The sequence below is a fragment of the Brachyhypopomus gauderio genome, chromosome 5 (genome assembly GCF_052324685.1).
Source record: "Brachyhypopomus gauderio isolate BG-103 chromosome 5, BGAUD_0.2, whole genome shotgun sequence".
Taxonomy (NCBI): Eukaryota; Metazoa; Chordata; class Actinopteri; order Gymnotiformes; family Hypopomidae; genus Brachyhypopomus; species Brachyhypopomus gauderio.
Window position 1 is genome coordinate 25,745,966 of NC_135215.1, and position 70,000 is coordinate 25,815,965.

The 70,000-nt window shown below is 42.8% G+C and overlaps 3 protein-coding genes across 8 annotated transcripts in view; all 3 read right to left on the bottom strand.

The window, feature by feature from the left end:
• Window positions 1–6,184: 6,184 nt before the first annotated feature.
• On the bottom strand, window positions 6,185–10,917 carry LOC143514936 (pseudouridylate synthase PUS7L-like). 3 transcript variants are annotated; one of them, XM_077006740.1, is made up of 9 exons: window positions 10,781–10,917; window positions 9,704–10,527; window positions 9,277–9,436; window positions 8,602–8,797; window positions 8,405–8,527; window positions 7,989–8,070; window positions 7,191–7,480; window positions 7,057–7,110; window positions 6,185–6,968 (listed from the first exon to the last, which is right to left on the bottom strand). In XM_077006740.1, the coding sequence occupies exons 2-9, from the start codon at window positions 10,518–10,520 to the stop codon at window positions 6,651–6,653; spliced, it is 2,040 nt and encodes a 679-aa protein (XP_076862855.1). In that variant the 5' UTR covers window positions 10,521–10,527; window positions 10,781–10,917; the 3' UTR covers window positions 6,185–6,650. The 3 variants fall into 3 exon arrangements, with proteins under 3 accessions (XP_076862855.1, XP_076862856.1, XP_076862854.1); XM_077006741.1 differs by having other exon boundaries at window positions 8,405–8,503; window positions 9,704–10,819; XM_077006739.1 differs by having other exon boundaries at window positions 9,704–10,819.
• Window positions 10,918–11,109: 192 nt separating this feature from the next.
• twf1b (twinfilin actin-binding protein 1b) lies at window positions 11,110–24,214 on the bottom strand. 2 transcript variants are annotated; one of them, XM_077006744.1, is made up of 9 exons: window positions 24,078–24,214; window positions 23,326–23,403; window positions 23,047–23,225; window positions 21,627–21,722; window positions 21,428–21,526; window positions 14,455–14,580; window positions 13,994–14,144; window positions 12,622–12,743; window positions 11,110–12,426 (listed from the first exon to the last, which is right to left on the bottom strand). In XM_077006744.1, the coding sequence occupies exons 1-9, from the start codon at window positions 24,100–24,102 to the stop codon at window positions 12,259–12,261; spliced, it is 1,044 nt and encodes a 347-aa protein (XP_076862859.1). In that variant the 5' UTR covers window positions 24,103–24,214; the 3' UTR covers window positions 11,110–12,258. The 2 variants fall into 2 exon arrangements, with proteins under 2 accessions (XP_076862859.1, XP_076862857.1); XM_077006742.1 differs by lacking the exon at window positions 24,078–24,214 and adding an exon at window positions 23,765–23,980.
• A 23,888-nt stretch (window positions 24,215–48,102) lies between these two features.
• Window positions 48,103–70,000, bottom strand: part of nell2b (neural EGFL like 2b) — a 51,505-nt gene continuing 29,607 nt past the window's right edge. For 2 of the 3 annotated variants that reach the window (XM_077006747.1, XM_077006746.1), the window contains 7 exons: window positions 64,750–64,872; window positions 64,506–64,601; window positions 55,986–56,126; window positions 55,472–55,665; window positions 55,213–55,389; window positions 50,479–50,709; window positions 48,103–48,739 (listed from right to left, as the gene is read on the bottom strand). In XM_077006747.1, the coding sequence (XP_076862862.1) occupies window positions 48,698–48,739; window positions 50,479–50,709; window positions 55,213–55,389; window positions 55,472–55,665; window positions 55,986–56,126; window positions 64,506–64,601; window positions 64,750–64,872 (1,004 nt within the window). In that variant the 3' untranslated portion in view covers window positions 48,103–48,697. The other variant, XM_077006748.1, reaches the window with a different exon arrangement.

Consider the following 70,000-nt stretch of genomic DNA (forward strand, 5'->3'; position numbering starts at 1 on the left):
TGTGTGTGTGTGTTTGCGTGTGCCTCACTCACAGTGTAGGATTGGTTGGGCTCACTGTTCCACAAACTGCTCTATGGGAAGTTTGAATTGCCCACATGTCTGTTGAACATAATATTCTTATAATGATGGACAGATTGATACATATATGTAATACTCTTAATAAAGTCTATTTAGTCAAGCCAATATATGTTTCTATTTGAATATGCATATATTTCTGTACTAGTAAAAATTCATTATAATGCATGCAGGGTTTATTAACTGGATGCTGTGGTCTATGATTTTGTACACAGTTTGAAGGTTGTAATCTACACTGCAATGGAAAATGGTTTGGAGTTAAAGTTAATTCTATCAGAGCTTTAAGGTCGGTTCAGAGGATCATATCACTGATATCCTTACCTGTCACAGGTGGACCTGTCAAACCAGATTTGGAATCCTACTCCTTTTAGCTGTGGGAGGTTGGAGAGGATACTATATCCATATCTGTCGTGAGCAGATCATGAAAGAGGAAGAGAACCGCTGGTCCCTCTGTGATTCTGGAGATTGTAATCTCCTCTAAAAGCTCCTTTGTTTGAGCCTATAGCTGAGCCACTGAATACTGTGGTAGTGTCTTTCCTGCTCAACTGGGTTAAAAGAGTGATGTCAATTTATGCCTCTTTTCTGGCAAGTTTGGCAATTAAGACAAGACTCATTCTTACGTTGTCATTGTGGATTACTCTCTCTCTCTCTCTCTCTCTCTCTCTCTCTATAGACATGACCATCTCACTCTTTCACACTCTCACTATGGAATTGACTAGCACGTTCTCTCACTATTGACAAGAGTCATGCTCTCTCGCACACACATAGACATTGTCTCTTTCCCTCTCTCTCTCTCCCTCTCTCTTTCCCTCACTCTCACTCCCTCGTTCTCTCCCTCACTCTCCCATGCATGGTGCCAGTGAACCAGGTCCTGGCATGTTCTCTGAGATGTTGTACACCTGAACAGGTGAAGTGGATCCTGAGTGATTTGTAACAGGTCCAGAGGAGATACAACGTCACCATGCCTCTCTGCAATGGTGTGAATACAGAATACTCCCAGAGGCAAAACAAAGCTTGGGGTCACACTCCTCGCAGGATCTGTTGCCAAAACATCCCCTGGCGACACTCGTCTCACAGTTCCTGGAGACAGTAAATAATGCCAAAAACAGCTTTTTCAAAAGACTGAGAAGTTGTCCTTGCATAAAACCAAAAACTGACTGTGTCAAGTGAAAATAATTGCAGTAGGTTTGTTTTCTCACATTGTCTTGCCATGCCCTCAGATAACCGACGTGACCTCGTCTTGTGCTTTCACATGAACACTTGGTGGTTCCCACCTCCGCTAAGAGCCATAAGCTCAGAAGATTCCATCTGTGAGGTCTGGACATAGGCATTCTCCTTCCTTACCTGACCTCAGAGCACCCTTATCACGCCCACCCAGCAGCGGCTCCTTAATCACAGAAAATGCAAGCACAGAGTGTTTCCAGCACCGTCGATAATGAATGGCTGATGCCTCTTTCAAGTCCCGAGCTGTTCACATCAAACACCCCGGTACTTGTGTTGGCAGACTGGGGCAGAGGGCCAGAGGGGGTGCCCTGCCCTGGCCCTTCTCTGACACTGAGCTGCACCGGAGGGACTTTATCATGGGGAGAGCGAGAAAGGTGTTTTAACCCAGATGGGTATCTCCACTTTTGTATCTCACTCCATCTCTCTCTCAGTCTCTCCCTTGCTCTTTCTCTCCTCTGTTTTTCTCTGGGGAATGCCTAAGGGGACTCGTTCGTGCAGTCTCACAGCGTGTTGACGTGTTAAAAAAAATGTTCGAACGAAAGGGCATCACAGTTCACAAGAAAGCGCGAAGCTTTGCATGATCACGGCATCAACGACAACATGCGAACAGGTTCCTCCACACACACGCCGCAGCGTGTGGCTGAGGCAGCAAACCGTATCAGTCGACGCATCTCCCGCTGCTTGTGTGGCCCGAAACTTCAACTCTCTCTCCTTTCATTCTCACCAAGTATCTTGAAGGTAAAGCTACGGTTAGCGCATTTGAGTAATGACTAATTAATTCAAAGTTTTTCCGGGCGAACCGTTCCTGACATGCCGCCTCATGGAGTCATTTCTTATCCTCTCTCTGTTGGCCGCCATGCGAGCGCATCGCGGGTCAGGCGACGTTTCGGGGCCTCCGCCCCTGCACTGCTGCCGAGACGCGTCCCGCTGACTCTGTGCTTATTTGGGTTTTGTTTGTTCCTCCAACCTCCTGCGGTTCCCCTCGTTTATGAGGCTGGACGACGTTTTAACACCACGCAGCTGGGATAATCATCCTGCTGCCCGGCATTAGGGATGGCCGATTCTTCCAGCTGCCTGACACCCATGGGGCCTGCGTAATGAACCACTTGACTGGAATGCAATCCAGTCAAGTTGCACAAGCAGCATGCTGGTGGCCTGTCTCCTATCAAGCCCTGTGAAAGCATGAAAGGTGTCAAATGAGTGATGAAGGGAGCAAACCCAGTCGCATATTAAAAAAATGACGTACACAGAATGATGCACGGTGACATGACTGGAGCCTGAAGCTAAACTTACATGCCTTTTTCCCATTATTAACCACAATATATCCTGTACCAACTCTTATTATGGCATTTACCCATTTTTTAAATAAGCATAACCTATTATTTATCAATAAAAAATTAATAACCCCTAACTCCTTGCAAATGTGTGAATGCAGTTGTGTACATTTAGATCATAAACTGAAATGTGTAGCATTAGTATGCTGCTTCTCCCCCGTCTGTTCTGCCTTCGTGACGTATATCAGAGATGAAAGTATAAAGCATTATGGCGTGTTAATGATTAATGTGACATTATGCAAATTTGTTAAAAGACAAACCAACAAATGAAACAAATCATGATTTGGTCAAGAAGACAAAAATACATCCTGATCGGTGTTAGAGAAACAGGATCAAAACAGGTGGATAGAGGAGGAGAGGAGTGGAGGAGAGCAGGGAGGAGGGAAGGGGAGGAGAGCAGGGAGGGGACAAGACAAGAAGAGGCACTGAAATTGGAGTCTGGCTTCTATTTGTCAGCTGAATGATGGATGAATTTGTCTTGTGTCTGCTTCAGTTTGGCGATTGGGGCTGAGGGGTGTGATTAGCTCCTGATTACATGGAGAAGCTCTCTCACAGGACACTCTCAGACGCAGATGGCATGCAATCACTCTGCTCTATATGCTCCAACACCTGATCTCAGGTCAGATTTAAGGCCAGACAACAGCAGCCAATTACAAAAATTACAGAAATCACTACCTTTCCAAGCTGCCCCTTCAAGCCTTAGGGCATCATTATGAAAATGCTCAACACGTGTAAACAGCTGACCACTAGAAGGTGGTCAGTCACTTCATGCCATAACTGTTGGTAATGTTTTTACTGTTTTGTGTTTAATTCTTAATGTATAGATTAGGAGGCAGCTTGTATGAGTGTGTGTGAGCACTGTACATGTAAATCAGTGTGTGCCACAGCAGAGCTGACAACAGTTGTTTGTTTAGGTTGTTTCCCCCTACGTGTCAAACACTGTCATGATAAAAACTTTAGTTTCTGACAGTTATTCTAAACCAATACCAGAGAAAGTGATTGTATCAGTTTTTTTTTACTCTGCAGATGTTTTTTCCACATCTGAACAGAAGATCTCTTTCAGCCCAAAACCTTAAACCTGTTCTACGTAAACCTTCTGTGCATCTCCACCAGTCCAACATATTAAAAAAATAAGACTGACACGTTCACGTTAAAACTAAATCTTCCTTACAGTAAAAAGTATCGCCTTCATGCATTTATATGCCTACATCTTAGTAAACTGTGTCGTGAAAGCTGTCCTTTGTCAGTACTCCGATGCACTCTCAAGAAACTTGCTGGCCTTGCAGTGACCATGTTAACCTCCAGTGTCTCCCAGACTCTGACCAGAACTCCACTACCAAGGGCATTTATCTGGATGTACCGAACATTACTCAGTGCAGTAATGCGCTTCAACAGCGACATCGGGAGAGGAGAGGACGGCGAGGAGTACTTGAATGTAGCTTCGGCTATCTTAAAAAAATCTGGCAAGTCGTGCGTTTACATTAGAGGCTACTGTAAGCCTATATAACATTATCGTGGTGATTTCTAGCAGACCTGCACTTTCTGGAACGTGTCCAAAGGGGACAGGAGATGAACGCAAAAGTGAGAGAGAAAAAGAGTAGGCTACGGCTTCGGCAGTGACATCTGAGAGGTGTTTATATCACCGACGAATGAGGGTTTGCACTTGTACGAACTTCCTCTGTCGCTCCCTGCAGACCATCAGCAAGTCCGAGCAAAGCATTTGCTGCTACAACGCTAAAATTCCTCAGTCATACATTACATAATGCATTATCAATGCATATATGTGTCGCAGAATGCATTCATATTTATTTTGATGCCTCGTTTGGCATGTCCTCTAGCACTTTATCGGTATTCTGGTAACAACATGACCAGGGGCTGGGTATTTTTGTTTGCGGGACCACTCTCAAAACCAGAGACGTTTAAGAACTTCAGCGACCGCTGTGCCTGATAAACTCCCATCGTGCTGGCGCTCATCACCATGTCAGCAGCATTAAGTGTTAACGTTGTGTTGAGACCGCAAAATTCTGAACAAACTCAGTTTAGTACGGGGAAAAAATGAGGGTGTTATTCTTGAGCAAAATATACACTAAGCTTTGTTTATATACTGCCCCATCGCGGTAAACCAGATGCATTACATTGCTGCCGTAAGGCTGTTATATTTTCACGTTTACGCAGATGGGAGCGCGTGTCCTGTGAGAGCGGCGAATGCGTTTATACTGGACGCGTCTCATTCTCTGCAGTGTTCTCCGTAACGATATGTGGTAGTATAAAGATATACCCCTCAAAAACAGGGGAAGGAATGTTTACCTGATGAATTTTAATGTTGCATAGTGTTCCAGGTTTGAAAAATGCTGGAATGTTGGCAAAAATAAAACGCTTGAAATTGTAACTGTATATGAACAGTTTTCTTGTATTACGTTAACAAATACAAGCCTCATGTAATTCTAGTGCGAAACATGAGAGAACGTGAAGACATTAAGATTGGGCGTTTTGAAAATAAACTACCATTAAATAAAATGTACGCCAGCTTGTAACTAAGCCACCTACCGGAACAAATCCTAACAAAATTGGCACATATTTTAAGTATATATTAATACACCAACAAGCTTACTTAATACACTTATTCTTCTGCTGTTACCAAACACAGTACCATTTATTTTAATGTGAAAAAGCAAATTAATGATTTTGAGTATGTGTATTTGTAAAAATATTTAACTTAATAAAGCGTAATGTGCTGGAAAATATTGAAAATGGACATTGAAAGTACCGTACAAGTGCTTCAAGTCCACCTTATGAAAGTGTAGGAACCCTGCAAACATAACTTCGTTTATTCAAGCTTTAAGCTAGGTTTACTTGACGCGTCGCAACTGGCGATTACGCTATCGCGGTGGCTCCGCCCATGCGCGTTGACCCCGTGCACTGTCGCGTCGCGAGGTCGTGCACCTCTATTTTTGTAACATTGCGCGCGCCGCGCTTCAGCGGAGTGAACAAAGTCATGTTTGCAGTGTTCATACACCGTTACAAGGTGGAATACAAGAACTTCTATGGCACTTTCCACGTCCATTTTCAATATTTTCCAGCACCGTCTGCTTAATTAGATAATCATTATCTAACATATGATAATCTATCATTATAATATCATTATTAACGTATCGTTTCGGAGAACGCTGCAGAGAAAAGGACGTTCAATGTGTCACGCGCAATGTGCGGAGTCGAGCGAAAGTATTAATCATTTAATCAAAGATTAACTAGATGGCGATGACACAGAACGTAGGATACATTGTAATTATCTGCGTTGAGGGATTCGTTTGGTTCATAGCATTGAATATAGGGTGCCATTTTAATAATCAGTTAATATAAACATTTTGTCCTTCAGTCCATTTTTCAGGGTTTCTTGACTTAACATTTACAGTATTGTAATAATTGTTACAGAATTTACAGCATTATAAGCAAGGACCAACTTTCAGAATGAACATTACAAAAAAAACATCTTCACACTGCAGCTTGTTATGTTTATAAAGTGTGAAGGCAATGATGTGCAAAAACGACTGTTCCCTTCAACTCTGTTTATTTGGTTTTGATAATAAAATATGATTGTTTATCTAAATCAAACAAAGGAAATTATCATAAAAATTGGATATTGCAGCCAATAATGAAAATCTCTTCACGCTCTGTAGATCTCTACTAATGAAACGCACACATGGGTTTTCTTCAAGCAAGTTGCAGAGCGTTCACCATCCGATCCTCTTATCTCCAACGCGGCGGCTGCGTGCAGAAACTCAAATCTGCCTTATTTGCCCTATTGCAGAGACATGTACCGAGGCGACAGACCTTTGGATTTGCGTAAAGTATGATGGTGACACAAAACAATGGTTACTTAAATAAGGGAATGGGTGAATGAAGAGGTTCCGGATTGCGTGTTATGCAATGCGAGTCAGAATAATAATACTTATCCTGCAGATCTGCACAATACCTGTAATACGGTCTTGAAATGTACAACACAGTGTATATACGCTCCTAGGGCTCACACTTCATAACTTCTCTGACAAACACTGTAGCGTAGCAGGATGCATCCAAGTCAAAAGACAGTTTCAGGCTGGAGGTATGTTTCGGGCTTGACTGCCCCGTGACCTGCGGTTCTTCTACTTGCAGCATGTAAGTAATATTATGAGGGAAAGCCAGTAGGGGGCGGTAGCACCCAGGGACATTGAGTTTGAGGGAGTTGATTCTGAAGCGGCTGGATCCCAGGTCGTCCTGTGCCAGTCTGTCCCGATACCACTCGCCAACTACGTTCTCTGGATACTTCACAGTGTTTCCTGGCATTGGGAGAACCACCTGCGAAACATACATTGAGGAAAGGAAAGAGTGACGGCAGACTCCCAACCTGCTTAACACTGAAGTCATATGATGGAGTAGCAGTCACCTGATCCAACGAGAACACATTGTCCCTCTCTTCTGCAGCCGTGACAACATGAACCTGGACAACACAAATATGACGGGTGTAAACGTGGTGGAGCACAGGTGGAGCACATGCCTAAACTACACATCCAGACTAACCAGTGGCGTGTGGGTCTCCCCTGCTGGCGGGGCTCGGAGCGGGGGCTCAACCCAGACCAGGTCCCCCTGGATGGGCCGGGGCCCGAGGGCACGCAGCCTGTGTCCAGCCGCCTCGTTCCACAGGCGGCTGCAATAGGCGTGCAGGTAGAAGAGCCTGGCGGTGTGGGGCAGGCCCAGCCAGGCACGCTCGCAGCCGTGGTGCCCGTCACCATAGCGGTGCAGTGCACGGAGCATGAGCCGTTCCCGTGGCCTGCATATGGGCATCAGTGCCAGGCTCTCCTTGGCACTCCCTGAGGAGAGGAAGGGGGAAAAAAATCAACACATTTCACTTTTCTCATTGGTTCTTAGTACATGCACTGAACAGGGTGTATAGAACTGATTTGACACCACAAAGATGGTGCATGGACAGTTTTATTAATGAATGTAATTAAATGTACGTATACTTTTGACTTTGCAGAAAGTTAAAAGTATGCCTTAAATTATCACTCATTATTCTAACATTTGGCAAACATAAATAATTTTGGTAATCCTAATTGACCTAAAAAAATCAGGTTTATTCTGATTTCATGTCACAGTGAGAAAGAAAATGTGTGTCTTTTTATATAGTGTATGTAAACTTCTGATTTCAACTGTACTCGCTCTAGTGATCTCCCTCCCAAGCAGTCTCATCTTGGATTTACATATTGCTCTGTAAGGCTGTTGTTTATTCTAATCAATAACGCAGCTTGCCGGCAATATGTAATGGCACTACAGATGATTAAGGCTCACACATTTGGTTTGGTGGAGAGCTAGGTATACCTGTGTGAAGAAAATGACGCTTGGCTTTATTTTGGAGGTCGTCACCTTCATCTGGACTCAGGAACAACCTGACAGCAGTGTTCTGATTAAAAAGCACACACACACACACACACACACACAAAATACAATAAACAAGGTTTAATTCAGATAGAGCAAGGTTATATTCTCAGCTGCAAGGTTATGTAACACTGCACTAACAGCAGTAACCTAACATCAATACGCAAGTCCTCAGAAACAGAGTTCTAAGTTCTGTCGGCCAGCCCTGGGGTAGGGTTCAGCCACCCCTACTCACTGAAACCAGTGATCAGTGGTGTACCCCCGCAGCTAAAATTAACAAACAAAGACAACCTGAAAGGCTGGTTTGGCTACAGTGCAAACAGCCATTTAACAGTCATTAGTGTTAACAGTACTCTTACCATGTCTTCTTTCAGAAGTGCAAGTCCCACTTGGTCAGCTTGAATGCTCTGGCTATTCCCAAACCTTTGAGGACCATAGTAATTCACAAAGCCTCGTGTCTGCAAGATGGTTACCACACCCCCCTAGGTCAATTATGCCAAGACAGACAATGAGTTTGAGGTCAAAATTAACTCCTCAATGAAGAATCAAGATTCACCTTCACATTTTCCACAGCCTCCTTCACAAGCTTTTCTAGGTCGGTGGAACTACACTTCCCATGAGGCCTGACATCCCGGATAACCAAGTCAAAATGGTTGCCTTGCAGACGACCAAGCCGAAGAGGCTCAGATGCTGAACGGATATGGGACAGCTGCATTCCTCTCCGTTCAAACTCATGGGCCACCTTCAACAGCCTAACAGCAGGTGTATACATTAGGGTTAAAAAGTAAAGCCACTGACATGATTCTCTATCACACTTTTTAAATTCCATCCACTTGCTTGAGGCACTGAGCATAGGTTAGAGCAAAAGTCTCGGAAGGTCCTCTGTTCTGAATATAAGCTCTCTAGCTCCACTAAACAGCAGAATCCAATATGGCACACAGCACAACCAACAAGGCACAAAATTATCATAGTAAATGATCATAGCACTTACCACAGATCAACTGTAAAACTTTCAAAACTGTTTCAACAACAGCAGGCAAAACAAATTAGATTTATCTGATGTACAGTCTGTTCATTGTACAGGGCAGGCTGTGGAAGAACCAGACTGGAGTGGTTTTATTAATGGCACGATGAGGTAAAAAATAAAATAAAAATACTGATTCATGCCAGAGAAACAATTACTAGAGAGCCAACATGAATTTTCATGATCAGAGTGGTTTGAGTCCATTACCGCTCTGGTGAGATCTTCTTCACAGTCATGGACTGGTAGGTGATGGCCCTTTTGTCTTTGATGCCAGCGTAGGAGAAATCAGAGGGAAGGACTCCGAGCGCTGCCGCCATGTAACTGATCGCCTCCAGAGTCTCAAGGTTTTCCTTCCTTAGCGTGAAAGCTTAGCAAGGAGGAAAAGACAATGCTAAGGATGCAGATGAAAGAAAATCGTGGCCTGGCAGAATGACCATGGAATGCTGACTAACTCGTTTACTACATTTGTTTATTTTACCATTAAAATACGTTTCACCATTACAAGTTCTTGTTTTAATAAAGTGTAATATATGTTTTCAAGTGTTAAATCTAGGTTCTCTGCTCCAGAACCTAGATTTAAGTCAGATTAAGATTATGGCAAACAACATGACAGGACTTCCTCGCATCCACCCACCTGTGTAGGTGTCCACTTGCTCTTCGGAATCTGCTGCCGTCCTTTTCTTGGGCCCTCTTCCTCTCTCCCTCAGCCTGACTGTAATGGCAGTACCTTTCTGGTCTGTGAAGCTCTTTGTCTCCACAAGCTTCCCGAACCTCCTGTTCATGAAATGATGGACGTGTGTGCGATGCTCCTTGCTGTCATCAGCCAGGAAGGTGAACACTGAACCCGGAGTCTTAACGTCAATAAATCTGAAGAAGTCCTCCGCTTCCTCCTCAGAGACAAGCTCAGAGAGCTCCCTGAAGGCCGGGTCTTCTCTGACCCGGATCTCTGCCTGCTCGGTGACCGTCATGAGGAACGGGAAGTTGTGCCTCACTGCCCTGTGCACATTGGCACGCTGGTGTTTGTCCGGGAAGGAGCCAAGGGACACTTCCGTGACCTTTTGCTCCCCAGTGCATTCAAGAATTCCGTTGGTAAACTGTTCTAATGCTTCGTTTGCAGACGAGCCAAGTAATACACTCAGGTCAAAACGATCATGGCTCAAAACATCATCGCCCTTCAAACTAGTCATTCCGACAGCGACTTCATCGGAGGCTGTACTTTCAGTCCGGAGGTTTGCATTTGTGCATTTTTTGAGCGAAGACCCTCTGACTTCGGCGTTTGTCCAAATTGCGGGGTCCTTCGGACTAACTGGGCCGTTCACAACACGACCACGGATGTCTATCTCAGTGACCACAAAGTCTTTGGTCGAGGTTTTGATGATGCCACGGAAACCTTCGTGGTCAGACATGAAGCAAGGAAGGGACGGAGTCTCGCGTTCCATTCCAGCTAGCATTTTGAATCTGACAACATGATATACAACTTTACCTGTTTTTCTAAACGGAGAAAATTAGATATTTTGACGGTAGCTAAAAAGGTTAGCTATCAAGTGGTGTACTGCTAAAGTAACAAGCAGTAAAGTGTACCAAGACATGTGATAAACATCGTTGTAAAATATCATCTGGCTGGAATGCACCAGATAATACACAATGCACAACACTTTACAGAAAAAACACAAAACAAATTCAATGTGCATGATCTATGTAGCTAACTTACGCAGGTTCGATGAAGTTCCGCCCCACGTGTGAAGACTCGCTTGGTCTGTCTTAAAGGTACAGTAATGTAAAAGCCTACATCACACCGACCAGGCGTTCTTCAAACATTTTACTGTTGACAACTGAGGTTGTCGATGTCTGCTGACGAACGCTTGGCTAATGTGCTCTGTAATTAAAGCCAAATATGCGTTTAAACACCCAAAATTGCAAAAATCATTTTTCATGTTCTGTTATAATCTATCCAAAGATTCAATGAAAACCAAAGTTTGATGTTACCAAATCATTTTTTGTCAACCTTCCTTTCACATACTCAGATGACAGAAGACAAACATGGTTCAAATATTTTTATTTCCCTTCATCATATATTTTGCTTTGTTAAAAACATTTAAGCCTTTACATTAAACTACAGTGATTTCATTTGAGACTTCATATCACTCTGGTACAGGAAAAAAAATGTAAATAGTGGTCTGCCCGTTCCTTAGATCTTTCCTCTGGAATTTATAGTAGTTTCCTTCTGAGAGTTTAATGGTCTCTACACAGAGACCCTATAGTGAGCTAGATGCATTGCATACAATATGTTGAAATGAATGTTGCGGATAAAAAGCCATCTATTGGTATTACATGTGAAATATTCTCTGAGAAAGGAGAGAATCTCGTGATTCAAGATTTTAGACAAAATGATCTAGACATACCAGCCTTAGAAAAATAGCATTTCTAACAGTTTAGTTTAGAATATAAAACATAATGTTGATGCATACAGCATCACATATTCAGGTTTCTTGTGAGAAAATGGTTCCTTTAGAAAATGTTATTATCTAACACTCTACATTACATATCACAAAGGAGATTTTAAGACCAGGAATCAGTCCACATAAAAAAAGTGAGGCTCTCTTCTTCATTCATTGCACTTGGCAACTCCTTCGACCTTTGACCTCACATCAAGAGAGCCCTGCTGAGTGGCGTCTTTAGCTGCCTAGCCTTTATTGATTAACTCACTGTAAGATTCATTTGGTCATCCGATTTCAACAGGAACAGCAAACATGCTGATCGGCGATGAGAGTTAATCAATAGACCCAGACAAGCAAGAGAAGAGAACTGACCTTTCAGGCTTATTCAGGATGGAATAATTGCTCTGAGTTGATGTCTTCAGACTCAGTGTCCATTCGGTCCTATACTTCATCCACTAAACCTGTTCTCCACTGGTGGGTTTTAGTATGAATGTGAGAAGCTAGTTCATTTGTCAAGTAAACAGCATTATAAAATAATCTCATCACATGCGTATTGTCATCACAAATGATGTCCTCGTATGCAACTGAATGTTCTACGGGCCTGTGTCCTACTTTAGCGTTTTCCTTCATGCATAGATAAGTCTATGGAGACTTGGGCTACAGGGTTTCAAGGGAGATCTTTACATCAAGGGCATGTCACACTAGGAAGATCGTACCATTGTTATACTGGAAGCAGGGGAGGCATGGGACACTAGTCGTCATATTCTGCATCTCCTGGTGCGCGTGTGATCCTGCGCCCCCCCCTTTTACCAGTTGGGCCCTTGGGTTTGGAGAAGATTTGTTTGTGTGCGTGCTGCTTAGGGTGCACCTCCTCGTACAGGTACTCACTGGTGAGTTCATCGCCATTCTCAATTTCCAGCTGTAGCAAAAGAATCAGACAACATGTCACGTTTCCTAACGAAACACACAACATCATTAATGAAGTGAAAGAAAACAAATTCACATTTTAAAAAGTGAATTATCATTATTATTAGTAGTAGTGTTATATTACTACTAATAAAAATAACAATCATAGTAACAAACTAGTAGGTTATTTTATTTGTAATGTCTTTACCTTCTTAGCAATTTCAATGTGCATGTTATTTTCCACTGTGTTTAGGAGGGGATTTTTACAGCTGGAGTACAACATTCTCTCCCGAATGCTGCATTTGTAACCAGGCATCGAGTAGAAAAACACTGCAAACATACGCAATACATGACCAGCCTGTTCACAATGACACCAGAAAAACTGTAAATAGAGAGGAAATCGTAAAAAGGCAGACAGATTTTCATATAAGAAAAACTTATATAACAGTGTTTGGTCACTCATAAAAGTCATCAACAAAATTCTGCGCGTGCAGCCATTCTGCAAACTGACCAGTTTCAGGTGTTTGGGAAGACACATTTCAGGTGAGTTTGGAGTGAGCATGATGACTTTGCAACTTTGCAGCTGCAATAGCAGGAATAAATGGAAAGGAGACTTGCTCATGCAGGATCTCACTCAACTTTACTGATACTAACAGCTAAGTCATGTGAACCTCTAACCTCTAAAAAATGCAATTCATAAGTAAAATGTTTGTCTTTGGACAACTGGGGGCCTCTGGGACTAGGCACATTTCAGTAATTTTGATTGTGTATCCAGTAGTCAAACCTGTTTGGCTGAGAAATATTTTTTTACCAACAGTGATTGGGTTGTTATCCTTATCTGTCCTTAAAAAATAAAAGATATAGCATTATGTTGTTTCCAGTTGGGCTGAAGTAAAGTTGTGAGCTAGAGAGGGGAGGAGAAAAGGGGAGAGGAGAGGAGAGGATAGAGAGGAGAAGAGAGGACAGGACAGAGAGGAGAGGGGAGGAAAGGACAGGACCGAGAGGAGAGGGGAGGAAAGGACAGGATGGAGAGGGGAGGAGAAGACAGGATGGAGAGGAGAAAAGTGGGGAGTAGAGGAGAAAGGAGAAGAGCAGACAGGACAGGGAGGAGAGGGGAGGAGAAGACAGGGAGGAGTGGACAAGGGAGGAGAGGAAGAAGAGAGTAGAGGGGAGGAGAGGAGGGGAGGGGAGAGGGGAGGAGAGAGAATAACCCAACAGGGAAAGCCTTCTTCTGTTCTACATTCATGAAGTCCTCTATGGCTTTAGAGTCAAACCTCATGAAAAAGGGGACGAGCTGCAGAGGTTGCTGTTCGCCTGCTGAGTTCTGATGACTGGAGAATCTGAAGCTGGAGAATAAGCAAACAGCTACCTGGCATGTTCATTGGATGTAAAAGCATGTGTGTGTGTGTGTGTGTGTGTGTGTGTGCATCCAAACAACTGAACCACAGTTCTTCAGTGTTTTTATTGAAACAATATCAGACCTGTATCTATATTCAAATGTAAAATATCAGAATTGAGGAATGAGTGAGTCAGGAAAGCTGGCGCCGTGCCATCTTAACAACAGTATGTGTATGCCTTACCTGTGGACTCCAGAAAGTCTCCCTCATGTGTGTGTTTATAGAGAAAGAAGTGATATCGAGCAGCATCTTTAGGGATCCTTTTGGGCAGATCCCTCACTTCTGTGGGGGCTGTGCTGGACAACTTGATGGATTCCTTGGGGAAATCTATTTCCTGTTGCACACACATTCAGCAGTTAACTAGCCAGTCCTGCCCATAATTAATCAGTACCACTGCTATTTCAGTCACAATTCTAGTTACCGTCATCTATTTCTGTCACAAACAGAGATAAATTCTGCCTAACGTTACCTGGGTGACAGAAACCACAACTAAAGGCAAGAAAACAAACATAGCATGTAGCTGAAATAACTCTCAGCCATGTGTTCAGGGGTCATTGTGAGAAAGCAATTACTGTCAAGGATAAGATCACACAAGCAGATATGCAATAAACAGGGCATTTGGCAGGAGAGTAGGCATTACATACAAGTTGAACATAATTGATCCTTTTGGCCCTGAAGAGTTCCAGGGCCTCAATGGCTTCTCTCTGCATGGGGAAAGCTACGCCTTGCAGACTCTGTTGCTTTGTGTCCACGTGGATATCTGTCTGCACCTGAAAAGGCAGCCAACCAGGAAGGCAGGTGAGGACACATGCTTACACACATGCACGCACGCGCACGCGCACACACACACACACACACACACACACACACACACACACACACACACACACACACACAGACACACACACACACACACACACATTTATTTCCATATCACATGGCTCAGCCCCAGCTGAAACTGATAGGGCTTAAAGAAAAATCCAGCAATCTAAGTTCTCAGATAAGAGCACTACAGGCTGGTAGAAGGCTTAGCCATGACACTGCATGTCTGCACCCTGCTTGGCTGGTGCCATGACCCAGATCAAAATTTCTCATCCATCTACATTCTTACTCATTGAGCTGGCTACACAAAAATTACATGTATTATTACATTTTAATATGAAATATCTAAATTAAATGAATTGTATAGTTTACATAAAAAACAATAGACACCTCAATTACTCTGCTTTGTGTCATTCTAAACATCTACATTATACAATGTAAACAAGTGTAATGTTTACATTGCAATCACCATGCCATTGTGTTTTCTAAAGCAGTAACCATAGAAACAGCTTAGAATCTGACTTTACGGCCACTCCAAACTAGATGTCAGTTTTACTCCCAGTCTTAGTGAGAATTCAGCTTTCACCTTAAAGTTACGCCCAGAATGTGACAAGCGAGAAGTGAACCCGATGGGCCCACTGAATGGGTTCAGTGGGTGTACATACCACAGTCCCCTTCCCCTTTCAGCTGCTTCTCTACTCCACTTTTCAACTTTTCTGTTTTTTCAATTTGGAAGCAAATTTTCCTAAAGTTCCATAAAGCAAACCATGAATTCGCTATGCATTGAGTACAATGCTGAATTCACACTATGGCAAACAGAGAGAGAGAGACAGTGATAGGAAGACAGAGACAGGGAGACAGAGATAGAGGGACAGAGAGAGTGAGACAGATTAGGGTGATAGAGATAGTGAGACACAGAGAGGGAGATGTCTGTTGCCTTGTGCACAGCTATCGGCTCTTGGCAGTGAAGGCATGAACTTTGTTTATGTTTCTCTTGAATTGGCAAATGGCACTGTTTCATTTGTCCATGTCTCCCACATTATGTGTGTTGTGGTGTGTGGTGTATTAGTAGTGTGGTGTGTGGTAATAGTCATTACGTTGTGACTTATCGAAGCGTGGTTTTGTTTCCATGATGTTGTCAGCCATTGTACGTTACGTTGGCCTCCTTTGTTGTAGGTAGTGTACATTTATGTTCGGTTTCGTTACTTTCATTGAACACTTCAGTTGGAGACTCATTTGCTTTTGTCTGCACATTCCCCGCCCATGACAGGAGGGAGAGAGAGAGAGAGAGGGAGAAAGAAAGAGTGAAAGAGAGGGAGAGAGAATAAACTTATACTTTATTTCTAATTATATTTTTGTAGTTGTTATATACTTTGTATGTAGATTATATATTCTGGATTTTATTCTTTCATTAGATCATTAAACAAATTGTCACGTTGAGGACCCCGGCCCCTCCCTTTTGGGCGTGTGTCAACGTTGTCTACGTGCTTTGTCTGCGTCAGTGGATATTCGTGGTTAGGGTTTTGTCGTGTGATTAATAAGTCTCACCTGTGAATCGTCTCGAGATCACGTGGGGCTAATGTGGTTTGTCTATTTAATGTGCGCTCGCGCAGTGTCCTGTGCTCGTCGTTGTCTAATGTCCACACGTTGTTGTGTGCTTGTGTCTGTTTATCGTGCGCTGTTGCGCAACATATATATATATATATATATATATATATATATATATATATATATATATATATATATATATATATATATATATAAGTAAAGTGAAGTTTGCTGCCACAAAGGATTTGTGTCTCGTCCTTCACGCCGCACCCACCGTCACAGAACGACGAGCCGCGAAGAGACACCAACATGCCAGGCTACGCCACCCGGCATAAGAAGGCAGATCGCCCCAGCAAGCGGCACCACCGCTCTTCTTCCTCTCCCCCGCGCCGCAAAGCCCCGCCGACTCGGGCACAGCTCATGCAGGACCCCGAGTGCGCGTACCTGCTGTGCGCGGCTCGGGAGACCTCCATACCCGAGCTGGCGGAGGAGTACCGCCGGACAGCGGCGCGGGTGTGGGAGGAGAGGCACCCAGCTCCTTCCCGGGAAGGATCACCCATACGGGTGAATCACCCCGAGCTCTACGAGGCGTCGCCACCAGAGGGCGTGCTCGTAGAGGAGGAGAACCCGCCGACGCTGGCGCAACTTGAGGAGGACCCTGTGTGCGCGTTCCAGCTGGCCTCAGCCCGGCGGCTAGAGGAGAGGGAACCCGAGCTGGCAGAGTCCCTCCGCCAGGGCGCGGTACGGATTTGGAGGGAGCGACACTCCCCTCCATCCCGCGTCCTCTCGCCTCTGAGGGTGGGCTCCTGCGTCTTCGGTGCTACCGAGTCCACCCCAGAGAGCGAGTTTGGGGAGGTGGACTCCGAGGAGGAGGAGCAAGAGGACGCGGAAGAGGCCTACCCTCCCTCTCTGTATGATGCCTCCACCGTGGACTACGGTGGAGGGGAGGAGGAAGAGGAATACCCTCCGTCGGAGGACTCCACCTCCACCGTGGATTACGGTGGAGGGGAGGAGGAAGAGGCATACCCTCCGGAGGATTCCGCCTCCACCGTGGACTACGGTAGGGAGGAGGCGGAGTCGGAGTCGGAATCGGAGGAAGAGGATTACCTCCCTCCGCCCGTGTGCTCCTCTCGCACCACAGAGAAGGGTGAGGAGGAGGAGGGCTCCTATACTACGGAGGAAGAAGAGAGCCCTCCCCCCTCAGAGAGGTCTGCGGAGACCGTGAGAGGGAAGCGGACGCCCTCTTCCGCTCGCGCCAGCGACAGTGCTATGGACTGCTCCCGGGGTGGCAGCCCGGAGCAGTCCATGGAGTGGAGCCGGGAAGAGGAGGAGGAGGAAATGGAGACCGAAGGGGACCACCCACACGGCCCGCTCAGCCAGTCCGCCAGCCGCGATGCACCGGGCACGTCTGCCCGCCGCGCTGCACCGGGCACGTCTGCCCGCCGCGCTGCACCGGGCACGTCTGCCCGCCGCGCTGCACCAGGCGGAGAGTCCGCAGCGAAGGCAGGAGGGGGACTGCCCAACGCAGCACCAGCAGCTCCGGACCTCTCTCCCCTGCTCGCTCTCCTCCTGGCGCGAAGCCTGGCGCCTGTTATGTGTTTGTCTGTGCCAGTGTTCGTCAGTCTTCCTGTGTGTGTGCCTAACCCGTTTTTCCCTCTTGTGCCACTATGTGTAAGCGTGCCTGTGTGTGTGTTTGTGAATGTTCCGTTTGGTGTGTCTAACGTCTTTTCCCCCGTCTTCCCAGGGAGGGTGTGCTAGGCGATTCGTAGCGGACGCTTCGCCAAGGGCGGTCACCTCCCAGACGCAGGACTGAGCGCGTCGGATCCGCCCATCGTCGTGGGTTCGGGGCACTCGGTCCTGTTGGCACCCCGGGACGGGTAGTGCCCTTGGAGGGGGCGTCTGTCACGTTGAGGACCCCGGCCCCTCCCTTTTGGGCGTGTGTCAACGTTGTCTACGTGCTTTGTCTGCGTCAGTGGATATTCGTGGTTAGGGTTTTGTCGTGTGATTAATAAGTCTCACCTGTGAATCGTCTCGTGATCACGTGGGGCTAATGTGGTTTGTCTATTTAATGTGCGCTCGCGCAGTGTCCTGTGCTCGTCGTTGTCTAATGTCCACACGTATTTGTGTGCTTGTGTCTGTTTATCGTGCGCTATTGCGCAACATATATATATATATATATATATATATATATATATATATATATATATATATATATATATATATATATAAGTAAAGTGACGTTTGCTGCCACAAAGGATTTGTGTCTCGTCCTTCACGCCGCACCCACCGTCACACAAATGATCTTTAATTTTTGATATTTAATTTTATTAAACAAAACAAGTACATGGCTTTCTTTCTCATGTCATTATTCCCTAAAATTATAGCTTAACAATTATGTAGCATTTATATTTTATTAGGCACTAATCTAGAGATTTCAATAATACAGAAGGATATGGGTAGGTTGTGTGCAAACATTACGCCATTTTATAAAAGGGATGATAGCACCCACACACTGTAAAAAACAGAACTTAAAATTGCTCACCTTACTATGATTTTTAGTTTAGCTGAGCCAAAAATAATTAATTGCACCATAAACTATAACAAAGTAATTAGATCGACTTACTTTATTGAGTTTCTTGTTAAACGTTGATCTGACCTCACAACCTTCATTGTCAAAACATACAAATTGTAGTTGAACCCTAGTTAAGGCCAGGCCAACTCCTCTGCGCATGCTCAATTTGACTCCTTAGTTGAGAACGGGGCGGGGTTTGCGATTTCTGCCAGAATTTGGCTGTGTTCGAAATAGTCTACTACATACTACTGGCGTACTGGCCCCAAATCAGTATGTCGTATGCAGTATGTGACCAAAATGAAAATTTCCAGTACGCAAAACATACCCGGATGACCTACTACTTCCGCAAAATATTCCAGTACGCGAACAGAGCTATCTTCGTGGTGTACTGCATCCCATCATGCAACGCTACGTTCACGTGACCCTGTAGTGTGCTTTACTTTTGTCGCATACTGGAAACTGTACTGCATACTAATACGAGGACCAGTATGCAGTATCCAGTATATACTGAGTCCAGTATGCAGTATCCAGTATGTAGTAGTCTATTTCGAACACAGCCTTTGACTCCGGACAACTTGAAATGGATTTCACCTGCAGCAAGCACCTACGCTACTCTGAACTGAATATTACCGTCCAAATGTGTTTTGTCATTTGTCTTGTATGACCCAACTTCAGTTAGCTATTCTTAGTATTGAATTTAGAGATTTATGTACATGTGAAATACATACTAGTCAAGTTTTGTATTTAATAATACGAGACATTTCCCGTATCTGACGTAATCGCGTATCGCGTAATTTGCATAATCGGTTATTTGCATATAGCTGCAATCGAGGCTGTAGGAGAGACGAAAACATCTTTGGAGTGGCAAAAAGTGAAGAAAAAACACCCCAAATATGTTTTGAACTACAAATATGACTAAACCCGCGAGTTTTCAATTGTTATTTTTTGTAAAAGCATTCATGTGCATCGCCAAACAGAATTCTGTCACTAGCCTCGCGAGAACTGCCACCTGCAGTAGTCTGGGTAGCAGTTCTCGCGAGGCTAGTGACAGAATTCTGTTTGGAGCGGCACATGAATGCTTTAAAAAAAATAACAATTGAAAACTGAAAATACGGGAAGATACTGGAAAATAAAAATACAGGATGATGGCGGGACAGAGCGGTAAAATACGGGACTTTCCCGGCCAAAACGGGACACTTGACAGGTATGGAAATATACATTATCTGAACAAGATATTGTAGCGTCTGGGTGACGTCATTACCCATGAGCCCTTGCGGCTCCGACCCTGTTATGCGTATTATGTGGTGTTTATGTCTGTATAGTGTTATATATTATTGATTATTAATTGTGTGTTATTAGTTAAGTCACCCCGGTCCATTTTTTTATGTACATGTGCATTATCCGTGTTTCCCCTCCATGTATGTGTAACGTTGTCATCTTCATGACCTCCCCCTGTGTTTCATGTGCAAGGCCAAGTTAGTTAAGGCCTCGAGTTTGATCTAATTGTGCCTGTGAGTGCCAATTTTCTTGCAAGGTGAGAATAAAACCTCTGTTCTTGATGAGAATGGACTTGTCTGTGGCCTTTTGCTCCCACACCATGCCACAATATAATAAGTTGACACAACTTTAAAAAACTTGGAACTCCTGGTATATAACTTACATTTTGAGGTTTATATACATGGGCAAGATAAATTATCTGAACAAGATATAGTAAGTTAGCATAACTTGAATCATTTGGAATTATTTGTAGGCAATACTTAAAATCTGAAGTTTATATACCTGTGAAAAATAAATAATTGGAACAAGAAATAATAAGTTGGCTCAACTGAGTGAATTTCTTAAATACTTAAGAGTTTGAGTTGGGATCAAAACTCAAAAATCGAGTGCAGTAAGTTGCCTTGAAATTTTGAGTTTTCTCAACTTTTTCTTTTTTACAGTGCAGGTTTTGGTATGGATTTTGGCCTTGTGTGTCCACAAGGGACTGGTTCCAGGATACTGAGGGCCAACTGTACTAAATATCTCAAAGCCTCTTTGCTCTCTGCTCTGTAAGTGGAGCTCTGTGCAGTATTATCTTCTTCCTGCAGCTACTGATCTGCTTAGGGCGATGCTGCTAGTTGCATTTCAGAGCATGGCATTCAGAAATGGCCGACACACAGCCTACACAAGCCAGTTACCCTTTAGGGTCTTCAAGGAAGCCTAGAGCCTACACAACATAAACAGCATGTTCTGCATTTAGTTACAGGAGACAATTCAGAGCATTCAGATACTATTTGGGATCAGATCCAAGCCATGCTTTTACACTCAGTGTGTGTGGAATTGGGAAATCCACAAGCATGGGGCAAAAGTGGGTCCTAACAATCCATAAGTAGAACAGTTCTGCATTCAATCAACACAAATATATTCAAATCAAGTTGAAAGGTGAAGACAGGGGGGCGCTATTGAGCATGTTCAGAGAAATCTACTGCATCTACCACAGCTCCTGCAAAATTGGAATACATTAATATAGTGTGAGTCTTGTAACTACTCAGACTTTGATTTAATTGCATGTTTTATAATCAGTGATTACCGGAATATTGTTACATAGGCCTTATAAGGAGTCAAGAGAAAGTTATGGCAATAAATCTGCCACTCTAGGTCATCTAGGTCCTACATCTTAGTTCTGCATATGTTGGTACCTCATTGATGTGCCTCAGTTGCTCTTCTGCTGCTGTCAGTGGGAGTGGAGCAGCCAGGGAGGTCAGGTACCTTTTATAACCATTTATAGAAACATCATCCTGGGTACAAGAAACTCTGTTAGCTGGTTCCCTTCTGGAGCTCATCTCAGCATTCAAGATATTAACCAAACCAAAGAACAGTGAATGAGATCTGCCATACCTTAGCTGTGCCAAAGATCTCCTCTTTTATGTGGCCACCACCAAATTCTTTCTTGAGAGTAGCCCGAGTGGCAGCATACAGCATCTTCTGACGAATCTGAAAAGCAGCATTTATTTATGGATAAAAAAAAATTGAACATCCAGGAATCAACAAAAGTAAGGTGGCCAGAGATATTTTTAGTATCATAAGCTTTAGACGAAGTGCATGCAGGCAACTGGAGGCAGCATAGGCCAGCGTGTTTGGGACTGGTGCCATGTCAGCATCTTCCCGCTGGCCACAAAGTACAAATGGTGTATTGATTATTGCCAGAGTGCATTAGACTTGCAAATTCTTCATAGACATCCACCCGGAATCACAACAGCCTATTTTCTACGTCTGTGTAATGTTTTGGGGAGCAAAATGTGATATGGGAGAAAAAATAATAAAGGCACACAGTGTCATCGATGCAAAGCACTACTGTACTACAGTAGCCTCTTTGTATTTTTTTCCCAACAGTAACGCCACCTTGTGGAGAGTTTACTGCTTGCTAATTGTGAGTGAGTGAGCTACCATCCAGATCAATGAGGTGTTTTGCGTCTAAAAATCGACGAGCCTTCAAGAAGAACCGTTCTGGCCAAAGCAAACAAACCGAAGCAAACAGTTCTGACCACGTGAACTAGGCTACATCTTTGGTTTTAACAGAGGCTTGGGAGGTACAGGGACACTGGCAGGACTACAACACTGTGTGTGGCCTTTAATGCCTTTTTAGGCACAACTCTTTGAAAGCCCTGAGGAAAAGTAGCCCTCAGGAAAAGTCCTTCCAGGCTACCGCACGTGCTGTTCTACGCCCCTGTAATTACATGCTCTTAATTACCCACATGCGCTCATGGCTTTCAAAACTCCAGGAAATAAAAAGACTGCACTTTATTCATTTAAAGTCAGATCACCGCTCATTATTGCAATCTTATTATTATTTCCTAGTATTCATTCATTTATAATTTTATTAGTTAAAATATGCAATGTAATAACATTATAGCTATGATGAACTGATAGTGACTGTCGAATGAGTTCCTTTTTTGAAAAATACCTTTCTGTCTACTGTACCCACAACCCATGCTGCTCTTTCCAAGTATGTAATCGGTGGGACTACACTTTTGGCTGTGCATGTTTTAAATATCATGCACATGTCAGAGAACAGCACAAAATTCACACCATTCCCTTGTGTTTAAAGTTCAGGGAACTTTACTATTTGGTAAACTGTACCACAGGAAACAGAAATAGATTCTTATTTCACCTCTGATTCTGACAGTATATAGTACCACCAGTTCCTTTATCTCTTGTAAAGTTAAACTAAGCTAAGCGTAAAGCAGGGACTGAAAAGCTGATTTCCAAATAAGCCCTGATTTGCATTTACGGTATCAGCAGTCATCTGTTTACTCACTGGGGAGTGGTCTGGGGACCAGGCCAGGAAGATCCACTCGTACCCCTGATTATTGGTGGTGTCTAGCCTGTAGAGAAGGTACGAAGGCATGGCGTCCTCTAAGAGAGGGAGCACTGAGCTGTCCCATTCCTGGTCCCATTTCTTGGCCACAGGTTTCAGGCCTCCCAGAACAAGCTGCTCTGAATAACCACACAGAATGACAGACTTAACAACACGGTCCACCTTATGTGGACGCTGATAATAAAGAACAAACCAGAATGCTTACTAGTCAGACCTTACCATTTTCTATCACTACTTTAATCAAACGGTACTCTCCATTCCGTGCCTTCGCGAAAACGTCTTTCACTTCTGCCGCGGCTGCAGATGAAAAGCGTTAACAAAACAGTTTAATGCTGTCAGAAACAATACAGAAGAAATGAGGGAAATTCGGACAACGAATCCGAGCTACGCCTCTGGGTAGTCGTTTGACAACAAGTTCTAGTTACGGTCCGTGAAGGGGCGACTCAAAACACCACAAAATTAACACGCTTTCTGATGTATTTGCCACTAAACATAATTAAATATAATAAACAGTTTTTCAAAAATTAACATTTTCACGAAGCGTGCGCAGTTGTAACTTTAATCCCTAATAAGATGCCAGACTTTCTGAATGAATAACAAGTTCATTCTGTCGTTATCAAAAGACCTTTGAAACCTGAAAGCTTCAAAAAGGCTTTACCGAAGAAACAAGTTATTGATGCACCGAAGCTGACTGGTTGATTGATAGCCATTCCACTCTCGGTTCATTTGCATGACCATATTGGTGCAATACTTAACACCGATTCTTTGTTCCACCTATCTGGTCTTGGTCATGAACAGGTTTTTTTTTAATCTACAGCAACAGTAACTATCCTATTTTATTGTACCGAAGTATGTGCATAGCAACAAATAGCCTACAACAGTTGACGTACGATTCAAAACAAGCAATGTTAACGACACTGCAGCCTCTCCGTGGCGGTGAAATTCGTCATGAGAGCTCGTGAAAGATTTACCTTGGATACCGGTTTGATGTGACATTTTGGCTTCTTTTGTGTCGGCCGGTTGAACTCAGAAGAACACGGAAGAAGCCCGAACCGGACTACAGTACGGGGGGCTGCCCCTATCATCGCGTCATGGCGTAGTCCGCACCTATCATGTGACACTCGCACTTCACTTCATTATAAGACCACCCCACGCACGCACGCACGCACACACACACACACACACACACACACACACACACACACACACACACACACACACACACACACACACACACACACACGCGCCTTTAACAGGTTTAGGTAAATATTCACCATAACATTTATTTGGTAAATTCGACCTATTCGTGTAACCTCGTAAGAGCAGCAGAGGCAACGTTAAAGAAACTTGGTTTGTGGCTTATGAAGAATGTCACATAATTTACCCTCAATCTTGGCCATGTCCAGAAAATTAGAATACGCTGTAGAGTATGTTGTAATCAGCTGAGCCCACTCAGACTTTGAAGTGAAGTTACAGGAATTTCTGAAGTGCAGGGTGGGGCAGACCGATCCACCCTGCAGTCTGGCTGTATAAATACACTGCCTCCTGCCTCAACTGCTTCATTTGGCCTTTGTGCATGTGTGTTTGTGTAGGCTAAGAACAAACCACCGTGTCATGAAGGAGGGCTACAATGATATGGTGGAAGAAGACTAAATGTTGCGGATTAGAGGTTTCTTAGACACACAGCCATAGTGTGTGTTTCTTAAAGACACTCCCATATTTGTGGAGAACAGCGGTAGACACTGTCTACCTCCCCTGCGACTTTACCACATGTCTTTATTTCGCTAAAATTGCAGTATGTATATGGTCGAATAGGTGTGCATCTTATATGAACAAATGTGTTCATCGGGAGATGAAAGTAAGAGTGGGGAACCATGCCCACGTCGAAGTGTTGATTCACTTTTTTGAATAATTAGTTATTTCTCATTCTTTAGGGTCATCTGGTTTTCAAGATACTAAGGTATGACTGCCAATTGTAATTATGTTAGTTTACAATGTGTTGTACTGTTAATGCAGTATTACCTTGACATTTTTAAATAATTTGTAGACACCCAAAATTAACCATTCAGACCAAAACGTTGAATAACTTCTGCTGTAATCATCAAGGCCAGTACACAAGCGGACCACTAGATGTTGCCATTTTCCAAGCAATTTAACGTGCACTTCACTCTTGGCTTGCGTTGACCCGTGTGAGAGCAGAGTCTGTTAACAAAGAAAACACCTATGCACCTTAGAGAAGCTGTCTGTAAGACTGAAATGGTCTCTTCCTGATGTTTACTCCCTTGTGTATGTCCCTGTCTACAGTGTGATTTCATTGCCTGGGCAGATGTCCAGTATAAATATAATATAAAATAGCTATATAATACTGTATATATATATATATATATATATATATATATATATATATATATATATATATATATATATATATATATATATATATATACATGTATATGTAGCAAAGCTACTCCATAAAGAGAAACTAGACCAAAGCGGACATCAGGTGTACCTCTAGGATAAGCCATATGAGGAAATGCACGAGCGGCCATACCTCAAACACTGTCTCACATCTCCTTTCAGAGGAGGGTGAAAGGGGGAGTGTGTGACGGAACCGATACAGAAACAAAACTCGTATGTGTGCATGGTTCAGTTATTATCCAGAAATAGGCATGCACTATATCACAATGAATTTATAATCACACGTAAGGTGGCAGTCGCAGCTCTATAATATTAACATGGATTATAATGGATTAGGAAACGAGAGGTGTGTGTGTGTGTGTGTGTGTGTGTGTGTGTGTGTGTCCGTAAAGCATTCCCAAAAAATCATATATGCCCTACATTTTACAATAACCCAAAGTGTAAATGTTCTGCCAAACTGAAATCATCTTTTTACTGAATGCCTAAAAAGAGTGCGAGTGACGCATAAAACTGATGACTGCCTCTTGGTTTTATTGCTGTGGAAAAGCTTTAAGTAGGCTCGCGTCCATCTGTCACCGCTTTTGCGCTGGACTTACTTTAGGACCAGCTGTCTGGATGCGTGCGAACGCGGCGTGTGGACACAGCTCATAGCCTGATTGGATGGACGTCTTGGATTTATGCTCTTCGTAATCCCATGACCTTTCTAGCGAAGACATGGCGTTTATTGATGTTACGTGCAGTTACACATTTTAACTCACTTGTTTTTTTGTTTGTTTTGTTTCGGAGTTTTTTTTTGGGGGGGGGGGTGGTAGAAATAATTAGAAAGATCTCTTGAATGTCCAGTATAAGGTACTATATTAGCGGTAGCACTGTAAAATGTTTAAAAACCATGACAAGGTGTTCGTATTTATGTATGTATTCCGATGGGAACGCGTACCCTAATGACGCTCTATCCAGTACAATATGCTCCGCAAGTACATAGTCAGAATAAGTGATTACAATGCAACATACATCATGGCCCAATGGTAGGAGCTGCCCTAAGCTACATAGCCTACGTCTCCCCGCTGCACAGTTCTCTACATTTATTTTTTGGTCTGGAACGTAAGTTGTCGACGGTGGGGTGGGGGGGGGGGGGGGGGGGGGGGCTAACGTAAAATGGACACAAATTAAGTATTATATCGCGATCTATCGATCGCCGGTGGTTGGCGCCAGAGCGAACTAGTAACTCATTGAATCATAGATGTGGATCAGAGGTAAATAAACTGGATTTTGTTTTCGGCGTGAGATATCGGAAGTGTGGCGTGAGAGCGTGTGAACCCTGCCTAGAACAGAAGGACTGTCATTTTAGACTAGCATTAACAAAAGTTGCATCAATACAAAAATGCTATTTCTTCAAACGCAGTCTTTCTGTTCTATGTTCTGTTCTAAGTTCACATTGCCGATGTGGGCGTCAACCAACGCGAGGCGCCACCCACTGATGCACTGTGATGTGTTGACACGTGAAGTACTAGTAGTGTGTCTAGATTTGCTTGACTTCACTCCCAGCAGCACTGACGTAGCCATGAATCAAGAAGTTGAAGGAGGCTAGAACAGAAGGCACCGCAGTCCACGTTATTACACTCATATATTACATGGCCTTCCACAGCAGCACTGATGGGTGCACATGTTTAGTTCCAAAATCTGAGGGATGTTTCTTTTTTTTTCTTTTGTTGTTTATTTATTTATTTTGAAAGGGGCAGGGGCTGCGGATGTGCAACCACCTCATCTGTCATGCTGGTCACCATGGCACTAGAACCATTCATCACAATAGAGGGTGGGGGCCATGTGGCAGGTGTCTAAGTAATAGAGCAGGTCTGAGGAGAGGAGATCACCTTACATAGGTTCAATAACTTGTAAGAATCTGTTGGGATGTGGGGATTGTGAATGGGGGGAGGGGGTCTTTCTTTTATTGGTACACTATAATAAGACCATATTCCCTAAGGCATCAAACAGAAATTACCCACAGAGGCCCAGCTATCATTGTGCCTCGCTACATGCTCTAATGATGTAATGGCAGATGATTTGCATAATTGTTTAAATTGGTAAAGACCGATGTAATTAGGTAGAGCATATGTATTCAGCATCTGAGTGACTTTCCTGTTTACAATACTTTGGGACCCAGCAGACCATGAACCAACACTTGGGTTTTATGGCAAATATAGCCAGTTTCACTATCATCTTTTTAGCTTTTTGCTGTATTGCCTATTAGCTTAGTGTGTAAATAACTGCTAAAACAAGGTGTGCATCGGTAGATGTATATCAGCAGATGTCATCAGGTGTCTTATCTATTGATCCTTAGAAGAGGGAAGGAAAGACAGAACAAAAGAGACTGTTGTGTGTGACCATGGGCTGTTCTTGGACTGTATGTTAACAGAGGTGGTTGTACGTACATACATACATGACTCCTCGGCTGTATGAGCTTTCCTTTTACACAGACCTTACAGGGTGATCAATCACACGTCACCTTGTTTTCTGATTTCTCATTCTCTCTCCATCCTTCTCTTTCTCTTTTCCTCTTTCTCTTTCTCCTTTCACATTATCTGCTTCAGGGTTTGGTCCTGCAAACAGCAGATATTTTATTCCTTATTTACAGAGTGAAATGTTCTATTGGAGAACTGTTGTCTACCATGGGTAGCACCATGGAGCACTAATGGTGATGGGTCCCACTGCACTTGAGAATTCCCATTTAGACTGTTCTCCGAGTGCTGCTTGAGAATTCCCATTTAGACTGTTCTCTGAGTGCTTCTTTCTGCATAAATCATGCTCTAATCCCTCACACACATTTAATTAACATCACCCCATTTACACACAGCCCATTCATCACCAACTGTTTCTGTGCTTGTGTGTGTGTGTGTGTGTGTGTGTGTGTGTGTGTGTGTGTGTGTGTGTGTGTGTGTGCACGCGCGCATGGGGGGTGATGTCATGGTAGCACTGAGGGATGTAGCACTATGTGTGAAGTGATGTATGATCGTTGGTGTTGGAGAATGATATATGTGTGTGTATAACTGCAAAAGAGCTGTTTGAGCTATTAGAAATTGCCAGTTATCAGGAATGCAGCTGTTTACAGTGCCCGATTCTCTTGTTCCTTGTTGCTTCATACATTTCTGGCAGATTTATTCTTGACCCTCTCCATGTTTTCCCAGCATACTGTACTGCTTGTTCTTAGCTTCCTGTAAGTGCCTGCTCTGGATTAAAAGTAAACCAGGTCTGTTTAAATTGCAACACACAATCTGTGTGATCTGTGAATCCACAGAAACTATGTAGCATTTTCATTTTAAACACTATGGAGAAATGACACTACAGTGATTCCAAACAGTGTTTGCTGTTTCTTTACTGGCTCTCTAATTTATGTTGTTTTTTTATCTGTAGCTAGGATTCCTTCCAGTATAATTTCAAAGGCACTGTGTGTATCATCTAATCAGGACGACCTATTGTTGCACTGAGCCAGGGGGGTTGCATTGTGTATTCTGGTTCTGGGCTTTTGCGCACACTCGCCTGCCTTTAGGAAATGGAGCCCTAATGAAGACCCCAGGGGGTCAGAGTGATGCAGGGCACCATCCAAGCAGACTATGCTCCGTCCAGCAGTCCAAGACCAGGGGGAACCCGCTGAGAAACGATTAGACCCAGGAACGTAACCCAAAACCACATTAATGGAGATTATACAACGCGGCCTGCAGGCACATAGAGAGCTGACAGAGATATTGAGCTTGTCCTCTGCACAAAACTAGCAGGGAGGTGGTGGATGGTTAATAAATGAAAGCGACTGCCACCCGTGACAGTTTTATACTCCTGAATAAAGAGCTTGGAGTAGAGAACTGGCGGTACCATGCTAGGCTGGAGCCATGGAGTGCTTTAATAAGGGCCTGTCTATAATCCGTTCTCCAAACATCTGGATGGGATTTGAGAGCAGAGTGCACCGCTCAGCTGCCATTTCAGACGTGCTGTAGACCGTTGGGTATTGGCTGGGGCCGTGCAATGGAATGCTTTGCTGTTTTGGAACAGGAACAAACATAGCCTCCATTACTAACCCAGTCCTGCTCTACGGCCTCTGAAGCATCTCGCCGGCAGACGTGACCTAGTTCTGGTTGTGCATTATTTGTCCTGTAGACAACTGGACCTCCCTCAGCCTGCAGCAGTTGATGAATGAGCTATCAGGATGTAGGAACTTATTAAATCACAGACTGATATTGGTGGTGCACTAAATGCAACAGCCAATTGTCTCTTCGGATTGCCGAGTCCTCCAGGATTCTCTTATTGCATTAGTATGGTTATGCATCCCTTCAAGGGTTCACTAGAACAGCTGAAATGACTCTGAATGAATAATATGCACCTGATGTTGCTGGGGTGACATAAATGAATTATAAAAAAAAAACAGATGAGAATAGAAGTAATTATGTATTAGAATGCAACATCTGTTATTTCATACTTCAGAACACCAAACTTTAATTCCACACTGATTGTATGTGTTAACACTGTCGCTCTGTCTCAGGCTGAGTCAAAGCTCCCTGGAGCTTTATATCTGCCATCTTTAAGCTAAAAATAGACTGTAAAAGAGCTGAAAGGATATGAAGACACATAAATCTAACAGTTCACCATCTATAAAAAGTCATTTGGAAATGTTCAGTAATGAAATAAGGCTTGCCTGAAAATCTTTCTTCTCAGGCTTAACTAACAGTCAAGGAGCCCCCTCCCCATGGATAGATTCATTCGCTCCCTTCACATCTTATATGAATTATTTTCAGCTAAAAAACATAGTCAGTATGCCACACTCTATTATACAATCATTGTGCTAAGAGGAAACATAACTAGAGAAACATAGAGATACCCCAGCAGAAAGGTTTATCAGATATTGAAAGCACCTAAAAACTAAAAACACTATCAAATAAGCATCCTTTAATGTAAAATATCTTATGATTTAGATAAAAATGTAAATCACAATAAAGCTTAATAAAATATTTAATTATGGTTCTGGGGCCTATCATCACATTGAAATGACCATTCTAAATGTTTTTAGTTTTTTATGATTTGAGAGGTAACAGACTAAAGTCACCAGTCTGTCTTAGTTTGCCTACACCCTTAGATGCAGTTCATCACAAAGTTCTACTTGACTTTGGTTCTGACCAGATGTTGAACTGTGTAGGCCCCTACTTGTATATCCCAGCATCTCGCTTATCTTGCAGAGAGTTCTACAAGCAAGGGTGTCGCTTGTCGGTTATTAACGTTGCATTGCTTAAATAAAATCCTTCGTGTGAAACTCATACTTGCTCCCCCTTCTTTCACATATTCTCCACCAGTAACACATAGCTAACTTAGTACATTGTCCTTAGTCCTTAGGAATTGATCCTTACACATATATCAGCTCCTTGTTTAAGTGCATAGATGCCATTATATAGTAGATGTCTTATAAAATCTTGCAATAAAAACATTGAAACATGTTAAGATAATTGTTTATTTAAACTGTTTATCAGGGAAGACCAAAAAAAGCAAAATTGCATACTGTTATCTTTGTGATACCTCTAAGGCTCACAGCGGTTTCTTAGATGCTGACAGTGAAAAATCTATACATGCCTTTATGTCAGCAGACTGGATTACTGCAGTGCTCTCTTATCTGACATACTCAAGTACTCTATTACATATATCTAACACACACACACACACGCACACACGCACGCACACACACACACACACACACACACACACACACACATATATATATATATAGCACATTTAGAATGTTGCTGTAAAATGAGCTGTGCTACATTTTACACATTCTCTGAAATTCTTCTATTGAATAACCATAGTGTCACGGAACAGCTCCGGACCCTTCTCTGTGGGCGTGTCATTATGTCGTCTGCGTGCAGTTATGTCCATGTTTGTACTTCCGTGGGTGTGGGTTGTTTGTGAGCGTGTTCGTTTGTTACACCTGTGCCTTGTCTCGAGGTCACGTGGGTCTGTGTAACTCACCTATTTAATGTGCGTTCGCGCAGTGTGGTGTGCTCGTCTTTGTCAGCGTGAGTGAGTGTTTGTGTGCTACTTGCGCGCCGCACCAAGCTATTTCGTGTTGTGTCCAATAAATGTTGATTGTGCACCGTAATCGTCGTGGTGTCTGCCTCCTGCACCCAACGTTACACATAGGCCTATTCAATAGAGCGGACAATGGTCCTCATCTACCTCAGATATGTTCTGTCAAGATTTCAGAGCTCATGAAATAGCAATTTCTTTTTCTTGTTTTTGCTATGATTCATTTCTTTTATTCATCCTTTTAATTTGTCTTTTCTTTGTTGCATAATAACAAAAAGTTATAATTTTTGTGAACATTATTAATAATACAATTCTTAATATTATTAGTGAACTTATCAATGTATAAAATAAATGTAAATTACAAAGTCACTTTTGTCACGGTGACAGCTCCGGACCCTTCCCTGTGGGCGTGCCGCTACGTTGTCTGCGTGTTGTTATGTCCATGTATGTAGTTCCGTGGGTGTGGGTTGTCTGTGAGCGTGTTCGTAGTCGCACCTGTGCCTTGTCTCGAGATCACGAGGGTTTTTGTTCATCACCTATTTAATGTGCGTTCGCACAGTGTCTTGTGCTCGTCTTTGTCTAATGCTTGTGCCTAGTGAGTGTTATACGTTCAAGTGCTCGCTCTGTTTGCGTCGCACTTTCACAATCGTCTGTGTAAATAAACGTTTCATGTCAACGCACCTGCTCGTCGTTCCTGCCTCCTCCCAGCATAACAACTTTGTAACGCCTGAGGTGTCAAGGAGATATAAGGCGAGTGCAAACGCTGAGAGGAGCGAGATTTATTAAAGGTCATTCCAAAAGAAGGGTCTAAAGGCAGGCTTGGGTCAAATCCGTAAGGGAGTCCGACATAGAAACATAATCAAGACGGACAGACATACCAAAAACAAAGAACAAACAAGCACAAACCATAATAACCTGGAGAACACCAATGTACACTAGGCTGTAAGCAAAACAATGACCAGCAACAAGACAAAACTTAGGATATAAATAGACCATACAAAACTTGAAACACCTGAATACACTATCAAAGGGAAGGGATACAAATCATGAAGCGAGACAGAGAAATGCACATGGCTAACAAAACATACATGATTGACAGCTGGAGGAGGAGCTAATCGTGACACACTTGTAGAAAAGAAAAAAGTGTGTGTGTGTGTGTGTGTGTGTGTGTGTGCATATCACGTGTCTCCTGTGTAATAGGAGTGAAGGAGCATTCTCCAAGAGCCTGCCAGGAACTAGATTCTCACTACTGATACAGAGTGTAAGGATGCATGAGAGATGATTCTAGATGAACACTGGAATCTAGCTGCATTCCATAGGTGAGGAAAACCTTGTAAAAGCTTCAAAAGTGTTACAGCGCTTAGGTGGCTAATGAAAGGTTTGTGGAAATCGCAAATTAGCCTAGGCTATAGTATGTCAGGGCTGGCTCAGATGCGGCTCCTTCAGTTACCACAGGAGGGGGCTCACGAGTCGGCACTAGGCAGAGCAGGCGCAATCAGCAGTGATCCGTCACACCTGTTTTCCTTTCTACTTAAGGAAGTTTATTGTGATCACTGCTCGTTTTGGTTATGCCTGTGAACTTTCAGCCCTTCTCTGCTTTCCCTGTTGGTACAATACGTTACAAGGTGTCTTGCCACCTTCCTTTCTTTTTATCTTTCTCTTGCTACACTGCTACTTATTCGAGTCTCTATCTCCTGTGCCGTCCCCTGGCCCATTGCAAGTGTTCCTCCACCTGTTATATTTCCTATCCATTATACTTTTACTTTGGGAAGGGTTTTTGTTTGTTGCGGCGTTTGCCTGCTGGCCAGTTACTTCCCCTGGTGTTCTTTGTTCAGTTTTCACGCGTTGAGTCTTCTGCGTCTTTTGAGTTACCTTTATTATTTTCTCCCGTCTCTCGACGGTTAGAGTTTTTTCCTTGTTGTTTTGTGTTTGGTGTTTCTACCGCTGTGTCCCTGCCTTACTCTCATGATGACTAGTACCCTTGTCATAGGTTCAGTTCGAGCCGGCACTCCGGTCCACCTCTCTCTCTGTTTTTTTAACACGGTGTATAAGTTCACATACTCGCCGCGTTACACAGTATAATATCGGGTATTCTCCCCCAGGAACTACACCCCACCCAGTTTCCTTGAAACCTCAGCAGTGCTCAAAATAGAGCTCACTAACAGAAAAACAACGCATCATAAACACCAAGGTCACTGGGATCAGCTTTAATATGTATGGGGTACATTCAGGGATTTACAGGCAGGAGTATTAGAGAGATTATAGATCAAAGCGCACCTCAAAGCCATGGAGAAACCTGAAGAAAAGACAAACATGCACAGAAAACTAGAGCAAGGTGAAGGTGAAGACTGTAGACTAACTTTCCCATCAGCCATCACCAGCTCATTAGAGCTCCAGCACCATGAATAAAACAGTGTTTCCACTTAGTCATGGCTCAACAGCTCAAGTCTCACAAACCTTATCTTTCGACTCCTGTATTCATGCAGGCCTAATTAGTGTGAGATTTCAAAATGTTTAGGGCTCATTTTGCCCATTTAGAGGGGTGCGATAGAGAAGCTCTGTGACAGTGAAATAAGCTTTGAGTGCTAAGAAGCTCTGAGTTTCTGGAGGGTCAGGTATGAGCATGTTTAATATCATAGTTCAAAGGGTAATCCAAAACAGAATAAAAAACAACACACAAGAGGTAAGTATAAACGCTAGACAATGGCTAAATGAGACTATGCAAAGACAAACAGGGAGTGGTAAGCCAATGATGCATCTTTTTTCACATCTGGGCACTAGACACACAAACAGTAATAAAATTAATAGTATGTCAGGAACAGCACCTAATCACCGTGCAGATGCGGTTCACCTGCCGCTCATGGCCCCTCCCCTTCGCAACTATTTAAGCTTCCCCCTCACTCTTCCGGGTTGCCATGTATTGTTGCCATGCCACATACCAAGCGTTTTCTCTGTGTTTCTGATTTCCCGTGTACCGACCTCTGCTCTCGTCCTAGACCTCATTCCCTGCCTAGTCCCTCTGTACCTCCTGGCTTCTGTCTCACCGGTGTGACCCTGGACTGTCCTGACTACGATTACTCTACTCCTGCACAACACACACTGAACAGAGTAACTCACCTGTTTGATAGACCTGTGTTCATTGTTTCAATAAAATCGGCTATTATCCGCACTTGGATCCTTGTCTGCCTGATTAGTATGTTACATAGTAGTAATATGGAAGGGTGGGTAAGTTGAAGAATCACATGTAATTTGTTGTTTAATCTAAATTTTTAGTTTTGTGCTTATTCTACAAAAGTCCTTTGATGTCTGTCTGTCCGGAGTTTAGAAGTAATTGGGTTGGGGGGGGGGGGGGGGGGGAGACAGAGAGACGCAGCATGGACAGTCTGATCTGAAAAGGAACATTGCATTGGCATGTGAAGTGTGGTGTAACCTATGTGTGGGATGGAGTCAGCTGATGCTCTTTGGCACAAATAAGGTGACAATGCGAAAGAGACCCGCAAGATGCTGTGCTTTGATTTAATCGTTCAGCCACCTGTCATCTTTGTCAGATCTGGTAGAAGCTGAAGAGGCCAGCACACCAAGCAAACAGGGGACCTGACGACAGTGCATGTTTTGTGTCACTAAGGATTCATGATCAAAACTGCCCCTCTCACGAATTTTTTACAGGAAACCTCTCAAAGCATTAAAAGCTGAAACTTCCTCATGTTTATGTGAAACTGCAATGCAAGCAACAAAGACAAGAGTGTGTACATGCACACCTGGGGCAGGAGACACTATTCATTTCCTGAGGGAGAACAGCTAACCCACATTGCCTGGCTCTTCTCAGTAAGAGAGTTATTTGAGTGATGTGTTTAATGTCACAAAATAAACTACACTGCTATTGGCTGAGGGAACGGATGCTGTGGGCATGCTGAATTCCAGCTTTTTTCTGTTTGTTCAATAATGTCATGTGAGCTTCATTCAGAGTTATTGTACAGTTGTTACTGTATTTATATTTACTCAATCTAAACATTCTTTATATGCTTTTTGAGTTTGTTTACTGTTCTATGCTATGTATTTGTAGTCAAAGACTTTGAAAGTCAGTTTAAAAGTATGAGAAGCACTATGTAATAATGGTATTTAATCCTTTTTCTTCTTCTAGTACTGCCATTATTATTATTACTGTTAAACAAATGTCCTTAATAGAGTTCCTTACATTCACTCTCAAAACATACCTACCTAAGAATTACAGCTTGGTTATGTATGCTGCTGTAGGCATTCCTGACACAAGAGTGTTTTACTGAAAAAGGACAAGGCAGAGGAGAGTGTCTCTTGAGCACAGACATTGAGGTAATAGGATGGCCTTTGACCTGGTAAGTGTTAGAAACAGTGAGGGAAAAGTGTGGTTGGATAGGCACATTCATTATGTAACAATTCTGGCTTGGGGAAGTGCAGTCTGTTGTCCAGGGTGGCTGGCTTGGAATGAAATTTTCTCAGTACTAAACACAGAGAGAGAGAGAGAGAAAGAGAGACACAGAGAGAGAGAGAGAGAGAGAGAGAGAGAGAGAGAGAGAGAGAGAGAGAGAGTCTGAGACTTTGACAACAGCCATGATTGCTCCTAAGCATGGCAAGTGCTTCTCACCCATAAATGTCTACTCTCTGGCCAAACCGTCTTGATTTGTATCCCTTCATTTCTTCTTCTTCCGCTTGCTTCGTGATGTCCTGAAAGAGCAACTGCAGAGAAACTGCAGATGATTAAACTCAGGATATGTCTCAGCAATCTCAGAGGTCCAGCTGGTCTGAGATCTCACATAGTCTCTCATAGCGGCAAAGTCTTGCCCAGTACAAGAGGGAAAACATTATCTTGCATAAGCTATCTTGTAGTACGCCTATAAAAATGGCCCCTTTGCCTTTATGTGTTGGAAGTGGGATTCACAGTCAGGAGCTATGAGGGTTTTGGTGAATCCCAGATTAATAAAAAAAGGTTATTACAGTTTATAAATGCTGAAATCTGGTGCAATCTGGCCATTTATCACATTCGTCTGGGTCATAGCAACCGCAGGGGTCTGGTTCATAGGCACTGCATGTCTGTCTTCTGGCTGGCATTTCAATTTGGATTGCTGCAACAGCAAAGTTCCACAGCTTTAAAAAAAAAGTTTCGGTAACTTTGGCCATGGTGTAGTCTTTGAGATGCAGCTTAAGTGGCAGGGTAATAAGCAGGCCCTCAACAATTGCAGGAATGTCTGACAAGCTGACAGCCAATCATTCATTTGGCTCTGAATCACTCATTTGATTCCGAATCTCTCTTTTGTCATCCCCCCACTAGGATTCAAACACATGACCTCTGTCCAGGGTTGCGACATGTAGAATTCAACTGAGGCATTATCTCATTTCACTGTTTTTGTTAGCTGCTGCCCTTAGTATTTTTGAGTGTAAGTAATTTCACCTATTCTTCTCTACAGCTTCATGGTGCATGACTTTCTCTCCAACCTCCATCCATCCATTACTTCAATACCCATCCCTCCATTCATCCATTACTCTAATCCTCACCCATCCATCCCTACAACTTCCATCCATCCATTGCTCCAATCCCCATTCCTCCGTCCTTACAACCTCCATCTGTCCATCTCTCCAACCTCTCTCCACCCCTATTTCTCCAACCTCCATCCATCTACTACTCCAATATCATTCCTCCATCCCTACAACCTCCATCCCTTCATCTCTCTAACATCCATCTCCTCCAACCCCTTACATGCCCTCCATCCTTACAAGTCTCCTAATTTCAGTCCCTCACATTAAGTTCTTCAGGAGTCCTCTACTCCCCTCTCTATGAATATGCACTCATCTTTCCTCTTTTAAGCTTCCTTTTAATAGTATTTTGTCTTTAAATGTTACTGCATTGCAAACCAACTTTGGGTTTGTGAAAGGCGCTATATAAATAATGTCTTATTATTATTATTATTATTATTATTATTATGACTCTGGAAACGTGGACGTCAACCATAAGCATTTCAATGTCTTGTATTGATTGTATTAATTAGAAAGACTTGTTTATGTGTTTGTCTCTGCAGTTCTTTTTTCTCAACAAAACATTTTCTTCTCAAACATATAAAGTTTAGAGACTATTTAAATGAACGGGTGTGTTGTGATTCATTCTGAGAACCTTACTGTCCTTTTTCACGGGGGGTCCTGTGTTCTGTTTCGTGCATCCTCTCCTAGAGGAGTCCGGTGATGGTAAGAATGTGTGTATGTGTGTGTGTGTGGAGGGGGGGGGGGGAGGGGGGGGGGGTAAATAAACCATAGTTTGTGATCCCTGAGTGATGCTGTTGTTCAGTTCCACAGTGCAAACAGAGGAGGTGAGATAATAGCGACCCCCCCGGGCTGAGGGAAGCAGAAAGAGGACAGTCTTTAGTTTAGGAGAGACTGATGGAGAGGAGAGGGGAGTAGAGAAATAGAGAGAGAAAGAGAGAGGGAGGGAGAGGGAGAGACTTTGGTTGTAGGAGGATTGGGAATAATGATGGGGTTGGGTTGTGTTGGTCTGAAAGCACTCTGACAGTGTCCATTTAAAACCCCCTTTTCTTCCTCTACCAGCAGACAGAGAGTGCAGTCATCTGTCAAGATGCCTTACACTCCAATCCTCCAGCTATCTGACAGTGCTGCAGAGAGAAAAGCCTGACAGGTCTGTGTTAAAATTACATTAGTATTCAGAGTGCAGGCAGGGAAAGAGAGAGAGAAGTGGGGTGTGCAGAATGTGTGTGTGTGTGTGTGTGTGTGTGTGTGTGTGTGTGTGTGTGTGTGTGTGTGTGTGTGTGTGTGTGTGTGTGTGTGTGTGTGTGTGTGCACGCATGTTTGAAAGAGTGTGTAAGGGCAGAGTTCTGAATCCTGCTGACATTACAAGCTGACTTTTTGCACGCAAATTATTCAAAACAGGCTCCTTTTGTTTGAGGCAATAAAAAATGTCCATTTGGTCTCCAGCATCGTCTGTGTCCAAAGGATTTATTAGAATGTACATTTTATCTTGCAGCTGAAAGGAAGAAATGTTGGCACATTGTTTCTTCAAACTGGACACTTGAGAGATAGAAGAGACAAACTGATATAATTTTACCTTCAAAGGTAATGTAAATAGTATGGTACAAGTAGAAAAGATGGTCATAACCTTTTACTTAACTGTTATGTAATGTAATCAGAAACTGTTACATTGCAAATATAAGTGGAGGATGCACAGCCTTAGCCATGGCAGTTTCCTGTTTTGATTTGTTTGAGGAAGAACAGACAGTTAGCTAGCAGGTTAAAGCAAAGAACATCCCAAACCTGTTGGCCTTAGCAAAAAGTGCTTGTATATGATCTATTCCAGGGGAGTGAGATGTCCCCTGTGCCAGTGAGATGACTGCTGGTTAAACAATTTAAACAATCATTTGTTATATTTGATCAGTTTTATCACACCAATTATAAAAAGCCCAGGATATTTTGCAGTCTTGATGATAAAAACTCCATTATCCAGAATTCAACTGGGGTATTGTACTTGTATTCCTATGCATTTTAATGACATTCTGTTGTCTCTGTCCGCAGCTGCCTTGCTGCTGATTGGTGGCTTTAGCCTGACAGCATCGATTGCTAAAAATGACAGTAATGATTAATCTTCTTTCTCACAAAGGTACTGACAAGAACCACCAGCCCCCCTCCCCCCACAATGCTGAATTCTCTGTGGAATGCATAAATATCCAATGTGCAGGAATAGAATTTTCACCCACTCAAGGTCTAAGGAGTCATGTAAAAAAAAGTCCTAGTTCACCTTAAACGTCAACATGTCCAAACGTCAATGCCAGCACCAGACAGAAGCATCAAAGGCCATCGCTATACTCCTACTCATATTCCAGTTCTATTGCTTCCTTTGTGATCCAGCATTTCCCTCATTGAAAGACCTCTGCTTTCCACAAAGCTCTAAATTCACTTTGCAGACAGCTAATATCAATTAGTCTCGGGCACCAGAAGGCCAAGTGCAGCTGTTAACATTGCACCTCTCCTCAACTTCCCTTTACTGCGATTTACCCTCAACTGAACGGTTCCTCAATAACCGTTAACGTCCTGTCTAAAGCATCCTCTCAAATATGACAAACATTTTAATTTGTACGAGCCAATCAATGCATGCACACACGCCCCATCTCCCCCGACAGTGCTAGGATGGAGATTTATGAGGCCAGACTCCACCGCATATTTATTCCATCCATATATTCACGCTGTCTCCAGTAAAGGCATCTATGTGCTTCAGCTGTAAAGCCAGACTGAAGTGTCACATCTCTGAAAGCAAAATCGCATGTTTGAAGACAAATTAAAATAATGATGACAGGAAACAGAGATAGGGAGAGAGAGAGAGAGAGAGAGAGAGAGAGAGAGAGAGAGAGAGAGAGAGAGAGAAGGTAAGGGAGATGCAAAGAGAAGCATTCCAGCAGCATCCATAACTGACTCTGTGAAACGGAACAAACAGCTCTCGTTCTTTTGTCTAAGGTCAGTCATGTTTTCATGAAGACCATGAGTGAGTATCTGTTATGTTGGATGCATCTCATCATCTATAGTCTTCCACACAGGACACAGCACTGAAGGATATAATCTTGCATATGAACCATGTAAATGTACACACAAACACGCACACACACACACACACACACACACACACACACACACACACACACACACACACACACACACACACACACACACACACACACACACACACACACACACATACAGTGAAGGTTCAAGCTAACCTTCTTCATATTCTTACTGTCTGTTTCTTTCATTCAACCTCTACGTTCATATTATTATATTCACAATTTACTGTATACTCATTTCAATTGAATATTACATCAGATGCGATGTCACTGGCCTCCGGACAGAAACGATGATGGCTCAGTTGCAGTCATGTCCTGACTTCACCGCACAAATTGTGGTGTCAGCTGTGACCTGGTACACTTCCCGATCAGCAGAGTATAACGTGATGATGTCAGCCATCCGACCTCCTGGACTCATCCTCCCTGGACTGCTTCATTCCACAGCATCTTTAAACACCTAGAGCTCCGTGTTTCTACGTATAAATGTGTGTGTGGACTAATATATTCCCCCAGTTACCATCAGTGCCTGACCATGGCAATTACAGAGTGGTAATGATTGATAATCCTGCTGAGTTCAGCCCCATTGGGAGGCTGTGAGTGTGCATGGGTCCTCTCTAGTGTACGACTTAGTTGATTTAATCTACAGAAGCAGGCAAACAGAAGGACTGTCCTATTCATTACAGCCATGCTCCCATAAAACAGAGAGAGAGAGAGAGATAGAGAGAGAGAGAGAGAGAAGTCTTCTTAACAAAATAAATCTTTTTAAATCTTTGTAATCTTTAAGATTAGAGTGAATCATTATTAAGATAAGCCAGCTCATTCGAGTGATGTGAAGCCATGTTGGATTTAATATCATGGAATTCCAGGGCTAATCCCAATGTCAGAGTCACAGACCAAAATGAATGTCCAGGAAACCAGATGTCCAACAAGCAGGACAACAAGTCCTATAAAAAGGAAAGACTGAGATCAAAAACACGGTAGGAAAAACAATAGGAGAACACTAAGGAATTCATGAACTGAAGAACCAGCAAGATTTCACAAAAAAGTCCCTGCCTCCAAAAGCAAGCCAAAGCATCTCTGGCTGATGACACTTGACTGGTCATCTTGGGGAGAAGAGTTATGGTGCAGACATGCTGTGGTGACCCTGAATACACCTGCTAAAGAAAGAAATAAATAAACATATCTCAGTCAATACCTTCTGTCAAATCTCAGCAGACCTTTGATTTCTGACAAAGTCATTCAAAAAAGACAATGAAAGACATTCTCATAGACAGTAACACAAGCAAAAAAGCAGGTCGATGAAATTTGAAACAGACATAATAATATTCAATAAAGTTCTCATTTATTTTCAAATTAATAAAACTGTACTAATCCCTGGTCCCCAGTCAGTTTTTCATATTAGCACACTCGTCTGAGGAGTGTGTATCAGAGCAAACCTACATGTCAGGGAGGAGCGTGCTTGTTATGACCACAATTTACTCTAGAGGGTCTAGCTGTGTCAGCAATGCTGCAGCCAAAGCAAGGCAGTCCTTGACCAAAAAGGGCAGGGGTCAGTCGTCCATGAGGAGCTGCTCCCCTGGCCAGCAATCATCAATGTCAGCATAACAAGCTGCAAAGTGACAATGGTGTGAGGTTATGTTTCCCTGTAGGTCAAGTCAGTGGAAGTATGGAAATGTCCAATGTTTTGGAATCCCTCTTTTCAATGACTTGGTATAGTGGAGAGGGAACCTACTGAATGGATATTGTTGTTTTATAAACCTTTATCCAATGATATTGTTGGACCTTTAATCCTAGCAGAATAAAGAAAAGTCCAATAATAATAATCAACATCATCATTATTGTAATTTCTAAAGAATAAAATCCAATTCAATGAAAATAAAGGGTCAGTAAGCTATGTAAACAGAACTGTAAGTCAACTTGTAAAACGAAGCAGTAAGAGGAAAAATTGTGTCTGTGGCTCTGCTGTGAAATAAGGTATCGACTCCTTTCCTCGTACACACAGAGGGAGAAATGCAAGAGGTACAGTGGCAAGTGTGTAGAACAGAACAACAGCATTCTCAGAGCCGGAAGCTCAGCCCGCGGGTTATCAATATCACAGCCTCCTCTTCTAATACCTTTGAAGTCAGACAAAAAGGTAAAGATGGGGAAGGCCTGGAGAGAGATCAGGGCATAAGTAATGGAGAGAGAGAGACAGTCACAGAGTGACCTCGCTCCTTCCGTAAAGATCAAAGCAGACATGATTCCTTTTCTTCTTGCAGATCACAGGAAAGCCAAGGCTTGCCTTCCCTATATACAATACACCAGCAATGTTTCTATGACCATCCTACTCATTATTACCAAATTAGCCTTTTCCATGTTTTTCTCTTTACAAAAAGAACTGCATGATCTAACATTCTGCCTGTGTGAAGCTAAAGCCAGAGATCCACACATCTCTCATTGTATCACGTTCAGCTGTTCGGTTTGTAAGATTTTCCCTTGCCCATAGTCCTTTGAGACTTAGACCATTCAGTACAGAGAGCCTTAGTTCCTGATGTTTATAGCAGGTTTAGTTCCCAAACAACTGGTGAGCCTGATGATCCAATGGAACAGAAGGGAGACGTGAAGTTCTTGTGTCCCTCTGGGAAGCCAGCAAGCTAACCACGTTCAGGCATACTCATCCCACACCATCACAAATGAATGAGAATGTGCATCTTTATGGCCCTGGATGCACTTGGATTGCTAACGGAACTCAACGTGTATTTGGCAGAGGTCTGTGGTTGGGTAGGGTGTGAGTGGTTGGGTAGAGATTGATAATGTCTGGTGCCATCAGACATCTCCTCACACCCTCACCCATTCACCTTCATAAGATCGATTCAGCTCTCTCGTGGAGCTCTGCTCAGAGAGGTGAACTTCATGCACGATGGGCTCCGGATCCACTGTTAATGAATGCATTTATTTGGAATCCTACAGCTGTTCGCGACAAAGCATCTGCTCAGTTTCAGGAAGCAAATTACAAAGCCATTAGAGTGAAGACAATTTTTTGGTGTAGACATTAACTTGATACTTGGATGATTTGTAAAAATGTGTGCACCACGTTTTGCTTATGCATAGGAAACTTGGGTTTTCAAACTATCCTCAACCATTTCAATTATACAACATGCATGAGGAGACTTACAAAGTATTTCTGTTACGGAACAGCTCCGGACCCCTCCCTGTGGGCGTGTGTTTACGTCGTATGTGTCTGCCGTCTGCGTCAGTGGATCCTTGTGGGTGTGGTTGTTTGTGTGTGTTCATCCGTCCCACCTGTGGCTCGTCTCGTAATCACTCGGGGCTCATGTGGTCTGTCTATTTAATGTGCGTTCGCGCAGTGTCTTGTGCTTGTCGTTGTCTGATTCTCCACGTTACATGTAAGTGTAGGTGTTTCTGTGTGCGCTGTCTTGCGCTTCTGTTAAATAAAGCAGTGACGTTGGCTGCAAAAGCAAGGATCCATGTCTCGTCCTTCATGCTGCACCCCAACGTTATAATTTCAGTTTATTTGTATTTTTCCCAGTAAGTATAATTTCAGATATATTTGCTAAAACATTGTCTCATGTATGTTTGAAAGATTAAAAATCTTTTCTTGACCTTTCTAAGAGATTTACACCAGACTGAATGTCAAATTATACAACAGCATCTTTTGCTCACTTTTGCAAAGTATAGAAAGCTCATAATGGCAGATTTTCTGGACTTTTATAGACATGTAAGTGGTGAGAGGAGTTCTCCATGGTGCTGAAACAACTGCTACTGTGCAGCACTCCATGTTCTGGGGTTTGTTTTGGAGTCGGTTGGAAGACCATTCCTTATGATAGGCCTCCTCCCATATTTGACCCTCTCATATCCTCAGAGAGAAAAAAATGTGTCTGTGTGTCTCCAGGGGGTGTGGAGGAGAGGTAGGGATTAAGAACATGATAAGCAGCAGGATGGCAGTGTAGCTTGGAGATAAGTGATGGCCACTGTTTTTGACACCTCCAAAAAGAACCCCAGGGCATTGAAGAGAGCATACTGTATGTTTGAGGGAAATTAAGACTTTCAAAAAGACCTGGCACAGGGATCAGTGTCCATGACACTTATGGGTGCTGCCACCTAATTATTGTCCAATTACTCACTCAGTTCTGATGATCTTCCTTCAGCATTGTTATGTCTTGTATGAATAAAGTATTTTCAACAATGATGAAAAAAAATCACAAAAACAGCATGCATTATTCAAATAACAAAAACAGCATTTTTATGCCTTCTTTTCTTATAGAAACAAGGTACTCAGGAGACTTGAAATAGCATTAGGGAGTCACTGTCCATTATCAGGGCCCGTATTTATCAAACTTCTTAGAGTGGAATTTTGGACTTAAGTGCTGAAAAATTCTTAGATTTGCTCCTACTCACAGAGTTAAGTGTAAGTGCCTGTTATCAAAACTCAAATATAAGAATCACTCTTACTCTCCCGAAAAGTTAAGACTGCTCCAGAGGACTCTTAAGTTGTTAAGAGTTGCCACTAGGGGGCTGAGATGGCGCTGAGAAGACAGAGACGCGTGCGAACCTTCATTTTAGGTACACATTTCAATTTTATGTATAAATATGCACAATAATTAGGCATTAAGATAAGCATGGGTTTAATTCTTTTTTGTTCTTCCTTTCATTTTTTCCGTGCAAGAGTGTAATATTCATGCTGCAATTTTAATACTTTAATTTTAAGCTTTGATGTCTGCCTTGTCAGTTATTGTATGTCATTAGTGAGTGAGTCCTCTGCCAGACGTCCTTCAGACGCCCACTATTCCTCCGGCCATTCATGACTTGAGGTGTTTGGAAGCGCTGTCAGAGAGGGAGGGGCAGATCGAGAATATGCGCTCAAGCCAGCAGGGTCGGGAGCACGAGCAGCTTCTTTATTACTGACAGATGCAATAATTTTGAAGTGACAATTAGCGTCAGTCACAGTGTTTGTGTGCAAATCTAAATAAATGATAAAAACCTTGTCTTTGAGATATGTGAAATTTGAGATAAGTCCAAAATTCCACTCTAAGAAGTTTGATAAATACGGGCCCTGATAATGGACAGTGACTCCCTAATGCTATTTCAAGTCTCCTGAGTAGTCAACATAGTCGGCAATACTTCGCGTCTAGGAAGTGGGACGAGAGTGATTAAATACGCTAGGAATGTGGGCGTGGTGATAGGAAACAGCTGTACGAGGCGCAATCAGACATTCCTGACACTGACACTTAAGAATTACTCCTACTATTTGCTTAAAGTGAGACTGAGAGGCTTGATAACTAACTTTTAGTCTCAGCTTTAACTAAGAATTATTTTAGACACAAGTCAATTCTTAGCAGCATTCTTACGAGTAATTCTAAGAAGTTTGATAAATACGGGCCCAGATCTCACCATTGTGGATCGTAGTCTCACGCCTGGCTCCGCCTCCCATTTATCTGTCTTGTTTTCACGTTCCCAGTCCTGCCTTTGTTCCGGTTTTCCCTTTTGTTCTGTCTTTCCGCCTTGGTTATTGTCATCAGCTGTTTCTAGTTTGGTTTCTCATTATGTCATGTGACTTATGGCTCTGTTTGGTGTTTTTGGTTGCAGATCATTGTGGTTGTGAGTATGCTACGTCGCTTATGCCTGTTTATGGATAGTTGTGCCTGGTTCTGGTCTGTGTTAGTTAAGTGCTTCCTGTAGTTTGTTCTGTTTAGTCATGTCTACCTGTATTGGTTATTGTTTTTGGTATGATGGATTCACTGGTAATGACCTATGGTGCGTTTCCTAAAATGTTCATAACTCTAAGTACTTTGTAACCTCGTACTTATGAATATTCTTAAATTTACGAGTGTTTCCCAAAAGTCTTCGTAACTTACGTCTTATAGTTGTTCGTAACTTAAGAATATTTGGACCCATTCGTAACTCATTAAGTACTTCTTAAATTGAAGCTCACGTGCATTTCTTCCTCAAAAGGACAGAGGCCGCTAATTTCACTCGTGCTGGTTTTAAGCATGGCATTGTGCATGCATTTATGTGTATTATTAGCCTAGTATTTTGTTTTGAAGTAATTAACCACATATACCACATTAAGTGTCAACAAAAATCAAATGTACTACTGAATTATTTCGCTTTAGCTGATATGTTCCCAATATTTAATTAAATCTCTCTGTTCATCATCGTGCAGTTAATAGCCTTTCAGACTTTCACAATTAATGTATTCTTTGCAAAGAAATGGCTACAAGTTGGCCTATTAAGCTTGTTTTAACTTAACCAATCAAATTGATTGATTAATCAGTAGCACATATAAGTAACTTGGATTAAGGCTAGCAATTGTGCTTGTGTGATGAACATGGCAGCTCTTTAAAGAGTATTGGCTTTGAATAGAAGACATACTGAAGATGACTTAATCCACAAAGCCATGTAGTTCGCCTGAGTGCAGGACAGTGTTTAAATATGAACCCCCTAGATTTTCCGGATGATGTGCTGTGTAACAGATTCCGGCTGCATAGGGGGAGATCATGGTCCTCCTTGACTTACGGTGCAGTTACTGACAGCCCTCCGATTTTATGCCACAGGTGGGTTTCTGCAGACGGACAGTGATGCCCACGGACTAAGCAAAGCTGCTGTATCTAAATGTGTGCATGCTGTTACTAGAGCATTCTTTTGCCATGCAGCAACATGTATAGAAATTCCAAAGTTTAGGGATGCATTACATCAAACCAAAATGGGTTTTCGTGCAATTGTAAACATTCCTGGAGTAGTTGGTGCAGTGGACGGCACTCTCATCCTGATCCTGGACACTCCCAGCCTCTTGAGCCCAATCTACACCTGCCATAAGGGCTTCTCTGCTTGGAATATACAAGTAATATGCAACCACCAAGGCCTCTTTACGGACATTGTGGCCAGGTGGCCTGGGAGTACTCATGACTCCTTTATCTGGGCCAATTCAGGAGTGTGTTAGATGGCTAGGTACAGTGCATTTGATGGTGGACATGTGCTAGCTGACAGTGGGTATCCACGACAAAGCTATTACACAGGTATTTTGTGGTGTAAGTGTTTCAGGTGGAGCTCTCTCTCTGGCCCTGGAGATGCCTCAGGACTGCTGCTACGTGGAGGTTGTCCTGGGTATGTGAGCCTTCAGGCGGGGTAGATGGAAACTCACCCAGAGACACATTATACCCCCGGGTATCCCTTCAGTAGCTGTGGGGCCCAGTATCCCCAGTGCATTCTCCTCCTCAACAGTAAGGGCACTTGTGGATATTTGACCTCCACCATCTTAGCCCCCTCCTTTCTGAGTTCTGACCCCTTGTTTTTGGTTGGCTAGAGACGTTATGCCACATGCCATGCCTAATCTCTTAATTCCACTACATGCACTGATATTCTTGGCAATATCGTCCCATTTTTGTTTAGTTTTTTTCTGAATTTGAGGAACTTCCTTGAGCTTTTGAAAACAGTATACTTTTGTTTTTTTCAACTTCGTCTACCATTTGGCTCAGTTCACTCAACAGAGTTTCATTTTCTCTGCTTGTTTCCTATGGTTTTAAATAAGGTGTGAAAGGTTAATTGTGTTCCCTATTTATAGTCTTGATATATGCCTACGATCAGTCAGAATTGCAAAGGTAATAGTTTTAGACTTCTTCTCATTTTTTTTCTTGTACTTAAAATTTCAACACTTACTAGTTGTTATAAGTTGTTTCAACTTATTAGCTGTTAGTTTTTATGATTGTCATTTTCCCAATGATACTTTTGTGTCGTAATAATGAAAAACTGTATGTAAATCGGTGGTTCGGTTTTCGACCAGCGGAGCTTTTCCAGTGCAGATGCAGAGGTGGAGTCAACAAAGAACTACTTAGAACTTGGAGTGAATGCTATAGCTTTCAAAGGCTGGAGTGCCCTCTAAACAAGAATGTGTAGAATAAAATTTTTACAGGAGCAAGCGGAGGTATTGGTTTCAGTGGAAATCTTTATTTCGTCACCATTACACAATATCAAGCCACCGAATAAATTAAACAACAGTTCAACAAAAGGTACAACATAAAACACCCAAATGTAGACATGTTTCAGAAAATGATATCAAACAAGAAAGCTAGTCAAAACACCAAGATCTTACTTTTCTCTTAGGAACAATCTGTGGTACTGCAAAAATGGTCCACGCTGGATGCAACCATGCTCAGGAGGGTATGGATGTGGTCTATTTACAGGATGGGTTTCCTACTCGCTAGTTTCAAGTCTTCCTGTCTTCTCGGACACATATGCATCAAGCGTGTCTGAGTTCAAGTGCCTTCTTACACCAAGTAATTACCCTTACGTCTCGTTGGACCTCTAATACAGGTGATCTATTGCTGAGCGAACATTGAGCGAGCACGGTGTTACAGAATGACATAAAAAAATCTTTCTCTAATGGAAAATTATATTGTACAAGATGAGAGGCAGAGAGACAGAAAGACAGAGACAGAAAGAGCGAGCAACAGTGCAAGAGCAAAGAAAGGGGAAAAAGAATAGGTCAATGGGGAAAAGACAGAGAGAGTGTTGCCTTTTGAATGGCACTACAGGCACAAAGGATCCACAGAGCAGCAGACGTGACCATTCTGTAGGGAGAGAGCACAAGGTGGGGTGGGAGAGGAAGAGAAGGGAGAAACACAAAATGTCAGCACAGAAAACTGACAAACTAACGCACTCTCGTGACTGCTAAAACATTTTTGTATTGCATTTGTACATACATTCACTCACGTGTGTGTGTGTGTGCATGTGTGTGTGTGTTTAGGACTGTGAGGAGAGTGTGTCCAGTTCTCTCTCTTTCTCCGCAGACTCTTTTTCCCACTGCTGATGCTGTGCCCTTGGCCAGCTATTCAGCTTCAGTCTCAGTAGGCAGACGGAATCGGCCCGGCCTTTGAAGGTCTGTGCTCCATTTCACTGTAGCTTCATGCCTGTTGACTCAGTCCACTAACCAGACCTTTCCCTAAGCATAAACCTCTGCGTGTGTGTCAAGCTTGATGTTGACCTTCGGTCAGTGGGACTGTCCATTAACAAACAAAAAGAATTGGGACTGTTCGTTGGACTAAATAGTCTGTTGGTGGTGAATCATAGTCTACGCCAATGCTACACTATTGTAATCTGCCATTTGCCAGAGAATTGTGGTTTTACATGTATGGTCACACGTCATACCATGTGATTTTTTTTTTTTTCCTTCAAGCATCTCATTTTGACTTCTGGCCTGGTATTAAATGCTCCCTGTCTACGTGACTGATGAAAGTAGCTGTTATGTAGAGGGAGGGTGTCTGTTCTGCTCAGTCTGTAATTCTTAATTAGGCTGCAGAGCATTCTTACAACTTCTACATCGCTATATATTTCTCAAGGTAGCATTTAGGGGGAAGGAAACAGTTTATTATTCTATTAATGTATATTTGTAATGTTTTGTATTCATTTTTACATGCAAATAAACTCTTATTATTTCATATGGTTTAAGACCCTGTTTGGATGGGATTAGTATGACACAGTGTAATGTAATTATTAGCCACATTACCCAGTTATTTTAGTCCTGTTAAATCCATGTCAATGTCAGTAATTTTTACAGACTGCATACTCTGTAAAGACTCGAGCTCATTTTATGTACTATAAAACACCCGTTAGAAATAACCTCAGGTTATTTTAATGGCCGTGCCAACTGCCTTGTCAGTAAATATTCCATTACATCCTGTGGAAAAGAAGCTTTCTCAAACATGAAAGTGCTTGAGGAAGAATTTTCCAGGCATTATATATTCTTTGGCATTTACTTGCCTTTGTTCACTTTAGGTAAATTACATTATATATAGCATGCTAATTCAAACTCTAGTTACTAGAAACCAATGTACAGTTTAAAGAATCATTTATATTAAATAATTTAAGCAGTTATATTAAATATCATAATTTTGCATCAAAGATATGTGTAGGATTACAGTCAATCAAGAATGCAGCCCCCATCAAAGTCTCATAATTCATTATTGCCATAATTAGATGATTAACTAAGCTCTAATACAACATTGTTTGTAAGCACTGAAAGCTAAGCATTACACAACTTTTTTGTGCGACTGTAATGTGTAAATTTAGAAGCCAATTCCATCTCTGTAATTTCATTCATACCTAGATTGCTTATTCTGTGTGAATCAGTCATAAAGATTACAGAGGTTGTGCAGTAAAAAATGTCTCTGTAAACACATGCCTGGAAAATGAATCCTGGCAAAATGTAGACATGAGCAGGATATTCAAAACTGGTTATGTGATATGTGTGCATGTTTGTATGTGTGTACATAGGTGTGTGTGTGTGTGTGAGAGAACATGGGCGAGGTACCTTGCACTGACAGAGTGAGCACTCTGTGCCGTGCTTGGTCCAGGCGGAGCCACTGAAGCGCGTGACACCGTGCTCGTCCACGCAGGTGTCGGCCACGCCATTGTGCAGCGTGTCCGCCTGGCACGGGTCCGCCACACAGCGGGGGCAGCACTCGCCCTTGGGCACGGCCACCAGCTCGCAGTCGGGGGGCGCTGCCGCACATGCCACAGGCCAGCAGTCCACCTCACCGCGCTGACGGAGACAGACAGAGAGACTCACCCACACGCATCAGTACCACATACCGCCACCGGTCACAGGAAGTGCGCGCAGCAGGTCTTGGAATTAGGGGTCAAGCTGTAAACAGGATGCTTGCAGGAACGGATATGAGAGTATGTGTCATGTTGGAATTGTGTTGTGTGTTTTTTATTAGAGGTGTACTTCAAATGCTACACAATTTCTATCAGTTTTGTCTTTTTTTCTTTCTTTATATCTACCTAGCTGAATTAGAATGGTACATTTATTTCCAAAGTCCAGCAGCACACTAATTATACCTCCAAATCTAATTGGCCTTGGAACTCGAAACACAATGATGCTTGGGATTAAACCTGATAAAAGACAATACAAGAACAGAGCAGAACCATGTGACACAGAAAAGACTTCATGTACGGTCAGTGTCCTGCGACCCTGGGGCTGTTGTGAGGGTAGACCCAGAACAGAAACCAATAATAGCAGGTAAGCAATATGATTTTTGGGGAAGTAATGTCTTTCTCACAGACACACACACACACGCATGTGCACGATCGTGACATGATGCGTCCAGGTGACGTGTCAGGATTTATTGAGCTTTGGATCCTCTGGGACAGTGTGCAGCCCTGCAAGGATATTAACCAGCACAATGCAGCACAGGGAGGTTGAAGACAGAGGATACACTAGGTTATGAGGCTGGACAGCTGACACATGATGAAACTTGTGGTCTTTGTGCTTCTGAATGTGAGATAAAAAGACAAGTCAAGGCAGACTGCACTGTCTTCAGTCAGGATTCTTTTCCCTATTGCCGGCAGCGCCGTCACTAGGGTTCGTGATGTCAGCACCCAGAGGGGCCCTGGTTCTTGCTAATGTGTTAGGGCGCTCTCGGGATACGCAGCTCACCTCACAATCTCATTACACAGTTATGAGCAAAATCTCATTACCTGAGCTCCCAGCTTAAGCTCCGCCACAAAAGTGCAGTGGGATTCCTGAGGACAGAGACCCGGGTGCTGCGCAGTGACTTTGGAAGGAGTAGGCTGGATTTCACTTTGGGGCTTTTAGGTTTAATCTCCCATTAGAGTAACAGAGGGGTTTAGAACATGTCATTTCCAGTGTCATGTCTGGTATCACTGGCTCAAAGTTGAAAAGTGCATGCTGGGATGTGGATCTCTCTCCCCATTACCCACAACCCCCCTCCTTCTCTTTTTTCTGTCCTCCTAGCTTCATTGCAGATCCTTTTGTCTTGTATTCCACACTCATTACCCTCTTTGTTTTTGCACTGTAGGAAGCACAATATCCCCCCTTCACTTCTCTCTCGGTACTTCTCCTCTCTGTCGCTCATGTCCCCCACACCACCCACACCGCCACTCTCACAAGTCCCGCGTTCCACGTGTACTCCGCTTCCGAGGGAAATATAAAAAGAAAACTAATGAAAGAAAAGCTGGCTTGGAGATTGTGAGATGCTGGGAGAGTGTAATGAACAGAGCAGAGGCACGCGGCAGGGGAAGACGGTGAGATCGAAAGAATGAGAAATCAAAGTGTGCCCCGTGTGAGGTGAGAAGAGGCCCACGTGCAGAAGGAGGCCATGCCAGACGGTTCAGGACCTGACACAAGTCGTGCGGCTCCAGGAACGAATGAAGGGATATCAGCTTCGATGTGTCTGGGAATGCAAGCTGACTAGGCGACCGCGTCCTCCCACAAGCAGAATGGGCGTTTTACAATGACCTCATTTATTGCAATTGTTCATGCTTCTGTTTATTTTCTTCTTGTTTTTCTTCGCATTCCTGGTATGTGCACATTTGCAATGCTAAAATGTGTTATGTTGTCAAAAGTCAATGTGGATATTCAGTTCCTAAACAAATGTAATAAAACCAGAAAATCTATTACTGCGACACCACATCCAGCCTCACCAGAGTTGAGTCTTATTATAATTATTATATTATACTATATTGCCAAAAGTATTCGCTCACCCATCCAAATGATTGGAATCACTTCCATGGCCACAGATGTATAAAATTAAGCACCTAGGCATGCAGACATTTGTGAAATAATGGGTCGCTTCTCAGGAGTTCAGTGAATTCCAGCGTGGAACTGTGATAGGATGCCACCTGTGCAACAAATCCAGTCCCACTATGTCGTCTGCGTGTCGTTATGTCCATGTATGGATTTCCATGGGTGTGGGTTGTCTGTGAGCGTGTTCGTAGTATCACCTGTGCCTTGTCTCGAGATCACGAGGGCACGTATTAATCACCTATTTAATGTGCGTTCGCGCAGTGTCTTGTGCTCGTCTTTGTCTAAAGTTTCGTGTCAGCGTGAGTGTGATTGTGGTCTGCTCGCGCTCCACCCGGAGCTTTCACGTCAGAGTCCAATAAACGTTCCATGTTCACCGTGACCGTCGTGGTGCTTGTCTCCTCATTCCACGCGTCACATCACCAAGGAGATATCGGTGCACACCCCAAACTTTGCTTTCTCGGAAAAGAAGTTTCTGAATATTTACACTCTGAAAGGACACCTTAAAATGCAGTTTTACTTCTTCTTCTTTCTGCAATTCCCATTTAGGGGTCGCCACAGCGAATCAAACTCCTCCATCTGGTCCTGTCCTGAGTGTCCTCCTCTCACACACCAGCCACTCTCATATCCTCTACCACTGCATCCATAAACCTCCTCTTAGGTCTACCTCTCCTCCTCTTGCCTGGAAGTTCCATTCTCAAGACCCTCCTACCCATATACTTCTCCTCCCTCCTCTGTACATGTCCAAACCATCTCAATCTCGCTTCTCTAACTTTATCTCCAAAACATGCTACATGTGCTGATCGTCTAATAAACTCATTTCTGATCCTATCCTTCCTCGTCACTCCAAATGAGAATCTCAACATCTTCATCTCAGACACCTCCATCTCCCTCACCTGTCTCTTTGTCAGTGCCACTGTCTCCAGTCCATACAACATAGCAGGTCTCACTACTGTCCTACAGATCTTTCCTTTCATTCTATCCGACACCCTTCTATCACAGATCACCCAAGACACTTTATGCCATCCACACCACCCTGCCTGCACTCTCTTCTTTACCTCTCTTTCACTTCCTCCATTACTCTGTACCCTCGACCCTAAGTAGGTAAACTCGTCAACCTTCACCAAATCTCCTTGGTGAAGGTTGACAAGTTTACCTCATAAACCTCAGACAAAACTACGTAAAAAAAACCTGCATACATGTGGATAATTCCTAAATCCTATAGACTTTTATGTACTTTGTCTAGACTCTCACAGACAAGGCTCAATAATGACTGCGTTATGCAAATCATCGTCTGCCACATTCACAGTAATATTATACTGTGTTTTTTCTTCAGTAGATTGATTCATGACTCATGCAATGCTGTTAACGCTTGTGGTTTGATTTATAATGCACAATTAAGTATGCGTAATGTTAAGTGCTTCGTAACAGTTGAGCATAAAGGTTAATGAGGACTATTTGTTGAAGTCAACCTCAAAGAGCAGAGCAATTACAAAAAGGGAGGACTAGCTTGTATTGTCTGGCCTCTATGGTTGTTGATTAGCCTAATTAAGAAAGGGAGCATCTCAGCTCTCTTTCACAGACACATTCACTTCATTTCGTATCTTGTGTTTGTTGGAAAAGGTGGCTTTTTACTCTGCTCATATATAATACAGCAGTTTTGTGCAGTGTTTCCTACAAAAGTGTCCGGTTGCAGAATTTAGGATTTTTGTCTTGCCAACTGAGTATTCGGTGCACATTTGACAAAGGCTTCCAATTCTCTAGCTAAGTGCTGAGATCCAGCCAAGGCCTGCATCAAGGATGATAAGCAAGGACATAATTCATTGATCCATTAGGACTGTAATTACTATGCATTTTGTGCATCTGCTTGTAGAAGTGCCAAAATGGCCAAATTTTCAGTGTTGTACTGATATAAATGCTGCATTTTTTAGCCAGTTGCAAAAGTGGTTCTTATTGTAATAATATTTTTTGTGAAAATGTAATTTTCCCAAATGTACTGAACTCTTACCTTACACTGCCTCGTTTAACAGAGCCGCTATAAGAATACCCGATTTCATTATGCCAACTGCTCAAGGCACGCCGTGATAATTTAGCACAGCCTCATGACTGTCTTGTCCCACACAAAGACAGGGGCTGTGTTCGAAATAGAATATTACATACTACCGGCGTACTGCTTGGGCCCCAAATCAGTATCCAGTATGCAAATAAAAAAAATTATTCCAGTACGCGAAACATCCCCGGATGACATACTACTTCCACAAAATATTCCAGTATGCAAATAGAGCTATCGTGTGGTGTACTGCATCCCATCATGACCCCGTAGTATGCTCTGCATTTGTCGCACACTGGAAACTGTACTGCATACTACTATGAAGATCAGGATGCAGTATCCAGTATATACTGAGTGCAGTATACAGTATCCAGTATGTAGTAGGCTATTTTGAACACAGCCAGGGCCTTTAGCATTAAAGTTAGTGCGATGCATTCTGGAGAGCTCACCAGACACTGGCACTGCTGACAATTCTCCACCCAGGTGTCGCCGTTGCTGTACGTCAGAAGGCCGTTCTGGTGTAGACACTGCGAGCTGAGGCGAGGGTCGCACTCGGGACAGCACAGCACGTCGACCGTGGGGTTCTCACAGTCGCACACCATCCGTCTACACATCACCAGGCCAGACTAGAGAAAGGGAGCTATTCCGTTATTCCCACGTCGCACTAGCCTCTTTTCCCTGCTAGCACGTGTGGACAGCAGCGCTCACCTGGCAGGAGCACACTGAGCACCTGTCATCGTCCAGCACCCATATCTGCCGGTTGTGCTTCACTTTCCCGTCATGGAGGCAGTCCCCCGTGCAGTTCTTACCGTGAGGGCACCGACAGTCGTACCCGCCGTCCACGTTGAAACACACTGTGTCGTTAGCGCAGCTGTGCCTTCCCGTGGTACATTCGTCGATATCTGTGAAGCAGCGAATGGAACAGAAGGTGCCCGACACATTTTACCCTGAAGACTGCTAAGTGGGATTTCTGAGGGACAACAGATTGCGCGTGCTGATTAAGCTTAGAGAAGATCCATGGACAAGACTCGACTCTAATAACATTTACCACCAGTTTTTAACATACGTTTCAAGATTAAAGCTCTCAGAGCACAGCTGGCCACACAAGCACCAGCAAGCCATGAAGATTTTCATAAAAGTTACCAACAGCTGACTTAAAATTGCTAATAGTGAATACATTTGACTTAGTTTAGAATATTAGACAAAACCTGGCACCTCCTACCTTCACATGACTCTCCATTAGCTGAAAACATCCCGTTGTCATGGTAGCCATCACGACATTCGCAGTGATACCAACCGGGTAGGTTAACACAGGTGGCTCGACTGTCACACTCTACAAATCCATCAGAGCACTCATCGATGTCTGCCATATTGTCAAGAGAGAAAGTAAGAGTGAGATGGAGGGAGACATCCGAAAACCAATTGTTCACAGTTTTTTACTATAAGCCATGTAATTTTCGCTGTCCAAATCTTGATTGGCTGCTACCTACTATTTTAAAGTATAGAATACACTTTGTCAACTTGGTAAAAAAAAAATGTCAAACGGGTTTTTGGAATATTTGAGGTATGCGGTGATTTCGGCGTGTAGTCTGCAAGATACTAATTGGTGGGCATAAGGCTTTGTCGTTAGAGAAACTAGCTATGTTAGCGTCGTAGTTCCATGGCAATAAACAACTTAGCAAAACCAAGCATATCTTGGTTGATAGAATACATTTGGGAAGAAGGGGGAAATAGCGTAATTTTTTCTGTTCCCCAAACTATTCCTATAATATAAATAGCCATTTTCAAAATGTAAAAAACAAGAATTTGTGAGGCACCCGTGGTAAAATGTGGTTTTTTTAATCCTTTCACTCATGTGTGGAGAACCAAAGAGTTTCTCCAGAACACCATATAACATTTGACAAACAGCAGTAGTGTAAAGCAGTCCACATACAACAATACAAACAGTAAAAAATATAAATATATATATGAACAAAACTATTAATAGACTATAGAAATCTACAGCAAGAGTGAAATCGTCTATAAGCCATCAAACCTTTCAGCTCTGCTACCCCATATGCCCAATGTATCAAAAACCCGATTCACCTCTATTACACCCCGCCCCACCCTCAAGTGCTGGAGAAGAGAAACGAAGACCCTGACAAGGTCATGTTAGCTAACAACCCCACCTCGGAGCCCTCAGCACTCGTCTATTAAATAGAGGTATTCACAGTCACACCTCAGTTTTCCCTCCATGTCCTTGAGCCCTGCTGTCACAAAGCAGCATAGCAAACGTCCTTCATGGAATCTGTCAATTCCGGAGACACTTCAGTTAGAACGGCATTCAGTTTTTAAGAGGAACTGAGGGGTTTGCGGACAAACCAGGAGTTTATCGCAACGCTAACCGTGACATTGCTTTTGAAACCATCTTGTTCTCTTCCTCTCCTGAATGGCAAGACTCCTGTCTGATTTGTGGATGCTATGCTTCTATGGCTGTCATATTCTTTGTGCTGACTGAAACGACTTTTAACACCATTCACTGCCAGGTGTATAGGCATTAATGAAAATCATTCAGAGCCAGGTGTATAGGCATTAATGAAAACTGACTGCGTGTCCTTGTGCGTGCATGGAATGCACGAGAGTACATTTACATTTGTGCAAAGCAGGGAGGGAGGCAGGAATGTTTTAATGTGTTTCTGGAATTTTAGGGCACATACTGTGCAGTCGTTACTAATATCACCCCAATTCATATTTTCCACTCATTATGAAGACCAGCCCAACTAGAGGTCAATTGACAGTGTGGGAAGTTAAGAATGTGTCAAGGAACTCAGATCGAAGCAGTCTCCAGGCCGCAAAAAGCCCTATCGTTCTGCCGAGAAGAAAAAAAAGGAATTTCTAATTTAATGAGCTGTGAAATTTCCTCACAACAAAGAGAACATCTCCCCTCAAAGGAATTTCCACACCATTCTTACAGATTCTACCCCTAAGATGTCACATCACCATCAGCCAGTCTATAAAACAGAAGCAAGAAGGGAAGGGGGGTGGGGGTTATACTGCCACAACAACACAAATGACACTGAATAATAAACAGGAGTAGGCAGTGTTACAGATGACATTTATTCATTTTCTTCTCTCCACACTCCCCTTTTCCCTTTTTCCCGGCCTCCCACCCCACCCACAGTGGCTCACAAATGTATACATGCGGCCTTTCCTCAAAGGAGAGGCTGGCATTTGGGCTGTCGGAGAGCGGCAGGAGCTATTGATTGGCTGCGCTTTCACGGCCGAGCCCCCGTAGCGAGCGCTGTCCTGCAGCCTTGCCACTAATTTGTCAGGGAATGTCATGGCTCGACAGCACAATGCATAATCTCCATCTCATCCTTCACCCACCTCCCCACCAATCGAGCGGAGCCTGGTGGGCTCAGATCACCGGAGACACAGCACCAGATTCTCAGTCCACTGGAGGCTGGGCTTAGTAGATTATTATGAGTTTGCATGTTTTATTTGTGTAAACAAATGAATAAATAGATACATTCTAAAAAGAAGGTGACACATAAACAAAGGGTGGAAGATATATAATGGCCTGGGAATGAGAATGTTGTTACTCTTTAAAATCTCCTTATATGTGAACAGACAATGCAAGCTGTGCTGCAATCAAAATTGCACAATCATAGATTTTGTGGGGCATATGACTAGCAAATCGGATTATTTTGCCTCTATGTGTGAGGGGGCTACCCTTCAAGGTCTGCGTGTTAACATCAACAAGCATTCTTTAAAAAGTAAGTCAGTCTCTCCACCCGAACAATCTGTTTTGTCTGTCCCTCCCTTCTCATCTCCTCCCCTTGTCTCCGCCCCTCTGCACCAGCCTCTCGTTATGAACGGATTCACTCCCACCAGCAAGTCTCAGCAGAGTGAACTGCCAGACTGGGACTCTTGGCAAGGCCAATGGCTGTTGCTGTGTTGCTAGTGTGTGGGTGTGCGTGTGGGTGTGTGTATAGCACACACACTATTGAGAAACTGGCACAGAGGGGCAGGGAAAAGAGGATACAAGGACATATACACACGAGACACAAAGAGAAACTACACCTGTAACACAGGCACTACTTAATCCCTTCTTCAAGCTGTTAAGGCTGCAAGCTGTCAGAAGTTGTCTTGAAATACAAAACAAATAAATTAGCCTGCAACTGATCTGAAATATGTGAGTGTAGTTGCTGATTTGCTACCTGCGCATTTTTCTCCTGTTATTGTACTGGATGAGATTATCATCTTAAATTAGGAGAGATTACATTATCATTTTTAAAAAGGAGAATAAATGTTCCAGTTCCAGCACTTAATTTACTTTCTATTACTTTCTATTTTTATTCTACACAGCGATGATCTTCATTATTATTTTCTACATGAACATCTCCCTTTCATGTCTGAGGTGATTCGCTACCTTTCATCCTGAAAGAATCTTCACTTAAGCTTTTATTGGACCATTTTCGAATCACGTGTGCATATGAGCTTTTTTTGTTCAAAATAGGTAAAGTAAAAAAAATGAAAAGAAATATGAAATCTCCGTCATTCATAGAGATATATTCCCTTAATATCCCATTATAAAAATAGACTTCTTTTTATGGCTGAAGGCCCCTCACTAAAGTAGTGAAGTAATGAATAGTTCATGCCGTGGACTGTGTTTGACACATCACAGTGTGTGAGTCTCCTCACAGTAGGGAAAAAGGACTGTACTTCATCAAGATGGAAGACTTCTATATCTAAGGAATCTTGACCCTGGCCTGAAACTCTGACGATCCCCCATTTTCAACCTGAAACGTTAATACACAGCAGGAAACACAGCAGGAACACTTTAAAGTCAGTAATGGAAGTGGGATAATGAATCCTGCTGATAATGGTACACAAAGCCATCCTAATCACCAGTCACATGCCTGTCTCCGAACATTAGGTTATGTAACAGCAGCGCTTTAACTTATAAAGCTTTACTTAAAACTTTCTAATGAACAGGCTAATGCATTGTTAATGAAGCTATCCCTCAAGCACAGACAGTGGAGTCCATAAGGACATGTATATAAAGTTTTTGTGGTTTTGGATCTGTACTGAAAATCTGACTCGGAAGTGAAATATGCAAAATATCAGCCATAATTCGAGAGTACAACAGCAATGGGGGAAGGGATAAAAGCTGTTTTACCAGTTTCCCCATTTCAGGTAACCAAGAAAAAAAAGGGTACAAATGAATAGCTTGAATAAAATTGGCATTATTAGGACTAGGATCTGCTTGACATTTACAATCCACTGTCAGACCACCAGCAGCTGTTTCTGATGTTCTGTCAGGCTTATGGGAACCTCAATGTACAGGGCAAACTCTCCATTTCTCCAAAAAGCTTCAGCAGTATTTTGAGCTCACCAACCTCCCATAACCTCTGTGTCCTGTTCAGATTGGTGTCAGATGTCTCCAGAAACTTGTCCCACATCCTTAATGAAGACAAAGCAAGGTAGTTCCACTGTCAGCCATACATGTTCATATCTCATGTTCATATCTCAGAACATGATTAGTTCACACACACACACACACACACACACACACACACACACACACACACACACACACACACACACACACACACACACACACACACCTTCTCTGTCCGTAAGACTTGGTTCTGAAAATGTACTAACCTTTTTGTGAACTTTTCTGCAAACGCTAACACGCTCTATTGGCCCTTGAGGCTTACCAATGCTTTGTGTCTTGTGGTAAACCCTTTGAGGTTATTTTGGAATGTTCTTCTTTTTAAGGTGGTTTAAAGTCTGCTGTTACTGTTAAGTAGAACAATTCTCTCCTTGACTGAAAGGACTTGGCGAGTCGTTTTACAGTCTATTGCATCATTTGTTAAGCTCATTAGTGCCTTTTCACTTCTTAACAATGTACTGAACTGTTTGAGAGATGTTGAGAGATAATGCCACAAGACTCAGAAGCCTGATGTAAAATCTGCTTTAGCCTTTTCCTCAGACCTTTTATCACCAGCCCATGTTTGGTCCTCTACAGTGAAGGACCGGATATAAACGTAGATATAATTCCAACATACATACACTTGAACTGAAGCTGAGAACTTGCATTTTGAGCTCACATTGCTTCATCTTATTCCTTTGTTCAGTGTGCTGAGGAACAAAGTCAAAAAGAAAATTATAAATGGTCGAACATTCACAGTGTCACTGTTGAAATTAGATTGTCTTAAATGAAGTCAGATCAAAAGGTCCTAAAGCTCACTGAAGCTCAGAAACATAAAATGCACCAAATAAAACGGCAAACAAAAAAGGTCAAACATGCCTCATGAATACCCAACATGACAAAAGATGTTTAATTAAACTCACTGTGCTTGTTGAATGCTTGTTTTTAATCAGTATATGTACCTTTATGTTTCTTCCTAGGAGACAGTCCTAGCTACACAGAGGCATTCTGATTCTTCATTAAGAACTGAGGCCTTTCTTTGCTGCATTACACTGAGCATGGGTGTCCTGAAGTGCTGTGACTTCAGAAAGAACCAGCATAACCAAGGGAGCTCAATCACTGACCTCTCAGTAAGGACTAAAACATGGAACTCCATAAATTCAAGCCACTTCGGTCTCAAGAGCTTACTGTGATTTCCTCGACACATGTTTAAGAGGACAGCAAGAGATGTGGCCCCAGGCCCTGAACCCTGGGGAACTAATGTAATTGGGTTTTCTTTTACGGGCAGCATGTCTGCTTAACCTCTGCAGCTCTCCTTGTTTTTTTTTTTTTTAAACAAATTTTCACAATAGTTTTTTTTTTTTTTGGGGGGGGGGGGTTTAGGCAGTGGGCAAGGCAATTTTTTTTTTAGATCTGCTCTGCCCTGTGACAAGAGTCATTGTGTGTCATACAGTTGTTTATTTCATACTGGATTCACACTGGTAATCCATTTGCAAACATCTGGGAAGCAGGAGACACATGGTTTCACTGAAACAAAAGGATTGTCCTTATGCAAGGTGCCCTTACTCAGCACTCTGTCATGTGTGTTATGCCAGGTATGACCATCAACCAATCAGCCTCTTCTGAGAAGTTGTCTTCCCTAACCAACTTTAGTGAGTGAGAACATGATAAACCAACTAGAGTGTTATAACTGCACGAATTAAGGAAATCTGAACATGGTTAATTCTGGCTCCAATCTGGTCATAGGATGTGTATATTAGTTAATGTACTGTACATGAAAAACATATACAAATTAGGGCATACATCTATTGCCTCAGCTAGAACAGAAACTATTAACATTTTTATGGTAAGCATGAATATACGTGGTGACTGAACATCCAGCCATCTAAAAAGACACCTTTCAATAAGCCAGGCAGCTAACCAAATGCAAAATGCTCTTTAGTAATAAACCTGTGTACTGGTCAGGATACTGTCTGCTTTTTCTGAGGTGTTTGTCCATCAAGGGAGATTCAGAAACAGGTGCATATATCAATTCTATATAAGACTTTTTCGGTTAAAGAGAGCAAGATTAAGCTCCCTTATTTGATTTTAGTAAAGCTAGGTAATTATAATGAAAGAACATATTTGATCTGGATATGTCAAGGACTGCAACATATTTCAAAGCTCATACATTTCTTGATCTAGATCAGGGAAACCTGTATACATTTAAATAAAAATAAACACATCAAATGTATAAAGACTTCTCAATACTGATTTCATACCTTGACATATTATTTTGGATTAAAATTCAGTGGAACTGGTGGGTGAGAAATATATCAGAGAGCATAGTCTTGATTCCAAAAACAAAATGAGGCTAAAATCTCATTCCCAAATCTTTGTACTGTACGTTGCAACTTGTCACTGTGAAATCGCGATGGATCCAGTGCAGCTCTCTGGATCACCTCTTGTAGAGACCAGAGAAGAGTGCTTCTCAACGGGGGAGTTGGAGCCTACGCAGGCATCTGGAGGCAAGCATCAGACCGGTGCAGCTTTAATCTCAGCCTAACTTAGCTCAGCATGCTGTACACCTGTGGTATCTTTTGCATGGCCTTACTTAGCCGTGACACGTTCTTCTTACACTCTCCAAGAAGGTGCCAAGACAAAAATCTCTGAACACAGGTGACTTTGAGAAGATTGGAAAGAGTGAGCACCTTGTGCACATGCTCAAACAGTTATGGGGGAGATTAGAAGCAATTCAAAACCAGATGGAGGGGAGTCATGTTTTAAGCCCCCATTTCATGTTGGCTCATGTGACATGGACCCCACCAATCCCATTGGCTTAAACCCCATCTTTTAAGTCTGGAGTATTAACGATAGTAAGAACTCCCACTCACACTCATATTTCCCACAGTCTCGTATGGGGAGAGATAAATAGATGGGTAGATCAACATATAGATAGATAGAGAGAGTAAGAGAGAGAGAGAGAGAGAGAGAGAGAGAGAGAGAGAGAGTTCTTCACAGCGCACTGCTGTTTTTCTACCTGAGGAGAACATTTTGTTGTGAAGATAACTGCAGCTCAGTGGTTGTGTTTCACTAAGCACACATGTGGAATACCAATAACGCTATCCAAACCTTTCAGCTTTTCTTTTCTTTTTATGCCTGAAAATGTAAGACCTGGTGAAACTAATGGATTACTTTTCTATTCAAATCTGGGCAGCATTATTAGACAACAATAGGCATCATAGATATTCTACAACTGACAGGGGCCACCATAACAAAAGAAAAGGCTTAATAACACAACTCCCTTTTTAATGAAGAAAAGAGATTTTAGTAGAACAGAGCTTGGAGAGTGGTTCCTGAATATGACTGTGTGGCTTTTAAAAATATGGTCCATTTCATAGCATTTAAACACTTGAATAGTTACATTTCCCTAAAGACATGGTAAGATGAGAAATATGATGGGGACACTCTGCCAAGGCTAGAAAAATAACTGTCACTTTTTCAGTCTCACTGTCAGTTTCCCCCACAGAACAGGAGAATTACATGACCGGAGAGGAAGACAGCCAATCATACTGGGGTCCCACTAACTGGGCAACTCTCTCTCACAGCCTGGATGTTTTCAAACTCTGAATCCATTTCCCCCCTCTTCACCTTTCTCTCCCTCCATCTCTCTCTCTCCCTCCATCTCTCTGTCTCTCTCTCTGTCTGTGTCACTCTCATCCTAACCTGTCTTCATTCTCCTCCGTCATGACACTGTCACTCACACATAAGTGAGCGTGAGTTGTCCTGGCACTTGAAATGCTAGAAGAGACTCCAGCCAGATGTCCTGCTGTGGCATGATTATGCAATGAGCAACACACAACATGTACACACGCACACACACATATACACCCAGCATCCCACAAAATAAAAGAGGTGCCAATAAGAGCTTCCACCTACATTCTGCTGGCCCAGATGGTATTGCATCCTCAATAGTGTGTGTGCATGTGTGTGTGTGTGTGTGTGTTTGTGTGTGTATATGTGTGTGTGCGTATATGCATGTGTCTGAAATCTTCTCTCACTTCAATACTTTCTTCATTATCATACCATCCCCATCAACCCACCACATTCACAAAAAGAGCACCTTCCAGAATCTATTCAACATTTGATCAGCCACGCTGGCAGTGTGACAGTCACCCTCAAAACAAGCCCATATCTACTTGTAGGTTTAAGTGTTTGTCATCTTTCAAGATGCCATCCTCTGCACTTTTTTCACACCTCTATAACAGGGTCTTTTTTTCATGGATGTGAGGTGAGCTCAGAGTCATTGCGAGGAATATTGCGAGGAATTCGCTGTGCTCTTACCGGTTTCACATCTCCTCCCTGTGAAGCCTTGCTGGCACACGCAGGTGTCTGGGGCAAAGCAGGAGCCCCCGTTATGACACAGTCCATCACACTGTGCTGCAGAGCAACCACACACACGCACACACACACACAATCACACACAAGCAAATAGTTACTCGGGACCGAACCAATTAAGAGAAACAGAAAAGGTTGTGGTGTGTCAGCATGGCCTTGAGGGAACTGTGCTGAGGAGGTGAGGGCTCACCTCTGCAGACGGTGCCGTTACCCACGTAGCCCGGCTTGCAGGTGCAGCTGTGTCCGCCAACCGTGTTGAAGCAGAGTGCATTATCGTCGCAGCTGTGGAGTCCACTTGCACACTCATCATGCTCTAAACACACACACACACACACACACACACACACACACACACACACACACACACACACACACACACACACACACACACACACACACACACACACACACATAAAGACAGCAGCCATGAATATGGGTGTCTCACAATTCTCATTTCCTATCACTTTTACTATCACTTACGCAAACACGCCTGTTAATAGCCGGTACTGAGCAATCCAATGTCACAAAGGGAAGGAAGAGAGAAGGGGGTAGGTAAATCCACTGCTGAAATTAGCCTAGACGCTGAGACACATGGAAGCACTCAGCTGTCTCTGGCATGTCCTGACCCTCCGAGACAACCCATTCCTCAGTATACTAGAAATGCCAGCTTACTGTTTCTCCTTGTTCAGAACAGCTCATTATCATTTCCTACATGGGTAAGAAAAAAAAGTCTCCCTGGGGTCGCTCACGGCCACGGCACGGCATCTTGGAGCGAGGGAAGGACTCCGAATTCCAGAGGAGTCGTTTTGTGATTGTTGAAGAAGAGGAGAAGCTACCTGTGGGAGAATAGCACCCAGCTACAGTGAAATGATCCTCATTAATATTCACAAGTCTAGCACTGTACCGAGCTGTGCACCCAAGTCACAAGAGCATGTGCTGGGCCAACACGGCGCATGGGAGAAGGAGATGCTTCTGTGATGAAATACATTTTTATTACCACTAACTACTTTTTTTTTTTAAGAAAAGCCACAGACACTGTGGGTCTGCGATCACACAAAACCCAATTCTTCTCTTCCTCTCCAACCCCACTCCCCCCCACCCTATGCATCATCATTAACTTTTTATGAAGAGGTGCATATGTGTATACATTGCTGTTTAATACAGTTTTAGAATGCCAGAGGTGATATTTGTACTGATTTTGTAGATATTAATGTCTTCAGGCACCATTTATTTATGTGCAAAAATTAGGTGCACTGTCGCTATAAGGGCTTAGCGGCAACGGGGCGGGAAGCACATGTTGGCTTGTTTTTGGGGACGTGGCAGAAGCGAGCGTTGGAGAATTTTGGTAGCAACAGTTTTCTTACAGTGATTAGCGGTACAGTTTTTATTGCATCATATATTTTCAATGACCTAACCATGGTTTGAAAGTTTTGTTTTAAGTTTATATTTACATGTCAATGGCGGTGGTGGATCTGTCCTCTGGACTCATGCTACCTTTCAGGCATCTGCCACCTGCTTAGCTGACAGTAATGGCATTTAGTAGTGGATTTATGATGTTGGAGTGTGTAGATGTATGTGTGTAATATGTCATTTTTGCACTTCTTGTAACAAATAAACAGAGAAAAGGTTTTTTTTTTACAGTAACTAACACATTTGTAGTTTTTTACTTTTATAAAATAGGCCTAACCATTATTCATATTGCAGTGTAATATGTAAAATATAATTCTGTATTATGCAGAGTATGCTATATTGATGTCTAAGTGGACTTCGAACAAACATATTTCATATTGCCTGCCATTACTTTACAGAAAATGTAATTTAAATGGTCATGGTCATCCAAGGGAAAAACTGTAGTAACCTGTAAGAATATAATGACCTCTTTAACAAAATAATCAGATACAAAGCCAAAGCCCCAAAACGGGGCTTTGTGGGTTCTTGAATTGCATCTGCATATTGCTGCATAAAAATATGGTATGCATAGTTGAGCAGTAGCATGCTGAGATGTCATTGATGGGTGAAGCGTCCAGACCATTGATGTGCATGGCTCCTGGGTTATTGCATGGATAAAAGTAGAGCCGGTTCAATCGTGCCACTGGTGGATGAAATGGTTGTGACAACCTGCAACCAGGGCGTATCTAGGGTTTGAAAACACAGCTCAGCTTGAAGCCCCACAGAAATCCTCCCCCAAATGGAAACTATATACTCTGTGTGTGTGTGTGTATCACACACATCAGGTCTTGCTTAACAAATTGTATTGGCTACCTATAAATTTAATCATTTAATTTGAACTACTTTTATTTGCCAGTTATGGTACAGGAATTTGCTTTGACATGATGAAAACTGCTCCAGACTACATCCGTGACAGGATGCAGGTGCTGGCTTTACTGACTTTACTATGGAATAAATATACATATTACCCCAATAAAGACATGGGGTAAGAACACAAAAATGCAATTTATAGTATGTTGCATACGTAGTAATGTTAGGGACAAACTTGCCAGTATTAGGGTAAATGTGACTGGCGCATGTTCGTTGTAGAGTTGAAGAATGCAGGCTTTCTGTGGTCCTTCAGCAGTGATTACGCTTTAGTGTTCATTAACATTAACCAACATTTACATTGTGGGACGCTTATATGTGTTATGAAGAAAAAACAAAAACCTCCTGCAAAGTTATAGATATTTCAAAAACTGTCCCTAGTTGTGTCTTCAGAGTTTCTATATAAAATTGATTAGGATTGTTTGTCGATGAGATATTTTGTTGTTGTTGTTTGTTGTTGCATGTTCTTGTCTGTTCACCACTCATGTTTAAAGGGGACCATACAGCCTTTAACACAGTTGTCTGGAGTCTTAAAGATGTGTATTTAACATTGTTTGCTCAAAAATACGAGGATCAAACTACAGCACTATTCGCACCCTGTCAAAACGGGCCTCTTCAGAAATGAAGTTAAAATCCATGTTCCTTTAAATGCTAATGAGTTTTTAATAAAAAGGTTCACCTTTGGTGTAAAGGTAAATTAGTGCTCAAACCATCTATAGAGGTGCTCTGATAAGGGGCTGCTATTGACCCCTCTGGATGAAGAAAGGGGAGCCAAATCCGAACATCTTATTTTTAAGCCCATTTTCTGATGTAGGCAGTCCACAAAAAATAACTAGGCTGTCTTCTTTCAAGGTTGTGGGTAGACAGGTTCTCAAGACACCCAAATATATCTGCACAACCACTGAAAATGTGGATTTTCCATAATATGTTCTCTTCAAAAACAGTTTTGTGCTAATAACCCCTAATAAAAATTTTATTAGCAACTAATGTTCTGCCAAACTCTAGGGTTGTCCTGGAAGGGAAAAAAAAACATTCAAGGCTTGACTCAGTTTTTTTGTGGCTCAAGCCCTGAATAGGAAATGCTAGCGAGGCCCCTGGTGACAACAACAGATCACGACTCACACAGGCAGGAGAGAGCTGAGCTGGCCAGGAGGAGTCGAAGCAGTGACTACACAGAGATTGACTTGGGTGAGATTGCTGCACTGGTTGCAGACAACGGTGCAGTCCGGGAGTGGGCTGAGAGGTGTGGAAGTACTATGGCAGGGACATAGAGGACCAACAGGGGCACGATGGAGACATAACAGAGAGGTAAAAGAGGGGAAGCCTGAGGCAGTGGCATGTGAATGTGAGGAATTTCATGGGACACCTAGGATGGGACACCTAGGATGAACAGGCAGTAAGTTGGGATGAAAAGGGAGTGAAGAATTAAGGTGGAGCAATTGATGAAGGAAGAAGGGTTGGGATGAGAAAGAAGGGGTTAGGACATGGGGGCGGGGTTAGGGTAAAGGATGTCATATAGGTATGAAAGGGAGAATGGACAAGGAGGGCGGGGTTAGGGTGAAAGCTCCCATAGAGGGATGAAAGGGATTGTCAAGGGCGTGGTGTTAGGCTGAAGCATGTCATATAGGGATGAAAGTGGTAATTGTCAAGGGGCTGCAGCTAGGGTGAAGGATGTCATATAGGGATGAATGGGGCAATTGTCAAGGGGCAGGGTTAGGGTAAAGAATGTCATATAGGGATCAAAGGGGGAAAAGCCTGGGATGACGAGAGAAGAAGGGGTGGACATGGAGTGAAAAGGGGGAGGTCTCGGATGGAAATGAAACAGAATAGACATGAGTGAGCAGGGTAGGTAGACAGGTATCAATGAGGTGGTTGTATTCAAAGTAGGCACAATGGCTATTACAGAGCAAGCAGTGGGAAAAAAGCAGGCAAGACTAAATCGAACAGAGTATACATGCCCGTGTTTTGTGTCAAGGGTGGAAAGTGTTTATCATAGTGAAATCATACTATCAGATGTTGGACACCCGATGCATGTGCCCTTGCATGATCATAGGCTTCAAAGAGAGTAAGAATAGCATTATAGGATGTGCCCTTACTAGATAGGTCTACCACCTTTCCTGCTCATTCTAGTAATGTGAAACTCCTGATTTGAACACCTCCACACCAGCCAGCAGTGACAATGCTGTTGGTTTGCAACAGTTCGACAGTCATCAACAACGGGCAACAACTACAGATACTGGATCTTAAGGAACATCTTTGCAACTGGATACTGGATTTCCTGATAAGCTGCAGATAGGCAGAGTAAGCGTATAAACATCTGTCTCAGCAAGAAAATCCGGGACACCATGTACACGCTCTATTTCAACTGATATCATTCAGACAGTGCTAGTAGTATGAACATCTATTATCCCCAGGCCATTAAACTGCTGAATAGTCAATAAATACTGTTCAATCCCCCATTCTCAAGACCAGTCAATCACTTATGCTGACATGTTTTACTGCGGCTGCTTGTATCACTTGTCACTTTAATGTACTTGTATTTCTATTCTGTAAATTCGATCAACCTTCTGAACACATGTACTTTGTCCCAGTTTCCCATTCCTGCTGTCACTGTTCCTATGGCACCCATGCCATGTGTTCTACACTCTTGTTTTTGTTTTTCTTTTCTCTGCTTTGTCTCATGTTCTGTGCTCTCTCCTCCCAATAATGATCCCTACCTGTGTCTCATGAACCCTTGTTAGACTGTGTATATTTACGTCCTTGTGTTCAAGCTGGTCTTTGCGTAGATGCTGATGTAGTTCTACTACGTTCTCAGCTGGGTTTTCTTGTCTGTGTTTGCTTTGTTTCTTTTATACTGTACAGTATATTATGTATTTTGCAGTCTGACCTTGGGTTCCCTGACACTGGACAGTCTGTTTGGTTTACCCAGACAGCTGTGCTATGCATTATTGCCTGACTTTATTCAGAGCTGTCTGTGAAAGATATTGGAAAGGAAAATAACCAGATTTACTTCTTAACTATTTCTGCTAAAATTGTTTTGCTGACTATTTTGAATACTTTTCCTTAATGTATATTGTTTTTATTATATTTATTATATTGTATTTTTGTACTTTCTTGTTTCCTAT

Coding starts and splice junctions, on each gene's coding strand:
- twf1b (XM_077006742.1), bottom strand. CDS start 23,816: ATGGCTATCAATCAACCAGTCAGCTTCGGTGCATCAATAACTTGTTTC. Junction 23,404..23,764: donor ATCAATAACTTGTTTCTTCG/GTAAAGCCTTTT, acceptor TTTCATCTGCAG/CCGCGGCAGAAGTGAAAGAC. Junction 23,226..23,325: donor TAAAGTAGTGATAGAAAATG/GTAAGGTCTGAC, acceptor GTGGTTATTCAG/AGCAGCTTGTTCTGGGAGGC.
- LOC143514936 (XM_077006740.1), bottom strand. CDS start 10,520: ATGCTAGCTGGAATGGAACGCGAGACTCCGTCCCTTCCTTGCTTCATG. Junction 8,528..8,601: donor AGGCTGTGGAAAATGTGAAG/GTGAATCTTGAT, acceptor TAATTGACCTAG/GGGGGTGTGGTAACCATCTT. Junction 6,969..7,056: donor ATGTGTTCTCGTTGGATCAG/GTGACTGCTACT, acceptor TATGTTTCGCAG/GTGGTTCTCCCAATGCCAGG.